We start from the raw sequence: 70,864 nt of genomic DNA on the forward strand, positions 1-70,864 counted from the left end.
CGGTGCTCATGATTGATTAACTTGTTTTTTTCAAGGTCCCACCCGGTTTTAGCTTTCTTCTGAGTCATACCTTTAGGAAATGGTTTCTAGGCTTTTTAAGATGGCTGTGCTTATGCTAACTTAGGATTTCTTATTAAAAACTTAGGTCCTACACTAGGAGTGAAATTCCTGGGTCAAGTGGTATTTCTATTTTTAGTTTTTTGAGGAACCTCCATATTGTTTTCTATAATGGTGTAACTAATTTACATTCCCACCAGCAGTGTAGGAGAGTTCCCCTTTATCCACATCCTTACCAGCATTTGTTGTTTCTTGTCTTTTGGATGTTGGCCATCCTAACTGGTGTGAGGTGATATCTCATTGTGGTTTTAATTTTCATTTCCCTGAAATTAGCAATGTTGAGCATCTTTTCATGTGCCTGTTGGCCATCTAAATTTCTTTGGAGAAGTGTTCAGATCCTCCTCCCATTTTTTAATCAGGTTATTTGAGTTTTTTTTGTGTTGAGGCATGTGAGCTCTTCATGTATTTTGGACTTACCAAATAAGTCATTTACAAATATATTCTCCCATACTATAGGATCACTTTTTGTTCTACTGATGGTGTCCTTTGATGTACAGAAGCTTTTAGTTTGATGTAGCCTCATTTGTTCATTTTTGCTTTTGTTTCCCTTGCCTGAGGAGACATGTTCAGGAAAAATTGCTCATGTTTATATCCAAAAGATTTTTGACTATGTTTTCTTCTATGAGTTTTATGGTTTCATGTCTTACATTCAGGTCTTTGACCCATTTCAAGTTTACTTTTGTGTATGGAGTTAGACAATAAGGCACTTTCATTCTCTCACATGTAGCTGTCCAGTTTTGCCAACACCAGTTGTCGAAAAGGTTGTCATTTCCACGTTGTACATCCATGGCTCCTTTTTCATATATTAATTGACCATATATGTGTGGGTTTATATCTGGGCTCTCTATTCTGTTCCATTGAGCTGTGGGTCTGTTCTTGTGCCAGTACCAAATTGTTTTGATTACTGTGGTTCGTACTAAAGCTTGAAGTTAGGGAGTGTAATCCCCCCAGCTTTGTTCTTCCTTCTCAGGATTGCTTTGGCTATTTGGAGTCATTTGTGGTTCCATATGAATTTTAGAACTATTTTTTCTAGTTCATTGAAGAATGCTGTTGGTATTTTGATAGGGATTGCATTGAATCATAGATTGCTTTAGGCAGGATCGCCATTTTGACAATATTAATTCTTCCAGGAAAGGGTTTCTTAAACAAGACATAAAATGCACTAATCATACTCATATGTTAATTTTCAGAAATCTGTTCATCTAAAGAAATATTAACCACAGTGAGAAGCCAAGCTACAAACTAGGGGCAGATGTTTATAACATATGTAACTGACAAGGACTAATACCCAGAAACATTTAATCAATTCCAGTGAATATACACAAACACAAACAGAGAGAAAGGGAAAGAGAGAAACAATAAAATAAGAGGTGTAAGACATGAACAGGCATTTCCCAAAGGGCAAAGGGGAAATCCAAATGGTCAATGAAGAAATGAGAAATTGTTCAGCATTTTTAATAATCAGAGAAATGTAAATTAAAACCGCAGTAAAGTACCATTACACACCCTCAGATAATAGAAATATTAGACTGACAATATCAAGTATAAGAAAGAACACAGAGCAATGGAAACTTGACATAATGGGTGCAGAGTAATTTGGTATAAATAGTTATCTTTTTTTCCACTAGTAATTCTACTCATAAGAGTACACATTAGACTTGGAGAAATTCCTCCCATGTGCACCAGGAGACCTGGAAGAATGTTCACAGATGCACTGTGCTTACTAGCTCAAACCCAGAAGTGACCCAAATGCTCTTCAACAGTATAATGGATAAACTGTAGTTCATTCACATAATGGGATATTATACAACTCAAAAACTGTAGTTGCATGCATCAACCTAGCTCAATCTCACAAACATAGAAATGAGTTTTAAAAAGCAATTCACAAAAGAACATGTGCAGTATGATCAATTTATATAAAGATATAAACAAAAATAAGTGATATTCTTTAAGGATGCTAACATCCCTAAAGTTTAACAGTTGTTAAACTATAAGAAAAAGAAATGGTTATCACAAAAGTCAGGACAGTGTATCCCAGGAGGGAAAAGGGGGGTGGTATGTAATGACAAGGTGCACATAGACAACAATGCTGTGGGTTCTAATAAGTTTTCTTTAACTTTAAACTAGCTCATGAAATAAATAGTATATAGTATATTAAATCATGAAAGAGCCATTTTTATGTTAAATCTAAGCATGTATTGACAACTCACATAGTTCAATATAAAATGTGTGTGTTTACACAATTATGATCTGTGTATGATATATTCCACAATAAAACAAAAAGGCATCCTACAGTATGGGAGAATATATTTGTAAATGACACACCCGACAAGGGGTTAACATCCAAAATATATAAAGAACTTACACACTTCAACACCCAAAAAGCAAATAACCCGATTAACAAATGGGCAGAGTATATGAAGAGACAGTTCTCCAAAGAGGAAATTCAGATGGCCAACAGACACATGAAAAGATGCTCCTCTTATATTTCTTTAGAGAGTCTCAGAAAGGTGCAAAAGAAAACTTGTGTGACTGTGTTTGAAAAAGCCCAAGATTCCATGCAAGTATTATGCCTGCTTTTATCTTCTTACATGTCCACCTTTGTCCATTATCATTTATCACAAAAGCAGCGCTGTCACCTTGATACACGGGAGGCGGAGCAGACAACAGGAGTTAGAACAGAACCGCCACTACCTTCCACACCGCAACAGATGTCAATACGGCACCTGAGTTTCTCAAAAGAATCAAACCATACTCTTCTGAACCCCAAGTGCCTAGTGCAAAATTGGCCTTCTTGAACTGAGCAGAAAATACCTTTCAAAAAGCCACCCAGAAGTCAACCAATCAAACTCTCTCAGTTCACAAAGAACCATAGCCCAGAAAGGAGTCTAAAACAAATGCCAAGCTACCTCTCCAGGGAACCCAGCTGTGCCAGTGAGGCTGTCAGCTGAGACTTCCCGGACACCAGGGGCTACAGCCACTGGTATGCAAAAGTCCCCTTTCAGAGAGAGCCACAGCTGCTCCCACCAGGATGGATTCCTATCTCAGCAGGGCCAGCTGGGCTTGGCTTTTCTACTCTGAAATTCTTTTTTTCTTAATAATTTGAAGTTATACTCTTTCTATATAGAACATTTTAAAAAAAAAAGGAAGTGAGCGGTATCTGCTGCAGAAACAGAATGGACTGTGCCAACAGTTGGTTACTCCACCCTCATAGGTTACCGCCAACCATTCCCATTAGCAAGAGGCACCAAAGACTGGCAGCTTAGTTTAAATCTGGAACCAAGAGGTTTAAAACCTCTAGATGATTTTAGACTCAGTCTCATCAGCTTAGTTTAAAAAAAAATACCAGGCATGTGGAAGGAAGGCAAGTATTGTAAAAATGTAAACATAGCGTAGCTCTTTCAAATTTCAGGTGAGAACTTCAAGTTTTATGTTATCATTTGGCTGGTACTGTTGGATAAATTAAGAGAAAGCAACAGGCTTCCTAAACTTCAAGGCCCAGTGCCCAGCTGCATCATTTAAAAAAAATTCCTAAGATACCCTCAGCCCCCGATGTCACAGATATCTGAGTCTAATCTCTGTGCCACTGTTTTTTTGAAGTAAATTATCATTAATTAGTACAAAAAAATCCCCTTGGGTAAGCCCCACCATAAAATATGGCCCAGTACTATTCAAAAACTCAAAAGAAACCAAACACTAATTTTAAAAAAATCAAAAATGGAAATAAATACTAAGACTGAGTATACACATTACTTTCTCCCATTTTGCTAACAATACCTTTTGATGCTTGCATAGATATGAGTGACTTAAGCTGCAGTGCCTTAAGTCAATGATTACTTACTTCATGTAGTGATGCTAGTAAACCCCACAAAGTGTGGCCCAAAAATGAAAAACTTTCAATGGCGTTGCTACTGTTAAGTAGCCTTGCAGGGGCCATCTGCAGAGGTGATCAGTAGGAAAGTACCACACAGAGTCTTCTCACTCTGAGAGCTTGCATGAAAAAAATCCTTGATTCTCAGCTGCAATGCTCAAAACTCACCTTGGTCCTGTTCCACTGTTACTCACAAAGACCAAATCCAGTGTTTAAGATTGAGAGAAGGTTATTGTCTAGCTACAGTCAGAGCAGCACATAAAAAAGATTCTTGTTTGTCTGTTAAATCCTTATTCCAGCCTGGGAAAGTGAGAGTGAAACTAAAATTAAGCTATCACTCCATTAATCATTTGGCAGGTGCCCAATTGCTGAGCTTGGAATGACATTGTTGCCAGGGATGGAAAATCTGGCAGATTTTAGTAACCACTCTCTATCAGTCCACTTCAGGCGCCCCAGAGCATCTGCACTGTTATTGTGACATAATCATTAGCTTGCAGTAGATGAGGGGCCACATGATAAGTAAGGTTTTTCTCCATTAACTTGTTAAATAAACACCGACCCCTCCAGCCCTCCTATCTGTGAAACACTGCTGCTATGTGGAGCTTATGACATTGAATTCTTACATGGTGGACATGTTGAGGTCTCAGGGAAACACCTTACAACCTTTGGGCAAATTGAAGTTTCTACTGAAGAAAAGGTCTTGGCTCTGGGGAAGTAAGTGGGAAGTTGTGAGCCCACAGCTGGGCATAAGGAAAGATACCCAAGGAAAAAGTAAATGGGGAAGGATGTAAATAAGAGAGCTGGTACCTGGGGTCAGGCTCCATAGCTCATGCACAGAGACTCTCTATGTTGGCAAACTTGTTATTTATTAAGCCAGTCGACAGATTTCTTTACAACCAATGGTCAAAAACTATGTGTATTTCAGATTAAATAAAATAACAAGAAAATGCTTTGGAAATTTTAAAGTGCTTTTCAAATATTCAACTAGCTTGAATATTTGAATAATGTGACCTTTGGATCTCTTAACAAAGTTAACAGCACTACACAGTATCACACAATTTATTTTTAAAGATTGCACATGAATAAAAAGTGTAAAGGGTAATAATAAATATCTATATGGTCAGCACCTAGTTTAATATATAAAAAATTTACCATACAAATGACCTTCCCTTAAAAATTTTAGAGTATACTTGCTAAGTTCAACAAAATGTAGTTGAAGCTCTTTGAGGGAGTTCCCTGCACCCAGATGTAGCCACTACTTTGAATTTGGTGCTTTCCATTCCCAGGCACCTTTTTTGTGTGTGTGCTTTGACATTTGTATCGCTAGGCAACAAATGGCATTGTGGCACACGTTTTTAAGTTTTAAGGTAAGATATTATATGTATTCTTATACAACTTTCTTTTTTATACAATATTATATTTGAAAAGTTCATTTATGTTTATTCATGATGTTGTAGTTTTGTTTTCATAGCTATACAATATTCCACTACAGGACTAAACCACAGTGGTGGATATTTGAGTTTTTTGCTTTGCCTTTTCTTTAAAGAAGGCTGAAATGCACATGTCTCCTTGTGAACATATTCAAAGAGTTTAATCAGGCCCTTTCCCTACAAGCAGAATTACAGGGTTATCAGGCGGAGGCCTCATCAAGATGACTAGATATTATCAAATTGTTTTTCCCAAATGATTGAAGCAATTCTCACTCCTGTTGCCTCATCTCCAACCAGCACCTCATGTTGTAAGACTTCCATTTTTGCCAATACGATGAGTGTGAAAGGAATTCTCATTATAGATGTAATTTCTTTTTTCTCTGATTTTTTAACAGCTTATTAGGCAGTTGGTGTCCTCTTCTGTGAATTACCTGTCATCTCTTTGGCCCAGTTTTTAATTGACTCATTTGTCTTTTCTCTCTCAATGTATAGGAGATCTAAAAATATTTATCCTTTATAATAATGTAAGTATATGCATTGAAAATATCTTCTCCCAATCTAGGATGCATCTTTTTTTTCTTCCATGGAATTTTTTAAATAAATAAGAGGTGTTTCGGTGTAGTTAAATGCATCAATATTAACTTGTACAAGTTGTCCTTTTGGTGTCTTCACATAGGTGCAGGGCAGCACAATACAGTATAATATTATTTGTATGAAAGGTGGCAGGGAAGAAGATATAACTGTATTTTGTGTAAAAATAAAGAAAATTTGGAAAGCTACACAAAAAATGATTAACTCTAGCTTTTTGAGATGCAGAGTAGTAGTGCAGGAGTTGTGCAGGGGTAGGACTAGATGGACAATCTAATTAGGATGAAATAAATGAATCTAGTTATAATCAGTTACTAGATTACAATTTAGTAACAAAGAAATGAAGTCAGAAGTAGGACTTTCTTTTCAACCAATGGCAGGGCAAGTGCTGACCTTCTGGAAATTTCTTTCACCAGCTGTTGCAGAATAGTACTTACTTGGAGCAAGTCTGGAAAGTTTGGGGATTTTTATAGTCAGGATTAGAGTAGAAGGACTGCCAGCTGTCCTTGTGGTCTCAGGATACTTTTAAGCGTTTACTGTAAGTTTCCCATGAGTCTGAAACTCAAGGAAAATGTGGAGTGGTTGTTCATCCCAATACCTAAGGAAAAACAGAGATTAACAGCTAGCAGCTGTTTAAGTGAGTAGGGATGATATTTCTTATTATGATAGGCATGGGTCTAAAACAGGAACCTTATTAACAGCTTGATTTGATTAGATCCCTCTTAGTAAAGTTCAAGCAATATCTTCTAGGAATGCAATGTCTTCTAAGAATGACTTGAAACCACTGAGTCAGGGCTTCTTGAACTTGTATGAACTGCCATTAATGCCTTATAATTTTATACAACATCATCCATCACATGGATGTTTGACCAGTGCATGGTCATTAGACATTGATCTCAGGGGCCTGTGCACTCATATTTCATGTGAGAAGAGCCCTAGCCTTCTATCTGCTATAATGCTTATGCTCATTAAAATTATGAACAGAACATCTGGCCGCTATAGTTTGGATAAATAAACTGGCATAACCCTTGGCCAGTTTGCTTTTTTTTAAGTTCTGTGTTCATGTTTTATTGCCTTTCTTTAACTCTGGAGGAAGTAGGTGGTGAAAGCATTGAACCTCAAAGCAGTGAATACCAGTTTTCAGATTTTATAATCTCTCCCATAAAATATGTGCCCTGGTTACAATTAATACACAAAGATATTGCAAACAGAGAGATACTGTCTTTCAGAAATAATTTGCTGACTGTCACTGGTCATAAGCACTTTCTTAAGAACATACTTTAAAAGGCATTATACAAGCATAAAGGTATTCATGGTCACTAAAGTATATGCACATGAACAATACTCACTTGTACAAAATGAACCCAAGTATTTCCTAAAGTCCCCACAAGGGAAAATGAGCTGCCTTCTTTCCCTTGAGATCTGATAGGATAACTTGTACAATACCACTGAATAACTCTGGACACCAGCCATGCCTAACAGTTCCTAGAACCCTTTCTTTGCTCAGATACACCATGTGATAGGCTATGGAAGCTTAGCGCCACCTAGCAGTCAGCTAAGGAGCCCCAAAGATGATCTGGGGCCCCCCAAAAAAGAACAAAACACCGTATTAGTCTCCAAGAATTCTGAATGTGGGATCTTATTTTGGAGAGGAGCAATATTTGATATAATTACCAGGGGAAGACAAGAAATAACAAGTGTTGTCAAGAATGTGGAGAAAAGGGAGCCCTCCTACACTGTTGGTGGGAATGTAAACTGGTGCAGTCACTGTGGAAAGCAATATGGAGGTTCCTCAAAAACCTAAAAATAGAAATACATTTCAACTCAATAATTTTACTTCTGGGAATTTACCCGAAGAAGATAAAACCCCTGATTGAAGGGACATATGCCCCCTTGTTTATCACAGCATTATTTACAATAGCCAACTTATGCAAGCAACCAAAGTGTCCATCCGTAGATAAATGGATAAAGAAGAAGTCATACAGATACACAATGGAATATTATTCAGTCATAAAAAAGAAAGAAACTCTGCCATTTGTGACAACATGGATAGGCCTAAAGGGTATTGCGCTCAGTGAAATAAGCCAGGCACAGAAAGGCAAATAACATATGATATCATTTATGGAATATAAAAACAAAGCAAAACAGAATGAACAAAACAGCAGTAGACTCATGGACACTGAGAAGTGGCAAGTGGTTACAATGGAGAAGGGGTTGGGTGGGTAGGTGGGGACTATGAGGAGGATAAAGGGGCATAAAAAATTCTCAATCATAATACAAGTTGGTCACAGGGACAGTAGTACAGCATGGAGAATATAGTCAGTGATTCTGTAACATCTTTCTATGTTGATAGATGGTAACCTCACTAGAGGGAGTGAGGATTTAATAAGATGGGTAACCATTGAACCGCTGTGTTGTATACTTGAAACCAATGCAAGATTGTATATCAATGATACTTACATAAAAAATAATAATAATAATTACCAGGGTAATATAGGCAGTTGATAAAGATAAGAACGAAGATACACCTATAAAGAGAAAATGGCCCTAGCCCTATGTTATTTACCAACCATTCTACACCAACCAAAACAGAATAAGAAAAGAACTTTAGAAATGTTCCTTTGTCCAGAAATGAGAGAAACTCCTGTTTTTACAATTAATGACATACCCAAAAGCATAGCCAAAATTGGTCTAAGTGTTAATTTGGAGAAGAGGACCCACCCTGGCAAGGTAATGTTTGGCATCTGGGCATGATATGTAGAAACAAACAAACAAAAAGACTCTTTAACTACCTCACAATGAGTGTAGACAACAAATTTTAATTTCTCTCAGCTACCAGTCCTCCTGCCTCCATGTCATACATTTTTTTTAATTCAATGTACCTTTGTAAAGGAAAAACACACTCCCTCTGTGTGTTCCTTTTACTGTCACCTGCTACCATGTTCACATACTTCACCTCACTTCTGACACCATATGTGTGGGTTTTCCACAAGGCAAGCAATTCTCCAGCATCAGCTGGGTGAGCTACAGACCAATGCAGTTCTGACATCTCATAACCTGGAGTTTGTATCATTACCCACAAGTTGAGGGTTCAGTCCTCCAAGACTGCTCCCACTTCAAGATGCCAATTATAAGTCCCAGGTTGCCACCTTTACTTCTAACCAACTGGCTACAAACCAGGGCTCCCATGACTCCTTCCTTGGATTCAATAATTTGCTAGACTGGCTCACAGAATTCTGGGAAACACTTATGTACATTTACCCACTTATTATATGATGTGAGATACAGATGAACAACCCGATGAAGAGATACATAGGCTGAGGTCTGGGAGGGACCCAAGGGCAGGAGCTTCTGTCCAATGGAGTTGGGGTGTGCCACCCTGTCAATACATGAACATCTTCACCAAGGCAAATGCTCTCCAAACCCCATACTTTGGGGATTTTTATGGAGGCCTCATCATATAGGCATGACCAATCATTAACTCTCTATCTAGCCCCTTTCCCCTCTCTGGAGAATAAGGGGGTGAGGCTGAAAGTTCCAAGCTTCTAATCATGGCTTGGTCTTTCCAGTGACCAGCCTTCATCCGGGAGCCTCCCAGGAGCCCAGCCACAGTCACCTCATAAGAACAAAAGACACTGCTATCATCCAGAAAATTCCAAGGGATTTAGGGACTCTGTCAGGAGACAGGGTCAAAAACCAAATTTTAGAACAAAAAATGCTCCTGGTGTTCTTATGACTCAGGAAATGACAAGGGTTTCAGGAGTTCTGTGCCAGGAACTGGGGGCAGAGACACATACATTCATATTATTTGGTAGTCAAAACATTTTAAAAGACAATTTTTTTAATTGTTCAAACTCTCACTCATAAAACTTAATCTTAGCAACTATTTTATAAGAAAATACACATGACTGATTTTATTATCTTGATGTGAATGTTCTGCAGAAGAAATATGCTTATATGTAGGCAATAATATCGAGCTTAAAACCACACATAAGCAATATGTAGTGGCTAAGTACTGCATTTTTTATCTCTCTCAATTTTAATTTCTTTAAAAGTTGCCAAAGATTTACTAACTAATGAATTGAATAGTATACTACCCCTAAATCAATTAAGAAGTTTAGAAAATATTTTAAATTAATAGCCCAATGTAATACAATAACAATATTGAGAAATTACCAGAAAAACAATAACTCTTTAAAATTTTACACAGCTAGTATAAATGGGTTCACTCTGTAGGTCCATATCAGGTATAAAAGCCTAAGTTTATAGAAAAGAACCAATTTATACAGCTATCACTTATTTAAATTATAATTCAATGTAGTTGTATATATCTATGTTTAGATTTACATACTTTTACATACTAGAGTGAATTTTTTACCTATTGGACAAATATGAGGAATTTAGATAGTTGCATATAATCTATTTTGTTGTTGAATCAAGGATATAATGCTTTTAATTAGTTAGTATGTCATCTTTGCATTTTTGTTTATGCTGTGGCAAACAGGAAAAAGAAGTAGCCATAATTTAATCCAAGATTCACAAAACAATTTTATTACAAGGGTCATTTTGATTAGAAGTATAAGCAAAATTGAGTTTAGATTTAGTTCTCTTGTTTTTATCTTACCAAGTAATATAAAAGCTTTCTAAAGTTTGATACAAAAGAATTTCTTCCAGCCTTTTAAAATGATAACTAAATCTTTTTGTCATTTTTATCTTCTATACAAAATAAAGAGAGTGGGGCCTGAAGTCTTTTGCATGTATTTATAATCAAATTTAGATTGATTCCCCTCCTTTGGAGTCTGAGATCCCTAGAGATTTGTAGTAAGCTGGTGGCCTTTTGTGCTGACATTGTTTCTTCACTTGATAAGCAATTCCTGGCCTGCTTCTGGGAGTTGGTAGAGACTGAATGTCTCTGGGACACCAAAGTATCATGCAATGCAAAATGTCCACCATGAACTGGGTGTTATCAGAACCATCAAGTATAAAGCTGAATGGGTCTCACATCAATCCATTATAAAACAGAGATGGAATATACCAGACTGGGCCTGAACAGGTGAACAATGTACAAGTAAGCTGCATTAGCAGGTGGCTTGGTGACTGTTCCAAATGCTTTTCTACCTCTTCCCTCACCCCATGCCTCACGGTGAGTTCCTGATGAACAATGAATAGAGAAAGAAAAGGGATGGGCCTGGATCTGCACACCGTATCAGCTCCACATGGAAAAGAATGGCCTCTCCATTACAACCCCACCCAGTGGTGGCTTTGAAGTCAGTGTTGAAAGACAATCTACCCAGTAGACAGAACTTCAAGCTGCATATCTAATTGTTACTTTGTTTGGAAGGAGATGGCCTGCTGTATGTGACTCATCTACATGACTCAAGAGCAGCATCTAACAGGTTGGCCACTTGGTCAGGGAGTTAAAAGAAATACAAAATTTGAAGATTGGTGAAGAGGAATTCCGAAAGAACTATGTGAAGTGGTCAGAGTGTAAAGATACTGGTGATCCATGTAGATGTCCTTTAAAATACTGGAGTTTCCTAAGCTCGGGGTTCCTCAGCTGAGACACAAAGCTACTACATGCAGAGCATCTATCTGGGCTCCTCTGCTTCATCCAATGGGACTTGGATGCAGGGGGAATTGAGACAAACATGAGGCTCTTGCTGCCTGCTGGGCCCCGAGTAAGAACGCCCCTTGTCCCTGACCCAGGAGTCCCATGTCTTCTCAGCATCCCTGAAACAGTGGCAGGCAAACTTACTGGCTTGCAAGTGGAATAAAAAAAAAAATCTCAGATTCTTCACAGGTGTTGACAATTTTGGCAATGGGCATGAAATGCTGACAGAGACATGGCTTTCTGGAAGAGGAAAGTTCAAGGGCCCTTTGTAGGACAGGCTGGGAGATATGAGACACTCCCTGGGGTCTGGGAGCAAACGCTCTTATCAAAGTGATGGGCAAGAGCAGGGGAGGAGTACAGGTCCCATTTCTCTACCTGTCAATGAGGTTGAGGGCTAAGATTGAAGCAAGATGTCCAAATGGTGTTTGGTTATTTTCCTCTGAGCGGGAGGAGGAAGAGATGTGATTCTGACAGTGCAACAGCAAGCCTACAGCAGCGGCCAGGCAGTCAAGGTATCCCCAAATCAGAACTTACTGGTGTCAGTAGTAAGGAAAAGAGCTCTGGGTAGACCAGACCTAGAGCTCTGTTTGCTTGGGCCTGGGCCACTGCCAATCACTTGAAACTCAATGTGCAAAGCTCTGTTTATTGACACAGAGCCACACTAAAGTGACTGGTTAAGTCATTGCTCTCTGCCCCAGAAAGAAACACTATCTGAATTTTCCAAGGCTATTACAGGTTGAACAACTTTATGGTGGTTGTTCATAAAAAGCCTCTCTATGAGGTGACATTAAGCTGACGTTTGAATGATAAGAGCTTGATAAGTAAAGATCAAGCAATAAGCATTCCAGGCAGAGAACACCTAACTCAAAGACCCTTCACTGAAAATAAGTATGGCATGTTCCAGGAACAAACAGGAGGATTGAATGTGGGGAATGAGGAAAAAATGCAAAGACTCCCATGTTTTTAGCTTGAGCTAGTATGTGGATGATGGTGGGCATGATCACCAGGGGAGAAGCAGATTTGGGCAGAGAATCGGCTGTTTGGTCAGGTTAAGTTTGAAACATCTCTTAGATGTCTGTGAAGATAATCAAATAGGCAGTTATATATATGAACCTGGAGTTCTGGAAAGAAGTCCAGGCAAGAAATAGGTATTCGGGAGGACTTGGCATATATCTAACATTTATTAGTTGCTTACTATGTGCTAGGCACAATCTAAGCAGTTTTATAAATATTTTCTTAGTAATACTCTCAACATCCTTTTGGAGTGGGCACTGTATGATTATCTTCATTTTAAGATGAAGAAACAGAAAATTTCCCTGAGGTCATTCAACTAGTAGTGGTAAATCCAAAAGGAAAATCCAAACAGGCTGACTCCAGAGTCCTAAGCTCATTCCCACTGTGCTACGTTACCTGGCACATGATGGTATTTAAAGCCACGTACCAGATGGGGTCACCGAGGGACACTGAGAGAGAAAGGGGCACTGACGTACTGCAGCATTTATTTATGTCCCTTCGGATATCCCATTCCCTCTATTTGGCTGTGCTTCTAGACAAGATGCTAACTTATTCATTTGACCTGTGTCATCTGATTGTTTACTTTCATTCCATACCCATAGAATTAATGTAATGAAGTACATTAAGTCATCTTATTTGAAACCCTCCAAACTTGGTAAAACTCCTGAATTTCCTGTTCTATTGATCATGTTGGCAAGAAATTTATGGCCAAAATAATTTATACTGGAAGCTGTTCCTTTAGTTTCTGTGGCCTTTAGTGATAAAAAAAGAGACTTGGCTCTTTTGTATGTAATTATAAATGTCTTATTGGATCAGTTAAAAGGTCCACTGAGCTGCTCTTGCACAAACTCCACACATAAGGCCATCTCACAAGATGTCATTTAAAAGCCTCATAAGTGAAAATTTGATAGAAATGTGCATTCTGTAACATGAGCAAGAATGACTTTGCTAAGCTGTTTATTACATTCATGAAATTGAGATCTCTTAACAATTTTGATGGTTTGGATTAACTATCTCAGTGTTAGGTGAGGCATAGTTGGACCCCTCCAGTTGCCACTGGAATGCAAAGCTTCTTTTAGGGCGTTGCTGCTCAAAGTGAGGTCTCAGAACAGCCGCACCTGCAGCACCTGGCGCTACAGACTGAACTGTGTCTTCCCCAAATGCATGGACTGAACTGTCTTCCCCAAATGCATGGACTGAATTGTGTCTTTCCCCAAATGCATACGGTGAAGCACCCCTAACTCCCAGTGTGATGGTTTTAGGGTTGGGTTCTTTAGGAAATAATTAGGTTCAGATGAGCTCATGAGAGTGGACCTCCCATGATGAATCCGTGTCCTTGTAGGAAAAGGAAGAGACCAGAGCTTTTTCTCTCTCCCATTTTCTCTGCCTTGAGAGGACACAGCAAGAAGGTGGTCATCTGCAAGGCAGAGTCCTCACCAGAAGCTGACCATGCTGGCACCCTGAGCTCACACTTTCAGCCTTAAGAAATATGAGAAAAAAAACGTATGTATTTAAGCCATCCAGTCTGTTACTTTTTATGGGAAACAGGGCTGAGACACCTGGGAGCTTGTTAGCAATGCTGAATCTCAGAGCCTATTCTAGATCTATTGAACTACAATCTGTCTTTTTATAAGATCTTCAAGCGATTTTCACACTTGCTATACGGCTTAATTAAAGTTGGAGAAGCTCTATTTTGAGGACCTGCTTCAAGATAGAATAAAAACCATCTGAACATTTCAATCCTAGGAGGCAGTTTCCCTGGGGTCAAAATCTTCAGTGTTCTCCCAACCAGAAGTACTAAATTGCTCACCAGTCCTTGGAAATGAAATCTTCTGGGTCAGCTTTCTCTGCTTCCTTTTTAACTGAATTTCATCTCTGAGGCCAGAGGTCTGTTAGGAAACAAGTAAACAGGAGGAAGACACCAGTCCTTCGACAATCAGTTTTTTTCCAGCTTTATTGAGGTATGACTGTCAAGCAAAATGTTACATACCCAAAGGGCACAACATGATGATTTGACACACATATACTTTGTGAAATGATGACCACAATCAGGTTAATTAACACATCCATCACCTCACACAGTTACTTTTTTGTGTGGTAGTGGTAACTCTTAAGGTCTACACTCTGAGCAAATCTCAGATGCATAGCCCTGTATTAACTATGGTCACTGTGCTGTTCATTACACCCCCAGAGCTTATAATTTTACAGCAGAAAGCTGGTTCCCTTCATCAACAGCTCTTTATTGCAGCAAAAACTATCCCAGTCAGCTTCACTCTAAAACCACACATTCATGTATCAAAAAAAGCAAATATCAACAGAAACTTGCAAGGAATGAAAATTGAAACTAAATTAAACCGCACACCTCTTGACACATTTAATCTTCACACACATCTTCCGGTGTAAAGGCATTGACAGACCCCCAGACCCTCCTCTTCCTCTTTAGTTGACTATATCAGAGTTGCAAACTCCACAATGACACACTTTAATGGATCCTCGTGCAAGGGGAAAGAGGATGCACTTTTAATTTCTTTTTGCCCCTGAATCACAAGTGTCTCTATCATTAGTTTTATTACGAGATCTGTGTCTTGAAATAAGTAAGGTTATATGCTTGGTTTTTGTTTGCTTTATTTTGTAATAGACTTTTACTTCTTTCAGTTTTATTGAGCGAGAACTGACATACAGCATAACATAAGTTTCAGGGGTACAGCATAATGACTTTATCTACATATGTTGCAAAATGATTACCACAATAAGTTTAGTTAACATCCCTCATCTCATGAAAAGAGGACCAAAAAGAAAAAATGGTTGTTCCTTGGGGTAACAACTTTTTAGGATCTACTTTCTTAGAAAATTTCAAATATACCACACAGCAGTGTTAACTATAGTCAACCTGTTGTACATTACACTCCCAGTACTTATTTATGTTATAACTGGAAGTTTGTATCTTTTGACCACACTTGATTTTTGAGAATACTTTTAGATTCACAGAAAAATTGAGCAGAAGATACAGAGAGGTCCCATATGTGCCCTGCGGATGACACATGTAGCCCCATCCCCCACCATTGTGGCACATTTGATGCAGCTGATGAACCTGCACTGACACATCATTATCACCCAACGTCCATAGTTTACATTAGGTTTTACTCTTGGTGTTGTACATTCTGTGGGTCTCGTCACATTTATAATGACATGTATCCACAGGTAGAGTATTATACAGAGGAGTCCCACTATGCTAGAAATCTACACTCTCACTTTTAACCACACCTTTGCCCTGGGTAAAGCAGCAACATGGCTAACTGTTCCCAAAAGCAAGCAAAAGGAACACAATACAACTGAAGACCTCAACCTCCTAACTTTTTTCACCCGAAGTGGTCCCCCTTGTAGGGTGTCAAAGTGCAGGTGGCTCTTGCTGACAGTGACATCATATAGTTGGCCTACCAAGCAGAACACACTCACCAAGTGTTGGCTTTGGTCTGTCTCTTGCCACCTCTAGGGAACAGTTTGCTTCCTTGGGTTGCCTGCAACAGGTAATAAAATAATAAAATGTCCCGGCTTTACTAGCCAAAGTCCTAGGCACTCCTAGAGAGAAGGGACAAATGTCTCAATCTTTGTATTCCACTGCATAGCACCGTGTCCTCCCCAAAACTTGCTGAGATAAATTAGAGAAGCCAGTATCTTGCCCAGGTTTCCCAACTCTATACCAGTACCTTCGCCCACTTTTCCATATGTACTTAAGTTTGCCATTTGTTGTTGTGAGTTCTTAGGGTACCATGTCTGTCCTGCCCTTTGCAGTAAGGGAAAATGGACCCCATTTTCAGCCTACAGAGTAACTGGAGCTGGACAGGGATGGCTGCATGATCTTTCTACTATGCAGACAGCCACTCCTACCTCTCTGTGATGATTTGTGCACTAAGGCTGTAATGGTTTTCCCAAGAGTTGACTTTCTCCCACTGGTGCATTCCTGGCAACTGGAATGGTATTTCCATCACATGCATAAATTAACATATAAAAAGCCAAGAGCTATTTTAAGCAGCTGGTGTTCAGTTCTTCAGAATCCATTAAACTGACCCCCCACCTAAAAAAAATTTAGAAGGATTGACTAAAAACTGGGTCTAAAGATTTTTATGTCTCCTCCCTCAGAGCCCTAGCCCTGGTTTTCCTGCTGGTTGCATTTCAAAAGCAAAAACTAGAAAATTACATCTGGGCAGCAATGTCAAGAAATTGCAGGCATGACATGACAATCCACCAAGCTGAGTCCCTGTCTTCAGTGATACGGGCAATACTGTGGAAACACATCCTTTCTGCTGACAGTTACAAATAACCTTTGTTACCTGACAAATAGTCGGGATTACCCCCTTCTGTTTTCAGCAAACCCAGAGAGAAACTATGATCCCATAGATCAAGTATTGATATCTTTCCATAAATCTATTAATTCCTGGGCCCAGCAGGACAGGAGGAGGTCTGTGAAGTTAAATACAGACTCCTCAAGGGTCCACAACGGTAGGCTCAGGGCAGAAACATATCCATTATCTTCACCAATGCAAGCACTTTCATACCAGGCTGGACCTACCATCGGCATTGAACAAAGGCTTACTAAACTAAAAGGTTTTTACTATACTGGCCACTAAGAGCAAGAACAATTTCAGAAGCATGCTTGAGTAGAAATTTAGTCACAGTAAGTCGAAGTTGGCTTTGAGGTTAACTAGTAATTGAAGGGTCCCCACTAGTAAGATGGCAAACTTCCGGCTTCTCTTCGGGGTCCTCAGTTCCCGCCGGCGCCACCTGAAGCCCAATCACCTCTCGCCCCCCTCCCAATCCCAGCACCTAGCCAACAGCCACCAGCCCCGTAGAAGTGACACCTCAATCAATTCATGCCCCTTCCTATATAACCCAGCACCTTTCCCTAATAAAGCGGAACTCTCCGGTGAATTGCTGCTATGTGTCGCTCCTTTCCTTTCAGTAATAGCAATTGAAACTATAAGCTTAGTTACAAAAAGGACAGAGCCATAGAATGAGGGGTGCAGTTTCAAGGGAAGTTTTTTTTTGTTTTTATTTTTATTTTGTTCGGGGGAGGGGACGACGGGGATGAACTTGTTTAATTAATTAAATACAAGGATGAGGCCAGGCAGAGCAAGAGGGGATGCCACCAGAAAGCACAGGTCTCTTGGAGCCTTACCCCTCCCCAGTTCCCCCTTGAGATGCCACAGCTAAGTGGCTGGAACCAAATCCTAGTGACCACTGGCCCCTTGGGGGAGGAAGGACACAGCTCTCTCCAGGCCCCTGGACACTGGATAGGGACCAGGGGTTAGCTCTAGCTCCCTGGGCCCTCTGACCCAAAGTCCACTTCCTATGGACAGGCGCTGGCCAGGGCTAAGACAATCAAGGGTAATGTCCAGGCAGACACAAAGGAAAATGGGATCTGGCTCACCCCCTACTCCCACCCCACCATCTAAGGCATAGGGTTTGAGGGTACAATGGGCCAGCTTTGCTAGGACCTGCCCTGAAAACACTCCCCTGTCCAGCTCCAAAAGGGCTTCCCTGCCTCCTTCCCCAGGACCCCAAGCACTGGCCTCTGGATCCTGCCAGGCCAGGTCTGGGCCCACACCAGCACCATCTAAACCCCTCAGACCCCAGTGGGGAGACAACGTTTTTGGAACATAGAGGTGTGCACCCAGGCAGGGATAGTCTCTTTCAGGGTCTTGGGACAGGGAGTCTGGGTCCCTTCCCATTCCAGGGCAGGGGTCCTCAGTCCCTCTGTCCAAAATGAAATCCAATAGAAGCCACAGTTGGAAGATACCAGGAGAGGAACTGGCATTTACACCTCTTACCCTAAATTCAGATCACGCACCCCTCATATACACCTCCATCCCCTGAGGACTATGCACCACCCACAGGACCCCAATCGAGAAAGGGATTGGCACCTGAAAAAACACTACTGGGTCCAAAATATCAAGCTACCCCACTAGGTTCAGGCGTGGGCCCTCCTGCTTCCTGCCCGCGTGGGCCGCACCTCCGCGCTGGTCCAGGCGTCACGTGCCCAGGGGAACCTGTGAGGTAGATGGGCCTGCAGGGCCAGGAGGAGGTGCATTTCGCCCAATGGGGTTGTGGTCTCAAACGAGGGGGAATGACTGCCGTGGCGCCACCTTTCCCAAAGTCTTTCTCACTCAGACACCCCCAGAGAGGAGCGGCTCGACCCCCAGGCCAGCAGAGACCCACCCGATTCTCTCTGCCTCCCCTCCAAAGTGAGCCAAAATGCTCTGGAAGGACCTGGATTCCTCTCCCTCCCACCCCATCCCAGGTCTCAAAGACAAAACCCGGACCCCTATGGAAACTCTACCACCCGCCTCGGCACCCTGCCCCCAGTGCCGGGGAGCAGGGCGGCCCCTCCGGGGGCAGTGGGGTAGAACCTGTGTACACCTGAGACTGGGTTCCTGAAGGGGGAACGGTGGGCCGAGCCTCGCCTTCCTGAACATCTCCGAAGGCCATCAGTGACGTGAGGGCCCCGGCCGATAGGGGTCGGGGACACGGGCAGCCCGCAGGAGCCCGTGGTTCATCTATGGTTCTTTGCATCGCCATCCCAACCTGGAGAGCAGGGTCTTGCCGGTCAGAGCGCTGGTTAGGCAATGCGCCTAGACGCACCGCCCCCCAAAGCAGGGAAATGGCGATGCAGGGAGGGGCGTGCCTGTTGGCCACCCACCTGGGGTCCCTGTTTAACACACGGGAAGAGAGTATACCTCCCGGCTATTTACAGTCGCGGGCGCCAGCTGCCTCTCTTGAGGGCCGCCTCTGGGTCCCGCCTCAGGCCTGTCCCCTTGCTGTCTTGAGGGCGCCAGGGGCGTCTTCTGGGCCCTTAGGGGACCGCCATAAGGGGCAGGACTGGCTGTCAGTCCGCGCCCAGCCCGGGCCCTGGACAGCAGGCGTGCGGCCGGTGGGCCTGCGGCGGGGCGCAGGGTGCGCGGGACCAGGCTCTGCACGCAGGCGGGCCGGGCTGGGCGTGGGGCTGCCCGCGGGCTGCGGGGAGCGCGTCGCGGGTCAGGCGCCGTGGGCGCGGGGGCGGTTCCGGGCGGAAGCGGGTGGCGGTGCGCGCCCGGCCGGCGGGGCCGCGGGGCCGCGGGGCCGGGGCGGCTCCTCCTGCGCGTGTGCGGCCGCGGGGGACCGCCCGCTGGCCTGAGCGCGCCAACTTCCCGTCGCAGCTCGGCGGGTCGCGGCGAAGGGGCGCTTGTCAACTGTGAGCAGCTTCCGTGGGTTAGAACACCTGACAGAAGCGGAGCTCCGCCCGCACCCCACAACGGCACCACCCCGGCCAGCACGGTCTCCTGGTGTGTTTGCCACGCACACTGCGCGCTCGGAACGCACACTGGGTTTCGGGGAGGGGGGGCTTCTCCTTGTGCAAATGGGTCCTGCTGCACCCAACCCCCGCACGGCTCCTTTTCCGGAGCCTCTCAGTGTTGGCGACCAGCGTTTGGAAAGGACCTCCTGGGGCGCAAAGGTTGGGGGCGGGCCGGGGGCGGGGCACGGTCTGGTCAGTTCCCGACCCCTCCACTGACCTCTCGTGGCCCCTCTGTGGGCAAAGGGACATGTGGAGGACGCCCCCCCACCCGGCCACCTGCAGCCCACCCCCCCCCCCCCCGGCCAGCCCCGCGCGCTGGTTGGATGGGAAAGGGCAGTAAAAAGCGGCAGGGACAGCCGCCCTGCCGCTCACCGCACGGGGAAGGGAGCCTTTTTACATGGGAAATACTTGAGTGCAATTTTAAAAGGAGAAGCAGACATACGATCGCTTTTATATACTATGGTATTGTTAGTTTTTTTTTTTAATTCATTGTCCATTAAATATTTTAAATTGAGGACCTGCTATAGATGCTACGAATACTTAGTTGAATAAAACAGATAAAGCTCCTCCTCTCAAGGAGATTGCTACCCCTCTTGATTCTTAAAGTCCTTAAGTGTCTTGAGGGAAGCTCCCCTGGGCTCCCTGGAATCCAGCCAGGGCTCCTGTGCGCACTACCTGTGGACCCAGCAGCCTTGCATTAGGTTACTCGGTCTGGCACCTCCTGTAGACTGGATATTCCTCCAAGACACAATGTCGCATGTCTTCGCATCCTCAGAGCTTGGTGAAGCGTGGGGCAGGGGACAGGAAGGCTAAATCTAGTTAACTTGCCACACAGGAAAGTTTACATTTGCCTGTTCGTTTTTAACCTGAGAAGGCTGTCTATGCGCTACACATTTTTGCCCAAAGTCACAGAGAAGCTTGGGTCCAGTTAGAACTGAAAGGGCCCATCTCTTGCTTGCGATCCGGGTGCTAGATTACGAGCACAATGTCAACTGAACGTTTTCATTTTAACTTGATGACTATTGCTAGAATAGTCTTTTGTGAAGTGCTTGAAGGATTAGCTAGATAATGGGAGAAATAAGAAGATACTTAGAAATAAGAAATTATACTTCAGGAATTTTTCTTAAGGAAATGTGATGAGCTGTCACTATTGACTGAAACCATGATCTACCCAGAAAGTAGTCTTTCCTTCCTCCTTCTTCTTACAAACACCCACCCAGGGTATGGTTAATTGAGTCCTCAACTTCCCACTTTTCCCTCTCAGAATCAGTGTTCAGAATAAGCAATTACCCGTTTCATTCACCAGGACGAACAGCGGAGCAATGATGAGCTCGCACTGTCCCCTACTGGCCACTCACTCTCTATCAAGGAGTGTATAGTCACTCCTTCCCCTGCTCCCACTCCTGCAAAAGAAAAAAAAAACAAAACAGAATGCCCCACAAAAAGTCAAATGTCTTTATTTTATATAAAAAAAAAATTTTGTACAGTTTTAGTTCCTATGTTTAAGAAAAAAAATCCCTAAAGTTGCCATAATGTTTAGATCCACTGCAAACTGTAAAAACAAGCTTTTTATATATTAAAAAAAAATTTACATTTTACAATTTTCTACATGGTCTCTGCATGCACAAGGTCTCTGTAACCCAAAAAAAAAGAAAAAGAAAAGGAAAGAAAGAAAAGAAAAATCTAGATCCAACAGCTGGAAATTCTACATTTACAATCTCACTTGGAAGGGAACGCAAAAAGCCCCCTGCCTTTCTCGTACAGAACAAATCACAACAATCACACACCAGGACTGAATCCATCAGCAGATGCTGCCCCGTGGGGAGGGCAGAGGAAAGAGAAGACAGACTGACAGACACCACAGAGGGGCGAGGGAGCTCACCTGGGCCCAACAGAGAAAGGGAGATGCACGAACTCTGGGAAATGGACGTTTCAGACAAGAAGGCTCCAGGAATCCCAGTGTCTCATCTGGGTATTTTACCAGGGTTTGCAACAGGAGTACTGAGGTGGGGACGGGGAAGTGAAAAATTAAGGGCTGAAAGGGAAGGGAGTGGAGAGAAAAAAATGAGGGACTACAAGGAAATAAACAAGAATAAACAGCACAAAGAGTAGTCGAGGAGCCAGGGACCAATGGGGACAGCGGCAGAGTGGCGAGGTAGGTGAAGGACTGAGGCACAGCGCCCTGGTGTGGAGGCAAGGAGGACAGGCATCCCTAGGTGACGAAAAGGAAGGCCGAGTAGGGATGGTGGGGATGAGCGAGGATGCCATGTAGTCGCAGAAAATGGAGCACTGGAAAGACCCAGTACCAGCGTCCCCCCATGGTAACATGGGGGTGTGGGGGATGGAACAGGTGAGCACACCCCCACAAGGGAAGAGTGGGAAAATACAGCGTGTGGTGGGACAGGCAAAGCGGGGGACACCGCTCAGAGGGACTGAGTCAGCTGCACACCCCACAGTAGTTGACGGCGTAAAGACAACTTCCCATACAGGAGAAGCAGAAGACGAACACAGCCACACATTTGACGATTCATCCTGACACTTTAAAAAATAATAATAATAATAATCAAAGAAGACAAAGATACCACAGTTCTGACACAAAGGACCAAAAACACTACCATTCTCAGTTGCAGCCCTTAGTGCTTAGAGAGCTGAGGGAAAAAATTATTATTTTAGGAAAAAGGAATGAAAAAATCACAGTGATTAACAACATGGCAGGTTCTTAAAATAAACACTTCCCCGCCCCTAACCTAGGGCAGCAACCTAGATCCCAAATACTTGTCCTCTCCCTGCCCCACCTGGTCCTCAAACCACATCCCACGCCTGCCCACGACGGCAGGGACTCCAATCACCATCCAGGCCGTTCTTCAGGATAGTGAGGTATTTAGCAATGCGACCCAGAAGCGACTCCTCTGAAACAAGGTCTTTGAAGAGAAGGAAAGGACCCCCAGGACAGGACATACTTCACTCAAGCCTATCCAAAAACCCACAGCCCCAGTGCAAGGCTGACCTCCAGGCCCTAAGTCAGCCTGCAACCCACCCTGTGGGGACAAGGTAAGCATTGGCTGAAGAGCCCCTCCTAGTAAGTGGGGTGCGGGGAAGATGTGCTTTTTCAGAAAGGACAGCAGGAGAAACCCCAATCACTAGGCTCCATCATGCCTGGGCAGCCTCTCTGGTGAGAGATCAATGGGATCTTTTCCCAGGGGGCACCCCACAAGGAAAGAACCAATGAGTTTTCCAGTAAAAAGATGGGCCTATAAAGGGCACTCACTGTAAGCTGTTTAGATAGGCCCAGGGGCAGGCTTCAGCCCAGACACAGGAACCTCCTCCACATGGATCCTGGCTGGAGGTATGTGCGTATTTCCTAGTCCTATTCTCCTTGGCTAAAACTATGTAATATAGAGGTGTCTGACTTAAAGTGTCAGATTTACACTGAAAATATGTATTAGAGGGTCAGTGAATTTTGCTCAAATTGAGACCTAAACTCTTGAGATTTTTGATTTGAGTGTAAAGATAATGAAAGCTCAGTGGGGTGAAGAGCTAAGTACCCACAAAAGGCAGCAATCCTGGCCTCTCATCCCCACACAGAGAGAGCCCAGAGCCCAGAGAACCAGGCAGGGAGAGAAAAGGAGGGGACCCTGGCCGGCCAAGGAAAAGAGACCCCTGAGGCAAAGATGTGGACTTAAGGCAGGGGAAGAAGGGGAGCTACTGGCTCCCCACCAGAAAGAGATGAGACAACAGGTCTTTGTGGCTAACAGGAGACAGCAGGACTGGGTGTGGGTGGCGGGTGAAGGAAAGAAACGTACTTGTCTTAAGATCACGGGGTGTGGATCAGGGTCTGCAAACCACTGCATCTGTACAGGAGCCTACACGCCATCCTCCAGTGGGAGGGGGAAACCTGCCCACCAAGGCAGAGATGAAGGTGCCGCAGGTTCTGAGGGCCGGGGTCAGTGGTGTTCACCGGGTTTCTCCACCCTTCCTCAGTGGATGCCCCGGGAAGACCCAGTGGAAGAAGGTGCTGCCCCAAAGCAAAGGATGGGATCTTCCCTTGCTCAGAGTATGTGGAGATGAGGGAGGGAGACTCTTAACAACTGGAAGCCAATAACCCTGGCAGGGAGAGCCCTGACTTTGTGGCTGTGTGAGAGCGCACAGGAGGACCCCCGCCCTGAGAACGCAGGGTCTGTGATGGGCAGGGTGAGCGGCGGGCCGAGTGGATGAACCTGCCGTTGGCAGGCTGTGGGCAGCTGCTGCCCCAGAGGATTCTGGCACGGTGGCTCTCTGGAGTCGGGTCTGTGTCCCCCAGAGACACCCTTTGGGGGGCCACTGGAGGAACTGCTCTGAGCACCTGGGTTCTAGAGAGGGGCTTAGCAGGGCCCTGTGCCCTTTCAGAAGAGAATGTCATCCAGGAAAGGAGGGGGGAGAGGCACCGATTCCTGCAGCGCCTGGGGTGATACAAAACAGACGGTGGGGGACGGAGGGGGCTCCCCAGGTACTGGCGACAGCAGGACGGTCTCTCGGAGTTCACCCCAGGTAAGTGAGGAAGAGGAGAGGAGACAGGGGAGGGAGGGTGAGTTAATTCAAGTAAAAATAAACAGCAAGAGGAGGAAGGGCAGCAGGACTGTGCACAGGCCTGAGAGCCAGGCTCCCCCTCCGCCCTCAGGGGCCCCGCCGTCCCACTCCCCTGCCGCCGCACAATCACACCGAGGTCTCAGACTGCAGCCTCATGACAAACTTGTGCGACTTGGGATCCACAAATTCCTCAGAGAGTTTGAAGAATGGGACCTTCTTGGTGCTGACCACCAGGCTGAAGTCCTGGCGTTTTAAGAGGAAAACGATGCCATCCTTGAGCCCATTGGTCACCGGCTCCTCGCTCACCAGTGTCCACTGCTTGGCCAGCCAGCGCTCCTTGTGGTACTGGATGGTGGGTCCAGCCGCCAGGTACCGCTCCAGGAAGGCCTGCGGAGGGGAGAAGGTGCTGCATGGGAAGCTCCCCCACCCGCCACCGTCCTTCATCCCCTGGGGCACAGCTACCAAAGATAACCAAGACACGCCCAGCTCACTCTTGCACTCGATCTTAGAATGTTAGAGTGGGAAGGGGCCTGAAATAATCTGCTTCAGACGTTTGTTTTATAAATAAGGAAGTGGGAGACACAGAGGTGAGGCGGCTCAGCAGGGTCAGGACTGGGATTTGGCTCAGGTCTTCTGAGCCCTCACCCTCGGCTCTTCCCCCTGCACCAGCTATGACCCAGCAGTGCCTCCCGCACTCTCCCTTCCCCCTCATTCAGCATGTTGTTATCACCAAGCACGGCTGCACCAGAAGAAAGCTAGAGGTGTCGGCTATTCGCCAAGGATGGCTCAGAGGATGCAGTTCTAAAAAGTTGGCAACAGAGCTGAGGGGCCGGTAATGGCTCCGAAAGAGCACAGAGCAAAGAATACCTATGGGAATGGAAGCGGGTAAAGGTGGGGTTTGGGATCTGGAAATTCCAGAGCCCTTCCAGAGATGACCACCAGGTCTCAGCCATTCCCCAAACAGCTCCCCTTCTCCTTGCCACCTATGGGCATGCAGAGATGGGGTGGATGGGGTAGGGATGAGAGAAGAGACCAGAGAAGGAGATGGAGATGAGAGAGAGAGATGGATACAGAGTGTGGAAAGAAGTGGCAGGGCCTGGAGAAGGGAAGGGGAGAGGAAGGGTGCTGGGAGCAGGGCGGCCTACCTTGGGTGTCATGTCATGTGTGATGCAAAATTCAAGGTGCTGCAGGATGCTCTCCATGGTGTGGTAAGGCTGCTGCTTAGTGGTCCGAAGGTACTTCTGCATGGCGCGGGCCATGGATGCAAAGATGGCCTGGGCTGCTTCCCGGGGGTCCATCACCTCCCTGGGATTCTTCTGCTCCTCTTCCTGCAGCCGCTTAATGTGAGTGAAGGCCTCCTCCACTGCAACCACAAGCCTGGGGGACAGGAGAGGTCTGGACCAGATGCCCACATCTCATCTTTCCCTCAGCTCAATCCTCCAGCAGCCTGAGCAAGGTCGGGCCTTTGTGCTGTCCCTGCAGTACCACACACCCATCTGGGGCCAGGCTTTCAGGGCTGCATGTGCATGTGTGCATGTGTGAAGGTGTGCATGCTTGTGCATGGATGCAGTTACAGGGGAAGGGGAAACAGCTATAGAGCTTGGTGAGCCCAGTCCAGGGACTCTTAAGAAGACGATCTAGTGTCAAACCCAGAAAGACAATTAGGATCTGTGCTATAGGGAAGACCAGCATTGCATCAAAGCCTAGGAAAAGCATCCTTAAGTAAGACCTCCCAAATCATACTCCATCAGGTGAAAAATTGATAAAACTATATCAAAAGGGCAGATGTCTGTTCAACCATGACAACATTAACATCAAGGGAAGGGAGGACAGGCAAAAATTTGCTGCAAATCAAAAAGAAAAAGGCAAGAACAGTATAGAAAAACCAGCAGAGAGATGAGCAAACAACTTACAAGAGGCCAGAAAGCCTGCTGCAAAATATACATAGTAGTCGCTTGCTAGCAATGAGAGAATTAACATTTGGTAAGATACTGCTTATCCAGCAAAATAGAAAAAATCCAGAATCCCAGTGCTGGCTGGGATGTTGGGAGTACTCTATGAACCACTGTGCAGTGATAAGATGCCACACAGTGGAGGTACAGACAACACTGCATTTCAAAAACATAACATTAGGGGAAGCAGGAGAAAAGAAGTCAATCTGCATTAAAAGCATAAACACATGCAAAACAACACCAGTTATTTAGAAACCCAGGAACCTGGAAACTTCAAGTATCTTAGGAAGGGACTGGATTCTGGGCTAAGGAAGCATGTGGATCTGTGTACATCTGCAGTTTCTCTGTTTATTCTTTAGCTTCCCCTGAGTGTCTTAGGGAAGCTCCTTTTGAAAAGATTCTATTGTCTCAGGTGAACCAAGGGAAAAGGTTTTCTTCTGATTACCAGCACTGTAACGGGGGAAGGAAAAGTTCCCAGATGGGCCGAGAGTGACGGTGGCAGCACAGGAGATCCAAAGACCCTAATCAGGGCAGAGGTAAAGGGGGCAGGGGACCGCTCCGGTTTCCTTCCCCTGAGGGCCGTTTCTGAGACAAGTGGAGACACACTGGTATGCCACAGAAATGGGGTTTGTGATCTGCGATCTGCAGCAAGGGGCAGCAGCCTCCTGTGAGAAGAGGAAGAGGCTGCCCTCCTTCCCGGAAGCATGGAAATCGAGTAGTAGGAGGGGTGGAGGCCCCTTCCCTGTGGAAATCTCAGCAGCCCATTTTGGGACTTGGCAGCAGAAAGCACCAAAAGAGATTCCTCGGGCAAGCCTTAAGTCCACATAACGTGAAAAGGGGGAAAAGGGAGGTGTGAGGAAAGCAATTGAGAATTTACCGAGATATGGACACTAGAAACCTCGTCTTTTGCATGTAAAAACGTGCCATCTGCTGAATAAGTCTCAAGATCTACTGTGGGGACGTCCACCTCCCGGATTCAATAACTATTCAATAATCTCAGTACATGTCACAGCTATGACTAAAGTGCCAAGCCAGGTGAACTTAAGGAGATGATTCTGGCGGGCCTGATCTCACATGAGGCCTTTAAAAGCAGCGTTTTCTCTGGCAGGTGCAGAAGTCACAGAGCCCTATTCCTGCCAGCCTTGAGGGAAAGCGAACTGCCCATGCGTTCAGGCGACAAGGGTCTGGCTCACCACCGATCAGTGGGCTTGGACGAGGACCCAGGCTCAAGGGACGGTCACGCTGATTTCAGCCTGAGACCCAAGTAGAGGGTCCAGCGGGCCTGCGCCTGACCCACGGGGCCGTGGGATAAAAGCTTCACAGCGCCGAGCTGATGGCAGGTTGTCAGTGCAGCGAAGGACAGGCCGTCCAGGCCGCCCGCAGCCACCCGCACTTGGCAGCCCCGGTCCCCCTCCTGAGCGTGCAGCGCCGCCGGCCCCCGGACCCACCTGGCCCTCCGCTTGCGCACCCGCCGCTCATGCTCCGCCTCCTCGTAGTAGTACTCGTTGTGCCCATTGTCCCGCCGCCGCGCCGCGGCTGCGATCACCGCCCGGGACTGGCCCGCGGAGTTATTGGTGCTGTTTTCTGCGCGGGAGCAGGAAGGAGACAGGTGGTCACCTCGGGGCGCGGCCTCGCTTCCCACTCTGGAAACCCGGAGCCGGCAACCGGGCGCGTCCCGAGGAGGCTGCGCCCACCCGCCGCCAGACCCCGTTCCCACCCTCCGGGCCGCGCCTGGGAGAGGCCGGCAGCAGAGCACGCGAGGGCGCCGGAGAGCGGGTCCTGCACGCGCTGCTCGGTGCAGGGGCTTCTGGAGCTCAGAGAGCTGAGGGCTTAGGATGGGGCTGGTGAGCCGACGCGGAGGAGCCAGTGAGGGACACACCATAGCATAAGGGGGCAGCAAGTCGAATCAGCAGCTAAGACCAGCCACCTGGAGCCAAGGGAAATGACAGAACAGAAGGGGCTGGGACATGGGCCAGGAGAGGAGAAAGCAAGGGAAGAAGGGTGAGACAGGGAAGAGGGGACCTGCTTGGAAAGAGACCAGGAGGGCGGAGGAGCAGGGCCGCTCACCCTCTCCGAGGGAATACACCTTGAAGCCAGACACTTTCTTGGCCAGGACGGACTTGGGCAGGTTGAGGAGGGCAGGGTTGTAGACAGGGAAGTCATGGTAATACTTCTCCAGGATCCACACGGCCACGCGCTGAATGCTGTGGGGGAGATGGCAGGAGGGGTAGGGAGAAGGGACAGACAAGGGGCGCAGGGGAAGGGACACTCAGAGCAGGCTGGCAGGGCAGGACAGGACACAGGACAGGGACAAGCTGCTTCCAAGAAGCCTGGCTCAGGGCCTGAGGCCTACTTACCAGGCTCCCTTCCCCAGGGATGGGCCTGCTAGTCCTTCCCTGCTGTGCTGAAGCCCAGGGAAGAAAGGGCATTGGGCCTGGGTCGCAGCCAAAGGTCACCTTATCCCCTGCAAGATTCCCCCAAGATTCCCTATGGAACCAGGGGGTGCTACTGGTACTCTGAATGGCTGGGGGCATCCTGCCCAAAAGTTTAGGGGGACTGAAGAACTCCCCCAGTATTGTTTCCTCAGAAGGGGGGCCAGCTCCATGGCCAGCTCATCTCAGTGACTACTCAGTCATGAGTAGGCTCATGAGAGGATGTGCCTCCAAGAAAGAGCTAGAAAAGCGATTCCCAAAAGCCCCTGTTCATGGCCATACCTTTCTCCCCTTTGGTCTCCCCCTCCCTAGGGTCCCTGATCTCAAGTGTTCACCTGTTGGCTCCCAACTTAACTCCACCCTTTCTTGCCCCAGAACCCTGCACATGACCCTCCCAGCAAGCAGCCAATGCTGTTGAAAACCCACTAAGCATGAAGTAGTCTACTCCCTCCAGGCAGCCCTCCCAGCCCATCCCCTCCCGCCCCACAGGACCCTCGGCCTCCTCCGCATGCCCATTCCCGCCTGCTCCCTTGTGCCCTCACCTGAGATGGCCCACGTTGTAGAAGCGGCTGGCCCCGTCAGTGGAGCGCACGACCTTGAGTGTGAACTGCGGCTGCAGCTGGCGCAGCTCCAGCAGGACCACGGCCAGGTAGTGCACGAAGAGCAGAGCGTCCACCAGCGACACGGCGAACTGCACCACACCCTGGTAGCTGCGCTCACGGGCGTCCAGGATGCGCACCCCATAGAAGAGCCAGTAGGAGACGACGAGCAGGAAGACGAGCACCATGAGCAGGGCGCGCAGCACAAAGACGCGGGGCAGCGAGGCCTTGGGCCGGCGGAAGAACAGGGCCCAGCTGCCCAGCAGCAGGATGAGCAGCTTGAAGGCCACGGAGATGAAGAGGCCCTCGCAGGCCGTCCCACACGGCTCCAGCTCCTCCCGCCACAGCAGCGGGGGCAGCAGCAGGAAAGCCAGCGGCGTGAGGAAAGAGAGCAGTGCCAGCGTGGCCCCTGCCGCCACACCCAGGTGACGGGAGCAGTCCAGCGGGACACTGTCCTCCATGTCCTTGGCGATGCGCGTGAGGTCATCGTGGGAGATGCTGTGCTCCGAGGTGCCCGTCACCACCGTTGTGGTCTCCCCCCAGTTGTCATCCTACAGCGGGAGAGGCCACAGCAATGAGTGCAGAGAAGGGAAGGAGGAGGGGAGACCGGACAAGGGACGGGAAGACAGGAAGGCACGGGAAAGAGAGAGGGTAATCAACAAATATGCAACCATCGAAATGGTCACTGAGCTCTGCCGTGGGTCTGAGCCTGGCCTCTGCAGGAATGGGCCCTCTGAGTGCTGGGTCCTCAGGGAGATTCACACCAGTCGGCGAGGGAGGAAAACACTTGATGTGCACAGATGGCCCTCAAGATAGAGGGCACAGATAGAGGCTGAGGGAGCTGCCCAGCTGTGACTGGAATCTGAGGTCTGCTTCGCTAGGCAAAGCAATGCGCGTGAGGGCAGGCTTCCCGGGAACTCTGAGCTGACCCTTGCAGGAGGCAGGTGACGTGAAGTTGGGCCAAATCAGTGGTTCCCAGCCCTAGATGCACACATTAGAATCACCTAGGGAACTTGGAAAATAACAGCAATGCCCAGATCCCCTCCAAGAGGGTGTCAATCTTTTTTTAAAAAAAGCTCCTCAGATGATTCTCAGGTTCATCCAAAATTGAGAATCATTGAACTGCATGATGTCTAAGGCCTGGCTACTCAAAATGTGACCTGTGGACCAGTAGTGTGGACATCACCTGGGAGCTTATGGAAATGTGGGATCCCAGGCCCACCTCACATTTACTAAACCTGGATCTGCATTTGAACAGATCCTCATGAATCACTCGAATGTTGAAACTGTCTCAGTGCTGCCCTTAATTCCTGCCAGCTTTCACAGCATTCCATGATTTCAGTAGGAGCTGGGGGGTTCAGGGGGCACCTGGGGACTGAGGCACCCAGAGGATTGTGAGAGCAGGGGATCCACAAACAGGGCCAGGTGGAGCTGGAGCAGGCCCCCTGCAGTGTCAGACTAAGCAGTAAGCACCTATCCTCCAGGCACTCCAAGGTTTCTCGAGAGCCACTCAAGGTTTCCAATTAAGGAGTGACCTGACCAAAATAGTGTGGTGAAGAGAAGAGGGCAGCAGGGGGAAGGGAGGGCAAGGAGGACTGATGAGTGCAGGGCGTAGGGGACATGGTGCAGACCTTGGGCCACTCGGGGTCTCTGGTTGCCCAGCAGGCTCTGCTGGGCTCTCTGGCCGCGCATAGCACAGGGGCTGCCTGTTCCTGGGGGCAAGGGTGTGGACAGGCTGCTCCCAGGTCCTCAGGTGTCCTCCTGACTGTGTGCCACTCAAGCTGTGTCTCCCAGAAGCTGGAAATCATCCACGCAAAAGGCCCAAGACCACCAGCAGCCATCAGGGCCCACACCCTTCATTCCTTGTCAGCCTGGGGATATGGAGCCACAGGCTGATACCCAGGGAATTTAGGCTACAGGACTGAGACTTGGGAGACCGCCTGGTAGGGTCACTGATTAGGGGTTGAGACATCTCCTCTTCCAAGGACGGGAGAAGGGTCTAATTCGAAGATAGAAAGTAGATGCTTTGACCACTTTCAGCTCAAGGAATTGGATCTACTCCTCAAGCCAGTTTGACCCCCAGACATACTGCCTACCCCATCCAAGGATGAAGGGCTTGTAACTCCTCCCCAACAAGTGAGCTAGCTGATCATGTCTAAGGCTCACTTCAAGAACTCAGAAGTCAGGTGTCAGAAGTGGGAAAGAGGAAGAAAGAACGTTCCTTGGGTATCAATCTGCTCCTGAGACCCAGGAATACCCAAGTCAGTCACAGAGATCTTGGTGTGGAGAAAGGAAGTAGGAGTCTACAGCCCCCAAAGATGCTCCCAAGAGAAAGAACAGGAGGAATGAGACGTGGGCAACCTCACAGTCATCTCCAACCTGGCCTCTGCCCCATTCTGGCACTGTGTTCGCCTGCTGACAGCCCTACCAGGTGGGTACAGTGGGCCACAAAGGTCAGAGCAGAAGCAACCCACTTATCCCTGTCCCGAAGAACTCTTCTCACGGGTCCCCACTGTCCCCCCAGCCTCACACCTCCTTTCCCTGAGACCTAGGCTGTGCTATTCTGTAGGCTGACACCAGAGAGCGCTGGAGCTCCCACACTGGAAGGCTCAGGGAAAAGTCAGGGCTGCCCACACCCTGGGGCCACACCCAGCATTGCCCTCCTCCAGATTCCCAGCCACCTCACCGACTGGCATCGGCCCAGAGGAACCAGGCAATTCCCATTGCACAGGACAGGTCGCCCCCACCTCTCTGGATATAAGGAAGGAAGAGGCTGCTGTTCCCAAAGCAATCGCTACTGAAATCAGCCTGAATTCTACTCAAACAGGCTCCTACCTCGGGACCCTAGACGGAAGGAGGAGTGACACAAGGTGCCCTCCCTGTTCTGGGAGACAATATTCCCAGGCCGTTCCCCTCTCTAATGGACCCCCAGCTTCTCCACGGTTCAGTCTGGCAACACCTGGCTGGACCTCATCCCCCTGACACTCACCCGCTCATCCCCTCGCGTGGACTCGTTGTCCAGCAGGGGCTCTCCCGGAGCCTGGATTGTCACTGACTTGTCCCCACGGCTCCCGTCCCGGCTCTTAGAGCGGTGTCGGTCCCGGCGGTCCCTGCAGCAGGAGGCCAGGGGAACAGGCACAGAAGGTCAAGGGGAGGACCTAGGTCTTCCAGGAGCCACCCCAGCCATGCATATACCCACCTCTCAAACACCCCTCCCTCAAAACCCAACACTCCCTCTGCCACCTGTGTCCCCCACAAGCTTGCCCACCTGTGCTTGCGGGAGCTGCGGGAGTGGCCCGACTTGTAGGAATAGCCCGAGTACTGGGACTCGGTGTCCATGGCGTCTGAACGCCGTGCCTTGTAGCGCTCCAGGGCCACAGGTGGGGGCCTTTTGGGGGGCCCCACAGCCACCTCCTTCAGCACCGGCTTCTTCAGGCCAAGGGGCACCTTCAGGAAATCAACTGTCACCCTGAGGGACTCTATTTTGCTGGACGGGTGGGCTTGGCTCAGAGAAAATCAAGCGACGCTCCTGAGGACAGGAAGCAGCTGGTTAGGGGTAGCTGGTGCTCCCTGCGGGGTCAGGGCAGAGAGCAAGACCATCGCCACACGGCAGCTGCAGGAAGCTCAGGTGAGCCTAGCTACTGCCTGAGAACATCCCACACAGGTTCCTGCTCTGTCCAATGGGCCCAGTTCCTCCCGCCCAGCCTCCTAGAAAGAGCAGCCGCAGACTGTGCCAAGGGCTTGGGGTGGAGGGACGATGGCCCGCAAAGGCCACCCAGAATGCCCCAACCCGAGACCCACTGGAGGGTAGATCCAGGACAATCCAGCCAGGAAAATGAAGGCTCAGAGAGGGCAGGTTCTGGCCAGGCGAACAGGCTGCGCCAACAGGGACCTCAGAGAACAGAAAGAAGCCGGCTGCTGTGCAGAGGCTACCCCAGGCCTCTCCTTCCCCCTCCACTCATCTTCCCCACGCCCCTCACAACTTCGAGTGTGCCCACTGGGGGCCACCTCTGACTTCTCTCATCACCATCTCCCCAGCATCTATGTCCAACATACCCATACTTCCTGGCCAGGTCATACACACGTGCATGCACTGGGGGGGGCGGAGTATGGGGTGGAAACTACAGATAATGTGATGGGGGGAGGGAGGAGAAGGCGAGGAGAAACCATTCTCCAAAAGCCTAATGGCCTGAAAGGGGCAAGGTCGTGAGTTTATCTGGCTGTTGGTGGGCTGAGGGGCAGCATCTTCTGCACCTTCTGATTCTGCAGAGGAGAAGGTCCTCACCTTCTCCCCTCTTGCCCAGCTCTCACCCAAATCCTGCTCTTTCTTGAGCCCAGCACCGCTGCCACCTATCACAGTACCCAATGTTGTATCTTTTCCTCTGACCCTGCACCCACTGAGCAACATCACTGTGCACTGAGCACTTGCTTCCTGTCTTCACTCAGGGTCACCAGCTCTTTCTCAGGCACCTTCCGTGGACCATGGACCTGCTGGGCCCTGGGTGTACAGAGGTAAACAGACCCTGAGTTTACAGGCTGGAGGGGCAGAAGGACACTAATCAAGTGAACAGTATGAATGACTCATCCTGGGAAAGAGAGAAGGGGAGCGCAAGAGACAACACTGGGAGTGGGGAATCCTCCACACTGGGAGAGTTCTGGAAAGATCCTCCAAGAAAACGATACCCAAGCCTGAAGGACGAGCAGGAGTTCACCAGGAGCAGAGAACCATACATGGGAAGGCCACAGGCAGCAGAGAGCTCAGTGCATTTAAACAACCAGAAGTGGCCAGTGGAGCCAGAGCTGAGGACATGAGGCTGAGTAGGGACCTGAGGGCAAGGTCCCCACAAGACCTGGTGGGCCTGGTGACGAGCTGGGGTTTTATACTAAGAACAGTGGGGAAGCCTGCGAAGGATTTTAGCCACACACGTACACGGACTGGAAAGGGGGGAAAGCAGACATAGGAAGATGAGTGAGGAGGTGAGTGCAGCCGTGCAGGCATGGATGGGGCAGAGCGGCAGCGGAGGTGAGTCACATGTCAGGCACAGGCCAGGGCAGGATGAGTAGGACCTGAGGGCTGGCTGATGGGGGAAGGTCCAGAGTCTCTGGTCTGAGCAAGGGACTAAGTGCTAGTGCAGTGAGGAGGTGGGGACGACTGGAGAGGAAGACCAAGAGGCAGGGGCCACAGGGCTCAGTTCAAGGCCAGGAGACGTGGTGGGGTGGGCAGCTGGTGTCAACGGAGCTGGACTCGGAGGCACCTGAGCTGGAGGTACTGACAGTGCACGAGGCCCTGCAAACAGACAGAGTCACCGCAGGAAAAGAGGAAATGCGAGGGCCCTGAGACCCCCAGCATGCAAATGTGCCCAGAGGAAAAGGAGCAGACAATGGGGCTGGGAAGGTGAGGCCAGAGGAGCCGGAAGACCAGGAGCCCGGGCTCTCCGGGCAGCCAAGAACCGAAGAGCGTTCTGAGGTGGGAATAAATCAACCAGGTCAAATACACCGAGAAGTCAATTATGTGAAGAACTACAATTGCATCGCTTTGTGTAGCTGTTAACTTTCCTGCAACCACACTGACCGACTGACTCATCAGCAACTTGAGAAGAAGACACATGACTGACACGTATTTGTGCCCACCGCCTCCTGTGGGCACACGGCAAGTAATGAATACCCCCCACTTCAGTGAGCCTGCCTCTTCGGCTCTCAGGGAAACTGCAGCCACTGTAGGGAGATGAAACCCACGCTAGGTCCATTCATCCATCCCCCTGACAGAGCTGTGTGAAGGCAATCCATGGCCCAGGGATGTTTGTCAACATCCCCACATCGCGGCAAGTGTGTGATAATGACACACTTGGGGGCCCCAGACTTAATACCTTAATAACCCAACCCTAAACCTTTCTGAAAGCCTTTGCCATAGACAGGGCCCTTGTTCATCACCGACTGCAAATCCCATGTTGGGCCCCTCTACCCCATCTCCTGAAAACCCATTCCTCTGGGTTAGTCCTCAATATTTAGGCAGCTCGCCTGCTCATCTCCTGCTGTGGTTCAGCCTGTTCTTTCTAGCCCTCCTCCTAAAAACCAGATTTCATCAGCAGGATCAAAGAGAGCAAGTGGGTTACACCACAAGCCGAGGGGAGAAGTACAGGAGCAAAGGACTTCCCCAGAAGGGCGCCAAAAAGAGAGACACACACAGAACCGGGCTCCCCACCTCCTCAGCTTCACCCTGAACACATCTGCCAGAGCCAATGGCAGAAAGGGCATGGGATTTGCACCCCAGGCTTTGCATTCAAAACCTGACTTGCCCACTGGTGGGCTGTGTGACCACGGGCAAGTTACTTAAGTTCTCTGTGCTTTGTAGCTGGGTGGGCTCATTAGCAAAATAGGGGAAATGATGATATATACTTGTTGAGGTTGCTATGAGGATCCTGGGGGTGAAAAAAGTGCTTTAATAAACTGCTCAGCTAGTAATTAGTTAAGCAATTAATACATACTGGCTCCAGGTCACTTATACTCTTCCTCCGAGACTTGGGAAAGAGGTGGTATAAATAAATCCTGCTGTTTGGATGACTAAATAAAGAAGTCTCCCCCCCCCCCTCTCTTACACACACACAAACCACACACACCCTGATCAGAACCACCACTTCAAACACACCCAGGAGGGAAGCTGATGCCATTGTGTTTCCTCTGCAGATAAATTTCAAACCAGACAAAGGTGCCAGTCCCCTCCCAACCCTTTGTTCCAAGCTGCTCAGCCTAGAGCCCCTACATACCCCCCAGCTACTTATTAAAGACCCAACATAAACCCTGCCCACCACCGGCCTGCTTCACCCACCCCTGCCAACCCAACTTGCGGATCCAGAAAACATCAAAACACACTCCTCCCTCCCCTACAAACCAGGAGGTTGGAAAACAAACCCCACGTCTGAGACGTTTGCCTGCTATGCCCTCAAGTACCCCACATTGCTGATCCTAGCACTGGGGAGGCTGAGGGGAGGGACGGGAGGTGAGCACAGAGAAAGGCAGAAGCGTCCCTGGCTGAATCAGTCTCAAGAATCAGGGATTTGGAGGGTCTCCCGGGTGGGCCACGTTCCCAGGGAATAGAACGTGGGGGAGGGATCAGTGGATGAGATCAACAAGTGGAAATGTCAGAGGCGTGACGGAACCAGGAGGGAAGTCCGGACACAGTGCAGGGTGGGGAGGGCCCGGTTTGGGGGCTGGGAGGCAGTAAAAGGGAAGGTGCCCCATGGCTTTCACCTTGCCCCCACCTGCAAGACACACCAGCACCCTCACTCAGCCCCCTGCTCAAACCAACCATGGAATATCTGGGGTTAAAAGGAGGCCAGAGAGGAGAGAGGGAGGGAAGAGAGAGCCCATCACAAAAAAGAGACCCTTCTCCCCTCCAAAGGCCTTTCAGAAATAAAATTAATGGAATGTGTCTCAGTATCATCCCAAGGGGATTGGGGGGAGGGCTGGGGGGAATGTGGGGGCTTTTGTCCCGGCTGCCCAGCTTCTCCCACATTGATCACCATGGCAACCAAAGCCCCCTGTTGCCTAGGTGATGGCAGCCAGGTCCTGGAACCCATACCCAGCATCCAAAGCGAGGGAGGTTATTGGGGGGGACGGGGGGAGGGACAGGGGGAGAGAATGGGGTTTCTCCTTTGGCGGCCCCAGCTTTTGTCTGAGCTCTGGGATCAGGTTTCTTCAGGAAACAATTGGAGGCCTCTGGAAAAAATACACTCAGAACCTGGCAACAGGCAGAGGAAACTAGGCCCTGGTAGGGGGTTGGCATTGGCCAAAATGCAGACCAAGGCTGGACCCTTCCCCATTGCCCCACTTGGAGGAGCAGCTTAAGTGGACAAGACCTTGGACGCAGACCGGGGCACTCCCATGTGGGGCACCTGATAAGGACCAATGACCAGCCAGCTGCAGCCGTAATCACCACCTCCTCCTCCCGCTGCTCCGGCCCTGGGTGGAGGCAGGACAGAGATGACGACGGGGCTGGGGGACAGCACCGTGGGAGCCAGGGTCACTCAGCCAGAGAAGAAAAGGTGGGGATGGGACAGGACACAACATGCACCTAAAAAGCGTGCCTATTGCTCCTCATCTCTCCTAAGGGCAGAGCTGGAGGTGCCAGACTTGTGGGGCAGTGGAAGGCACTTGGGTTGGACTTAAGGCTGGACTTCTAGCTGGAGGGGGAAAGAGGACATCAGAGAGATCAGGAAGCCAAACGTTCTCTTCCAATAGGGCCACTTTTTAAACAAATGGCCTTCCAGGTGCAGGGAAATGGACATGACCACCTCTCCAGACCCCTCCTGCAGAGGAGTCTGTGGGCCCTCGCCCGTTAAAGGGCCCTGATTCCTACACAAGAGCGGGTATTACCGCAAATGCCCTCTGCCTCCTGTTCCACTGCAACCCATCAGTAGGTGTGGACCTGTGGGCGCCGCCCAGCCCCGTGCCTCCCTAGCTTCACCTGCCACAGCCCTGATGTCCAAGGATATCAAAGTGGGTTCCACCCCACGTGCTGCAAGCCCACCTTCCTGGGAGCACCAGGAGTCCCACCTTCCAGCCCAGTATCCAAAGAGCTACATGTTCGTCCAGATTCGGTGAAGTGCTCGATTCAGCCACCCTGTCAGACACCAGTGGGGGCGGGAGGTGTCGGTGTTCGGGGAGATGCAGGCACCAGCCATGGCTCGCATGGAGGAGAGAAGGTGCCAGAATCTCTGTGCCCACACCATTCCCCTGCCCGCAAGGGGAAACAGTGAATGACCTGCCCAGTGCTCAGCAGGTTCCAGCACTAAGCTGGCAGAGGCCATCAGGCCGCCCCAAGTTCCACAGATAAAAAGGTGGGGCCCAGAAGAAGGTGGCTAGCCCGGGGACACAGCTGAGGCAGCCCATTTTGGCATCTTGTTAGACAGACCTTAGCACTGCCCTGTGGCTCTGAGCTGTGCCCTCCCCACAGTGACGCCAGCTCCCTCCAGGAAACTCCTTCGGGGTCCGGGAGAGCCGAGGCTCCGGGGACAGGAGAGAGAAACGTGCTGGCCCCAGCTCTACCTCTTCTCACCAGTGATGAAGGCACAGAGACTCGAGGAGCATAAGTCCTGAAGCTCGAGACCCAAGGGCGCCTGCCCTTCGAAGGGGGGGTTTCTGCCCTGCCATCCGCCACTCCTGCCAGGATCTCGGGGGTCCCTGATCATCTCATCCAGCCTCGGGCCATGCACAGGCCTCCCATCCCAGGACGCCCAGGCTGGGGTTTGCCTACCATGAAAAGAACCCAGGCCCTACACGGAAGATGGGATGGAGATTTTGCTTCCCCTCATTCCTCCAGCCTGAGAAGGGCCCCGGTGTCCTCAGGCAACAGTGCTTCCAGGAAGCCAGAGAGAACAGCTGGGTGTCAGCAGGCTGAGGGGCAGGGGAGAGCGGGACAGGGAGTCCAGGAGCTGGCACAGGTGCCCCGCCGCCCTGCTCACCAGCCGCCCTCCCAGGATGGCCCCAGACATGAGCTCACCATCCTGAGCCCCGGGGCAGGGGGCAGGATCCCTCTCCTCACTGGGCTGGGGCGCAGGGGAGGGGCCATGCCCCCCAGGCGGCTCTGCTATCTGAGCAGCTGCCCCGGACCCCAGCGCCAAGAGCACCACAGGGAAGGGCCCAAGGACCCCCCGGGACACCTGAACTTCCATTCTAACCGAACTCTCATTCTAATCTGGGGCAGCCAGAGCCCCTCTCCACCTATTTCCTTGATTTCTCTCTAAGATAGCAGTGAGCCCGGGTACCCTCCCAGCTCACAGACACACTTAAACACACACACATCCCACCCACACACATAGTCCCCCTGAGACCTGGAATGGCTCCTGCCTGCCCCACCCAGCTCCACCCACCCTGGCCAGGCAGGTTCTGTAGAGACCTGCTCTGCCTTCTCTCAGGCACCCCCGCCCCTGCCCAGCTCTCAGAAAAAACCTCCCCCACACACAAGCGCACGCATGTGGGCGCACGCGCGCACACACACACACACACACACATACACACACGCCACAGCCCCTTAGCCCCCAGCTTCCCCCAGACCCATTCCCAGTCAGTCTAGAAGGGCACGCTGGGTGGGGGGGAGCGCGCAGTAGAAAGGGTGAGTAATCCCTCTGGCATCTGTCCCAGGTGGAGGCCTGAGGGGAGACAGGATGCTGGCTGGTGAGAAGGTAACCAGGGCTTCTAGGTGCCTGGATGTTGTTCAGTTTCCACCAATGGGCAGGCCCCACAATTCCCAGCCACCAGGCTCTGGGCTTCCTCCTCCCTCACTGAGGCAAAGGATGGGCCCCTACCTGCCCTCCAGGTAGAAGGCTGGAGGAGCCAGCCAGAACCGGCACCCCCAGTTGTGCCCAGGGACAGAAGGTGGACAACGGTGGGTGAGCAAGCTGTGCTGACCCACAGGCCACCTTCTTGTGCGTGCCACACGCCCACCACCCACCAGCCCCCACCAAAAAAACAAAATGCCTCCCTCTCATTTGTAGTCTGCTACCCTAGGTAGGCCCCAACTGTCTCTGACCCCAGGAGCCCTTCCAGGCCTGCTCATCCAGCCTGTGCCTGGAGTAGAAGATGGAGCAGCTCCTTGGGAAGGGGGTGTCAGCCAACCCTAGGCTTGCACATGGATGCAGAGAGCTGTGATGTGGGGAAAGTGCCAGCGAAGGCTGGCTTGCCTGGGAAAGCAGCAGGGTAAGCCTACAGGTGCGAGATGCAGGGGCACCAGGTCTGGGCTTCTGAACATTCTGGAAACCTTCTCCTCGTGCCTTAGCCCAGGGCCTCGGATCTGGCCAATAAGCCGGCCTCTCACGGGAAAACTGGGCCAGCTGAGAAGCCGAAGGAAGAACTACCTCCACCCTCTCGACAAACCCACCACCTGAGGCTGGCACTCTTTCTCAAGGGTCTCAACATCCCCCACCCCCCTACACCTGACACCCCACTCCTAGAGTAAAATAGGTGACAAAAAGTCTTTCTTTTCACACTCAGCTGTTTTTTTAGTCTCTGCCTTCACACCTTGAGCTCAGTACATAGTCCTGACCAACCCCCATGTACCCTAAAAGTCAGAGCCCCCCTTTGCAGACTTACCTACAAGCACACATTCTCTTTTGGCCAGGGCTGGGGAGCTCTCTGGGGAAACCAGGGGTCTAAGGCATGGTGTTAGGGGGTTGCTGGAAAGCTCTATGGACAATGAGGGCCAGGCACCTCCTAATCAAAAAACATGACCCCATGGGCTATGGTGCTCAGAGTCCCCACGTGCCAAGCCGCCCAGAAGAGAGGCAGCCCCACCCCACGCTTGTGGGAATGAGGGGGCCCCCTCCTTCTCTCCTCATGATCTGTGGACTCATGTCCACTTTCCAAGAGATAGGGAATTATTCAGGTTCAAGATTAAAGGCAATAATGAGCAAAATCATACTAACTGGAATAAAAGTAGGAACAAGTGGAAAGAGCACTTTGGGAAATAGAAGAGCAATGAAGTCAGACTCAGCACCGCCTCTCAGAAGCCATGCAATCCTAAATGAGCCTCTCTCCTTCTTTAAACCTGTTTTCCTACCTGTAAAATGGGGATAATAGTGCCTACTTCAGAAGGTTAAGAGCTTTCAATGAAATAACCTATATAGAATCACAGAGTCAGGCATGACAAATACTCAGCAAAATATTAGTCCCCACACCTTTTCCCTTAGAGGGTGTACAGCTGAGCCACTCCACTTCTGGTTCCCACGGCCTCACTCTGGGAGACCCCAAGCCAAATAAGGGGGAATCTGCAGACTTACTTACAAGCACACATTCTCTTTTGGCCAGGGCTGGGGGGCTCTCTGGGAAAACCAGGGGTCTAAGGCATGGTGTTAGGGGGTTGCTGGAAAGCTCTATAGACAATGAGGGCCAGGCACCTCCTAATCAAAAACATGACCCCATGGGCTATGGTGCTCAGAGTCCCCACGTGCCAAGCCGCCCAGCAGAGAGGCAGCCCTCTGGCTGCAGTGTTGGTGCCCCCCAAGCTTTGACCACACCTAGGCACTGCCTGAAAGAACAGCCGACTTCCCACTCTCTGCCTCTTCCCCAGGGGCTCCTGGATCCCCCTGCCTCTCTCCTCTCTTCCCTCCTTCCACACGTACAGTGAGGCAGGGGCTGGGCAGCAGTAACCTCCCACTCTCCTGCAGGCACTAAGCCCAGCTGTGTGTGCAATGGCAGGGGGAAGGGGCCTGCGGCCCACCCAGCCCCCAGCTCCTTCCCCCTCTCCCCTCTCACTGCCCCACCCTGATTACCAGGATACCCTCAGCTCTGCTGATTTCGAGCCCCACTTCTCCCATACCCCTTCCCAGCTGTCATGTCTGTAACTACCAGCCTCACCAGAGGCATCAGGCAGGCACAGCAACACCTCATTTCCAAAGGGCCCCACCACACAAGGCCTCTGCTTCTAGTCTGCTCCAGGTGGAGAAAGGGGTGGGAAGATTCTCCTGGACCCACCTCATTTCTCTCCAGACCACAAGAGAGCAGGTGACAGAGGGCTACTCAAGTCAGATCACCAGGAGACAGGATGAAGAAGGCTCCTGGGGTTGCGGGATGAGTATGTTTATTCCCGGTCCTTTTTATCACCTGGACCTCCCCATGACCAGGGTTACCCACCTGGAGAGGGTAAGAGGAGAAAGTTCAGGTTAATTCAGAGAGAGGGCAAGCTGATGCCCAGTAAAATGGGAAGCTGGTTCCCCACAGTGATGAGCGTAAATGCACAGAGAAGGGAGCTGCCCAGGAAAGAGATGAAAAGAGCAAATTTTTTAAAGCGCCACCTCCCACCCAAATCCCGAGAAGAGGCAATCATAGCCCACCCTCTCCTGTCCCTAACCATCCCTACCAACCCCTCAGGGCTTCATTTTACAGGGAGGGAAACTGAGGCTAAACCCCACTTTATACTTCAAGATCCAATCACACCGAACTGCATTCGGCTCACCGACCCCACCACCACCCCAAACCTTCTAGCTCATGCTCAGCCTTGACCCGCAGCCAACCGCTCCAGCCCCTCCTCGTCTGCCTAACTCATCCGTCAAATCCAGCTGAGGTCCATCCTCGCATGGAATATGATTCGGCCAGGAAAAGGAATGAGGGTCTGCTACATGCTACAACATGGAACCTTGAAAAGATTATGCTAAGAGGAGGAAGCCAGACAAAAAGGTCACATGATGCATAAGTCCATGTGTATGAAATAGCCTAAATCCATGGAGACAACACAGATTGGTAGTTGCCAAGGGCAGGGATGGAAGGATTCAGGAATGGAGAGCAATTGCTTAACAGGTACAGGTTTCCCTTCCGGGTGGCGAAGATGTCTTTAGATAGAGCCCATGGTGGCATAACACTGTGAATGTCACTACATACACTAACGTACTAAGGGTACTCAATGTTCACTTTAAGATGGTGAATTTTATGTTATGTAAATTTCACATCAAAAAAAAAAAAGCGAGCTAAGGGCACATCTCCAGGTACCTTGCCTGGCCCACCCCAGGGCCCAGCACTCTTGCTCTATGTTCCAGTGGCCCCCTGACCACACTTCCACAGAGCGCTCGCTGGGCTACAGTGAATCGAAATGTTCATGCCCTTCTCCCCTACAAAAGCCCGTCTCAGTCTCTCCTCTAACCCCTCACACAGTGCCTGACAGAGCAGGCAGCCCCCAACGGGATCTGCCAGAAGAGCAGCTCTGCTCCCCAACCCAGCACTCTCACACTTAAAAGTCAGCAGTCAGAACCCCAACCATTCCAGCAAACGTCACCGAAGGCTTCCTGTGTGCCGGGCACCATGCGATGCGCTCTCTATTACTTCATGTAATCCTCATAAACTTACACAGGAGGGCCTATTCTCAACTCCATTTTACAGGTGAGGCTTCCAAAAGTTACCGACTCTATCAGAGGTCTCAGAACAAGTGGCAAAACCAGAATTTAAGAGGAAACTGAGACCCAGGGAAAGAGGCTGCTGGGGGACCCTGGGATTCCTTGAGGAAGGCCCTGTCTGGGGCTAACTAAGGGTGGCGTCTGAAGACACGGAAGAGGCTGAGGAATGGGGTTTAAGAATTTGCCCAACGTCGCACCACTATTTCCAGCCAACTCTGTCAGGCTCTCCGTCTGGCCTCACAGTGCGGGGAACCGCTGAGAGAGGAACAAGCTAAGAAGACTGGAGGCCCTAAAATGCAGAGGGAACGGGGGAGGCCCCCATCTCGCCCCTCTTCTCCACAAAGGTTCTGTTAGCCAAGTCCACGCCCCCGCTAACTGGAAGAACCTCTTAGAAACCAGATAAGCAGATCAAGTCTGTCCCAGCCCAGGGCGAGGGAAGGAGGCCCTTCCTCAGACCCAGACCTCAAGGAGCAGAAGGAACAGAGAGGGGGACACCAGAGAGGAAAAATTAGAGGGGGGAGAAGGCAAGAGCAAGACAATGGGAGAGGGGGGGCCAGGTGGCCACTGGTTCCAGCCTGGAAGTGCTTGGAGAGAGGGCACTTCCTACTGTCTAACCACAGCTCCTCCCCTCGGAAGAGTGCCCCCACCAGGGTAATGCATCTGGCATGCCCAGAGGGTACCAGAGCAAACAAGGTGCCCTGAAGGCCAGAGCCCCCATCCTACAGGCAGGTGCCCCCCTCTCCCTAGGGACCCTACCTTCAGACGGGCTCAGGTTTGGGGGAACCATGCATTTTTTTTTAATCCAGTGTTTTCCTACTCTGCCTTTATTCCTAGTCCTAACATTTTCTAACTCTCACTACTATCCCTGGGGCCTTAGGAAGGTGGGGAGCCCTGAGGACTAAGGAAGGAACATTCCAATCACACTGCCCATTAGAGACTCAAACATTCCAATTCCAATTACTCAGAGACCTTAATGGGCATGTGTGATCACAGCCTCAGCTCCTAAAACTGGGGATCTCAGCCTAACCTCTGGAAACAAGAGGGAAATGGCTGAGAAGGTGAGATGGGCACAGCCCCTTCCCTTCACCCCAAAAGAGAAAGGACAAGAGAGAGGAGACCGAGAGGGAAAGGAGGCAGTTTGCTGCTTCTCTGGGGAGAGATAGATCCACTTCCCACTGCGATCAAGATGATGGATATGGTCTGCGATGGGTGCTCGCCCCTTCCCCAACACAAGGACAGAGCCTTCTTGCAAGCTGGGTCCCTGTCCCTCAGCCTCAGCCCTGGCACCAGACCACAGCTCCATCCCAATCACGCCTGTGAGAAAAGGCTACCATGGGAGACACCACACAGACACACTTGCAGAAACTCTGGAAACAGCTCCACCGGCCTCCCCAGGGCTCCCGTGCCGCCTTCTCAGTCCCATGGACAGAGAACCTAAGTTGTTCCGGACCGGCTCTCTTTCCTTCCAGGATGCTCCTTCCTCCTGCCTCCATCCTGTACGTCCTGTACCAAATCCCAGGACCTCGCAAGATCCGCAGGATCCTCCAGGCAGGCCGGAGCCTAGAGACAGGCCAAGTCAGCGGGCTCCGAAGCAGCAAACTCCACAGCTTTCAAGACAACTGTGACCTGCGGGGGCTGAACTTGGGCTGGAAAGCCAAGAATGTGTCCTCTCCACACACCCCAAACCCTGTGGAGGGGGAGGAAGTCCCTCTTATTCTTCTCCCTGACTCCTCCAGTGCCACAGATTCCTCCAGGACAACCAGGACCCCTGCTCTCTACTTCCCAAAACACACACCCTTCTCTAGGAAAAGCCACCTCCCCAAACAGGTACCTCTTCAGAGGGCCTACTCACTGCCACCCATAGGTGTCAGACACTGAAGGCACTACCCTCGATCCCAGGGCAGGACCGTCCAAGAAGCCTCAAAACCCCCCAGACAGCCCTCCCTTTGGGCTTCCTGCCAGGAACATCTGTCTGCAGAGGCAAGAGGTACTATACCCCAGCACATCGGAAACACAAACACCGCCTAAGCTGGGGGCACACTGGTCCTTGTCCCTCATACAGGTCACATGCAGAACAGATTCCCTCCCACCCCTTTCCAGTACGCAGGTGCACACACACCTATCCAGGTATGTCCCATTCTGCTCCTACACACCCACCTTCCTCTTTCCTATAAGCCCCTCCCCAGTTCCCACACACAGACACACACCCCTTCCCCAGAGTATGCACACAAATACATAGCCAAACACACAGCAGATACCTGGTCAGCTGCTCCCTGGGTGCACACACACTGGGGCTCAGAAAAACACCTACACCTTCAAACCCAGGGGCCCACCTGCAGGATCCTGCAGCACATCAAGGCGCATATACAAAAACAAAGAATCAAGCACACTGATCCCCCACCAACCCTCTAAAGCTCACTAATGCAGCTCCTACAGCCCCCCAGATGGATAATACCAGTAGGGAGAGGGATGCTGGCGCCTGTCCCCTGGGCCCCACACACACTGCGAGGGTCTTCCACCGTCAGCCCATCTTGAGCTGCCCATACACCCCCTCTACTCTCTGCGGCCGGCTCCCCAGACCCCCACCCTGAAGGCATACCTACCCCCTCCCTCCCCACACTCCTGAGGGGTGTGTGCGCCCCTAAGCACGCTCACCTTCCAAGACCTCCAGATTCCCATCTCTCCACCGCCTCTCCCCCCACCTCTAACACACGTTCCCAGGCTCCGGCTTCAACCGGCTCCCCTGGGATCATTAAGGGCCCTGCCCGAGCCCCAGGCCCAGGAAAGTCCCCGGCTCTCCAGGCCTGGGCTCCGCCCCCTCCCCAAGAGCACCTTCTCCCCAAAGTTGGGGGGCACTCTGCCGTGCAGTGGGGGAACCGATCATAAAAGGGTTGCTCCGAGCCCCCCTTCCCCCATAAGCTATCCCGCTCGCTCGGGGGCCAGGCACCCCGTGGCCGCTTGCAAGATTGTCCTCCTTTTCTGCTTCTTTTTTTTCTTTCTTTTTTGTGCAAACTTTGCCCGCGCCCCCGCGCCCGGTACTCACCCGCCGCTGCGAACTGCCGGGTGGGCTCGGCGGGCGCCTAGCTCGGCCCGGAGCCTTTGTATCCGCAGCGCTCCGGGTCGCTCCGAACTCCGCGCTCCAGGCCGGGCAGCGCGGACGATGGCGGGTGTAGAGGGGGGCTGCTGAGCCTGGTCACCCCCTCTCCGTCCCAGACCGCTGCCTCTTCCCCCTCAAGGCCCCGGGGGCAGGGGGCCAGGGGGGAGTGGGGGTCGCTCAGGCTCCCATGGCGGGACCAAGGATCAAGAAATCAGGGATCAGGAATCAGATCGGGAGCCGGCAGCAGAGCGAGGAGGGGGCGAGGGGGAGGGGATGAGAGCGGAGGGGTGCAGGGGGCGGGGGCGCGCGCGCTCCCGGGTGCCGCCTCCCGGCTGTTCCTGCAGGCGCCGCCCCTCCCGCCGCCGCGTCCATTGTCTGCGGCCCGGCTCTTCCAGGAGTCGCCGCTCCCCCAACCCTTAGCCTCCAGAAGCCCGGCAGCCCTGCTGGATCCTGGGAATCAACGGCGGGTCTGCGACCCCAGCCCTGAACGGTGGCATGGGGACCCCTCGATTCCTGGCCTTGCCCGCCCCCCCCCCAAGCCGGAGCTGTTTCCTTCGAGCCGCCTGGCGGAGACCGATTCCCTAGACCCCCGGGATGGCGGTGTTCAGTTCTTTAGGGCCACAGACCTGGCTACACAAAATCAGTGGAATCTGGGAACTGGAAAGATTGATGTTTTTCCCCCTAGGGCTGCAAGAAGGGAGAGTCATCCTTGATTTTAATTAGTGGAGAGAGACGCTCCCCTCTTCCCAGGCATACGGGGATTTCCCTGACAGCAGCACCACCATATCCCCCCCGCTTACAAAAATAATTTAATTACCCAGTGTTCTAGCTGCGAGCGGCAGCCGCCCAGTCGGTCTGGGGCGCTCCCTCATTAACACTTCTTCCTCCCCTCTGGTTTGAGAGTTGGGATTAATTACAAAGGGAACCCTGCCCTGGGGGAGCAGGGGAGGGGGAGAAGGCGAGGGCGCCGGGAAGGTGGATGGCTGGGAGAGGGGCCCTTCTCCCAGGAAACCTCCAAACTCATGGGCCAGTTGGTGCCCTAACCACAAGCAGGCAGGACTCTTGGCCCCAAGGGCTTCAGATGCCCTGGAGTGAAGGGTTCTCCAGAGGGACTGTGGGGATCACATAAAATCCCACATAATCGGGGCAGTTCTGCCTTTAGAGCATGCCCAGAAACCACTTGGGGTTCATGAAGTGGGGCAATAGCTGTGAACCCAACAAGAGTGACACCACCGTAAAAGTCTAGGCTGTGGGAACTCCATGCTCTCCTGGGAGCAGGAGAAAGCAAAGTATTATATTATCATTAGTAACATTGCTGTGCAACCTGGCACTTACCTACAGTAGTAACCTCCAAAAGTAACCTTACCTTCAAGGAAGTAACCTTACCTTGAAAAGCACCTTTACAGGCTCCTGCCCAGCAGGGCAAGGCCCTCCAACATCACAACATTCTCCAGCTTCCCATCCTGGTACCTTCTCACCCAACCCTTTGGTTAAGTAGTCCCAGAGAAGGAGATACCCGGCCTCTGTTCCTCACTTGTTTGGGGATTTTTGCTCCCCCTGGTGAAATTTCTTCCTGAGACCTAATCTTATCCCTTACCATCATCCATCCTAACCTGACCAAAGATGAGAAACAGAGCCACCTTCACCTGCATGGTGACAATTCAAAGATGGAGAACCTTAAGAAACTACCCTTCTTTGTCCAAACCCTTGCCTGTCTCAACCCCCTTCCCACCCCATGGGTCAGCAAGTGACTCAGCACCCAGACTGCATAAAATATGCAGAATTATCTTTTCAGGTACCCAAGTCCCTGCAGGCATCCGGGTGCTCATTTGCTTGGTACCTATCACATGCCAGGCCCTGGTTTGCCCCGGAGGTCCTGGAAGTGACCACAACCAGGTGTCAGAGGGACAAGAGGCAGGAGAGCTGGGAAAGGGTAAAGGGAGACAGGGCGGGCTTAGAGTGTCCTCAGTCCTTACCAGAGCACACCCCCCAGTGCTAGGCAGCAAGTGTGTAATGTGACACACAGTTGGGGTGCCCTAGCTGTCATGGCCCCAGCTGGTAGCCAGCAGGCTCAGTGTGAAGTGTACACACGTGACGCTAGCCTGTTTCACAGACCTCCAGTGGACCCAATGTATCAGAAACAGGGTTTCTGACCCCAGAATTACAGGTAATTCTGTAGACTGGCCCCACCTAAAGCCTGAAACCAAAGTCAGGATGTCAACAGATGAGACTTCAGGATTAGCAGATACCAAGAATCAAGCTGGAATAAACCTGGTGTCTCCTTTTTCTTCTCTAAGGGTGAGATTGGGGGCTTTCAATTATATCTCAGTAACAAAAATAGTGGCTGACAGCAGAGAGGTCCAACATCTAATTCTTGGTGTGGCGTGTCCCATGTGTCAACTCTCAGGACCACCCCACACCTTCACCCCTAGGCTGGAAACCCATCTTGGTTCCACACATCTTTAATTGAGGAGTGAAAAAATGGAGACCCAAAGAGGAGGCCTGAACGCCCTGAGGCCCAAGGGACGTAGCCTGGTTCCTTAGGGGAGAGGAGAATGCTGAGGTGACAGCCAACAGGGATGTTCCCAAGGGGCCCAAACTATAGGGACACAGGGAGGTCAAGAGCCTGCATGATAGTAGAGTGGAGCACACTGAGCTTCCAGTGCTTAGCTCCTAGCTTTAAGGACATGGGCAAGTTTCTTAATTTCTTCAAGCCTCCATTCTTGTTTATAAAAACTGGGGCTAGTAAGGTAGCAGAAAGAGCCCCCTCCACATACCCACAATGCCCCGTCAATTTCCAATCAAACTTTCCCTCTTTGTTTTGAGCCCAGAGGATTCCTAGTGCTTTTGGGGATCTTGCCTAAGGACGGGGGCTCCCAGCCAAAAGCCAGGGCCCTCAAAAGCTCTTTCAACTCCTCCCCAGCTCATGGACCTGAGGCAGCAGGGCTGGGACAAGCAGATCCAGAGACCTCTCAGCATCCCTGGGAGGTTGGGTCTCCCTGAAAACAAGCAAAGAGGTCAAGAAGAGGAAGTAGACACTCTCCAGGGGAAGTCCTGGCTGAGAGAGGGGCCTGCTGCCCTGCAGATGATGCCGTTCCCGACTGGCAGGCCCAGAGCACAGTGGCCGGGATTAGGTCCCCTACTCCCGGGAAAAGGAAGGCCCTTTCCCAGCACCTCTGCTGAGAAGTGGGAATCTCAGTACATTGCTCAAACATAAAAGCTTCACACCTCGCCAGATGGCATCAGAGTTCTCCAGGGTGAGTGATCAGCAGTTTCAGTCACCTGCCAGGTACAGGTAATCCTAGTAATGCCCACATCCCAGGTCAGAGCCGTCATCTTCTCGCAGTCCTGTGCATAAAACTGGGAACAGTCTGATCTCCCCGGATAATTAGAATTCTTTCTCCAACACCCACTTTCCTAGAAAGGTTCCTTTTACTGCTTACAGAAGTATTTCCAGACCCAGTCCATACTGTGAAACAGCTGGATTTTTTTCCCCACTTTTAGTAAAAAGGTAGCAAAATAGCAACACCAAAACAACTCAACCCTTACTGATAAAGAATTCTGCATTGTCACTGGGTTGTTATGAGGTGTCTCTCTCTTACTTTTCTCCCAATCTTTGAGAACGAGAACCAAGCCTCATTCATTTCTACTTCAGTGGCCCATAAAAGTCACTAAGTTGTTTTTGGTCCTTTCCCTTCAGACTTGCTTCTCTTTCTCTTTTCCTCACCTGTCCCAAACCTTTAACACCTTCTATTCATCTAACCTTTATCAAGTGTGAGTTTTCTCAAATCCTATCCTGTTATCACCAATCTAGAAAGATACCTACAATTAAACCAGGGATTCTCAACATTAACTGCAGATTTTAATCACCTGGGAAGCTCTGACAGCAAACCAATGCCCAGGACCCATCCCAGCCTAATTAAACCAGACACTTCGAAGTGGTGCCCAGCTCTCAGCACTTTCTGAAAGTTATGTCAGTGATTTTAAAGTGAGAACCACTAAACCAAACACTTTTCTGATTCCCTCTATCCTTTCTTGGCAGAATAAGTGCCCCCCACCTCCCTTGCCTTGGACTAATGCCTCCAGGTTTGCATCGGATCCTCTCTCCCAGCTCCATTCTCTAACCCAGTCCCTCCCGTGGCTGTGACCTCTTCACTAATCTTTGCCTCGCAAATGTAACAAAATAGCAAACTTCCACTCTGCAGCCTTCTCTTACTTCAGCCCTCTCTTTACTTTCCCTCCCATTCAACCCTCTTAAAACAGCAGATTCCTAACCACCATCCTTCACTCTTTAGCTCTTTGTAACCCAACCATCCTCTCAATATCTTTCCTGCTGACTTCAGATACTGTTATTTACCAGAATTCAGCCTTTGGCCCCTTTACTCCTCCCCTACATGCTTTCCCAAAGTATCGTCATTCTCTCTTCATGGTTTCAGTCTGTGCTTACTTATTAATGCTCCTAAATCCAGCTCCCTTCTGAGCATGACTGCTATTTCCAACTTCCAACCGGATATTTTAACTTAGCTGTTCTTCGGGTATTATGCATGTAATACGCTCAAAGGTTTAATAGGTTTATCTTCCCTCCATTCCCAACCCCTCAGCTTTTTCAGACCTTTCTCACTTTCAAACTTATATCATTTCCTTCCAATATATCTTTATGTTGCCAAGGTAATTTTTCTGAAAGAAATTATACTGTCAGTCACTTACCTAAAACATTCCAGTAGCTCCCCATGTCTACAAGGTAGAGTCAAAACCTCTTGGCACTCTACGCCAGGGCCTTGAGGACTCTCCCCCTCCATCCTTATCTCCCGCTCTCCTAGGCATTCAAAGCCCAAACATTCAACACACGAACATTCAAGCTATACATGCACAGGTTGTTGTACCAGCTCAGAGCTCTCACTGCCTCTGCCTTACTTCTGTGACTGAGTCTACTGATGTTTTGTTCCCTCTGTTTCGCTTTGTTTTTATATTCCACAAATAAGTGAAATCATATGTCATTTGTCTTTCCCCACCTGGCTTATTTCACTGATCATAACACCCTCTAGATCCATCCATGTTGTTGCAAATGGCAAGATTTCTTTTCTTTTTATGGCGGAATAATATTCCATTCTGTATATGTATCACCTCTTCTTTATCCATTCATCTACTGATGGACACTTAGGTTACTTCCATATCTTGGCTATTTAATAATGCAGCAATGAACAGAGGGGTGCATTTATCTTTACTAATCAGGGATTTCGCTTTCTTCTAAAAAATTCCTAGAAGTGGAATAACTGGTTTGTATGGTATTTCTATTTCTAGTTTTTTGAGGAACCTCCATACTGCTTTCCACAGCAGTTGTACCAGTTTGTATTCTCACCAACAGTGTAGGAGGGTTCCCATTTCTCCACATCCTTGCCAACATTTGTTATTTCTTGTCTTTTGGATGGTGGCCATTCTAACTGGTGTGAGGTGACATCTCATTGTGGTTCCGATTTGCATTTCCCTGATGATTAGCGATGTGGAGCATCTTTTCATGTGCCTGTTGGCCATCCATTTTTATTCTTTGGAGAAGTGTCTGTCTCCACTCATTTTTTTAATCAGGTTATTTTTTGGGGGTGGGGGTGTTGAGGTGTATGAGTTCTTTATATATTTTGGGTCGCTAACCCCTCATCGGATGACTCATTTACAAATATATTCTCCCAAACTGTAGGATGTCTTTTTGTTCTCTGATGGTGTCCTTTGGTTATAGAAACTTTTCAGTTTGATGTAGTCCTACTTGTTCATTTTTTATTTTGTTTCCCTTGCCCAAGGAGATGTGTCCAGGAAAAACTGCTCATACTTATGTGCAAGAGATCTTTGCCTATGTTTTATGGTTTCAGGTCTTACATTCAGGTCTTTGATCCATTTCAAGTTTACTTTTGTGTATGGAATTAGATAATAATCCATTTTCATTCTCTAACATATAGTTGTGCAGTTTTGCCATCACCAGTTATTGAAGAGGCTGTCTTATCTCTGTTGTATATTCATGGCTCTGTAATCATATATTAATTGACCATATGTGCATGGGTTTATATCTGGGCTCTCTATTCTGTTCCATTGATCTTGTGCCAGTACCATACTGTTTTGATTACTGTGGCTTTGTAGTATGGCTTGAAGTCAGGGAGCATAATAATGCCAGCTTTGTTATTCTTTCTCAGGATTGTTTTAGCTATCAGGGTCTTTTGTGATTCCATATGAATTTTAGAATTACTTGTTATAGTTCATTGAAAAACTGCTGTTGGCATTTTGATAGGGATTGCATTGAATCTGTAAATTGCTTTGGGCAGGATAGCCATTTTGACAATATTAATTCTTCCTATCTGTGAGCACAAGATAGATTTCCATTTATCTGTATCTTCTTTTATTTCTTTCATGAGTGTCTTACAGTTTTCAGAGTACAGGTCTTTCACTTCCTTGGTTAGGTTTATTCCTAGGTATTTCATTCTTTTTGATGCAATTGAAAACAGAATTGTTTCCCTGATTTCTTCTGTCTGCTATTTGTTGTTAGTTTATAAGAACACAACAGGTTTCTGTATATTAATTTTGTATCCTGAAACTTTGCTGAATACAGTTATTAGTTCTAACAGTTTTTTGGTGGAGTCTTTAGAGTTTTCTATGTATAATACCATGTCATCTGCAAATAGTGACAGTTTAACCTCTTCCTTAGCAATTTGAATGCCTTTTATCTCTTTGTGTTGTCTGATTGCTGTGGCCAGGACCTCCAGAACTATACTATATGGAGTAAAAGTGGTGAGAGCAAACATCCTTGTCTTGTTACAGATCTTAGAGGAAAAGCTTTCAGCTTTTCACCATTAAATGTGATGTTAGCTGTGGGTTTGTATGTGGCCTTTTTAAGTTGAGGTATGTACCCTCTATTCCATTTTGTTGAGGGTGTTTATCATGAATGGATGTGGAATTTTGTCATATGCTTTCTCAGCGTCTATTGAGATGATCATGTGGTTTTTATCCTTTTTGTTAGTGTGGTATATGATATTGATTGATTTATGAATATTACACCATCCTTGCATCCCTGGAATAAATCCCACTCGGTCATAATGGATGATCCTTTTGATGTAATAAAATTATAACATTCTGAGAATGGAAGAGATCTTCCTCCATCTTACAGATGAGGAAACAGGTTATGAGCAGAGCAGATAACTTATTACCCAAAAATCATACTTGTGCTATTGTGCTATTATACTCAGCTAATTAGTGGCAGCACCAGAACTAGAACCTAGATCTCCTGATTTCTTGTTCATTATTCTGTGAACTGTACCTTATTTACTGAGCATGAATTGTTTCTTCTGTAATAAAGATACAGGGCCGTGGCTCTTGGCTTTTTGTGGACTCTCAGTCTCTTTGAGACTTTGATGAAAGGTACGGGCTAAATCCATTTCCTGGGGGAACAGGGGGCTAGTGGCTGTGTGAGGGATGGTGGGAAGGAAGAAGAATCTAGAAATGGAGAGACCAGTGAGAGGTTAATGCAGTAGTTGAGAGAGTGATACCTAGGGGGATAGGAAAGATAGTTTAGATTTGAGTGGGGACCTGCAGGTGGGGTGGATAGAGTCAGGGAACAAGGAGGCATTTGAGTGACTCAGATTCTTCTGGTATACGTATTAAGGAAGGTAGTAATACCGCACATCAAAGTAGGGGCGACTGAGAGAGAGTGGGTTTGAAGGGCAGATAATGAGTTTGATTTGACCAGTGTCTTAGATGTCTATATGCCATCAGGGTGGGATGTCCATAGGAAGCTGGCAATAGCACAGGTACCCTCCACATCTTCTCCTGCCACTCTCCTGGGATTTATTCCAGGGATGCATCTATTTTTCTTCCCTGAACCAAACACATACTTTCCTGCCTCCTTCCCCTTTGCTCATCCTATTCCCTCTGTATGATGTGCCTCCCACTTACCACCACTCTTACCCAAAATATTCCAAGGTCCAATTCAAATGATATTTTCTCTATTAAGCCATACGTGGTTTGACCTAATCTCTCCCTTCTCCTTGTGACCTAATCCCAAATCTTTCTCTGACCGTCTTTACTGTATTTTATATTTTGAATTTCAGTTATTCATGTTATGGAGAAAAGGCAGAAGAGAGGAAAAAAGAAAGAAAGGACAGATGGTACAAATAGATAGACAGAGAGGTGGACAATTTAAACCTAACTACAGCAATAATCACTTTAAATGTAAAAATGGCCTATACAGACCAATTAAACGACTGAGTTTGTCAGATTGGAATATAAAAGCAATATCTAACTATATATATTGCCACAAGAAAGCCCTTTGAATATAAGGATATAACTAGGTTAAAGGTAAAAGGATGGGTAAATATATACCATGTTAACACTAATCAAAATAAAGTTGGGTGAAAAGATGCTCAACATCACTAATCATCAGGAAAATGTAAATTAAAACTAGAGTGAGATGTCACCTCACACCAATTAGAATGGCCACTATCCAAAAGATAAGAAATAACAAATGCTGGTAAGAGTGTTGCTAAAGAACTTGTATCAGATTATATAAAGAACTCCCAGAAGTTAGAAAAGAAAAGAGAACTATATATAAAAGTATTGCAAAGGAAGAAATAAAATTGTTCTTTCAATTAAAAAAAAGAAGTATTATTCAATAAATGTTATTGGGATAATAGGGTAATCATTTGGAAAAAGTAAAGGTGGGTTCCCTGCTGCCTCATTTCTTTTATCTAATGCAGACAGATCAAAGGGCCGGAGGTAAACAACAAGAGCATCAAAACCATAATAATGTAAACATTAGAAAAAGCAATGTTTTTTTTTTCTTTTAGGATCTTGAAGAAGGTAAGGCCAAGGCCAAAAGTACCGAAACCATGGCAGAAAAGATTGTAAATTTAATTAAATAAAAATGTTCTGCATGGCAAAAGAGTTCCTATCCATAATCATATGGATCCTACAATCAATCCTATAATCTCAGGGATCTTATCATCAATTGGAAAATCCTCAACAATCAAACAAACCAGGGAAAGAATATTTATCACTCTGCATTTACCTGAGCAGCAAAATTTTCAAGTTGGTTAATATCAAGTTCTAGTGAAGTGGTGGGAAATTTAGAACGTTGAGAGCTGCTTGTGTGAATGTAAGTTGATTTGCTTATAGGGCAATTTAGAAATATCCAGTAAAATTGAATGTGTATATAGTCTATAATCCAGTTCCATTCCTAGGACTACATCACAACAATAACCCTGCAAAGGATACATAAAATAACATATTCAAGGATTATTCACTGCAGCAAAAAACTGGGAAAAAATCTTATATGATAAATACAGGCTGGAATGTGCATACCGTATTTGCAGATAAAAAGAATGAACTAGTTCACCATATCTTGTGTTTTAAGTTCCATCTTATCTACAAAAGAAGAACAGAATTTTAAAACACAATGTTTAGCAAGAGGAAAGTAGAAGAAACAGAATAAGGTATATAACCACTATTGTCCTGCAATGTACAACACAAAATAATTTATTGATCATGGATACATATATGAGTCAATAAATGAATGAAAGGGAGATTCAAAGACATTCCCTTTAAAAATGAGTAGATGCCTAAAGGAAGACTGGCAAAGAAAATAGGGTTGGGGATGAGAAAAGAGGAAGGAAGAAAAAAGGAGGCGTGGACCAGTTATTTAGTGTGCCACAAATTGAGAAATTTAGTTGATTCTAACAGTTGAATAAAAGAACATTTTTGTTTTACTTTAAAAGGTGCATTTTTAAAAAGAAAACATACTGCATAAAATAAAAAATAAACAGGTTTTTTTTGCTAGGTGAAGAATATGAATAGGCAATTCACATACAAAATGCAAACATCTAATAAGCATGTGAAGTTATTATCATCAGCCTCAAATAAGGAAAACTTTAAAGACAAATTCTATATATACATATATTGCCCATCACATTGAAAAAATTTAAAAAGAATAATACCCACTGCTATGAAGAGCATGATGAAAAATTGACTCTGATGTGTGGTTGGAAATAGTGTATATGTTGATATGTTTACAGGTCAATGATGAAGACTTTTTGGAGGGTAATATGGATGTATCCATCAAAATGTAAAATGTACATTCTCTTTAATCAAAGTTCCATTTCTAAGACTCTACCCTCCAAAATGGTAATGTAAGTGCACAAATAAATGCATAGAATGAGAGAGTACATATCATTGTAACAGAGATTGCAACTAACCTAAATGTCTATCAGCCTTAGGGGGGTTATATAAATTATCATACAAATGTCCTATACAGATGTTTAAAAAGTGAAGTATTCTGTACATGCAGATATAAAAAGATGCTTATAATGTATTGCAAAAGAAAATGTAAGTAGCAGTACATATTGTTAAACAAAATCTAATGGCAAATATACAATATAATTTTTAATGCATGCACCTATATATTTATAAAATGTAAAGTCTGGAAGGATACAGACCAAACAGTTAATACAAATTACTTTGGGGGATGGGTGTGTAGTTCATTCCCTACACAATTGGTATGTAGGGGTCATAAATTTACTTTTAACTCTGTGGACTTCAGTATTATTTGAATTTGTTACAACAGGCATACATTACTTTGGTAATTTTTAAAACACTTTTTAAAAATGAGTAATCCTATACTTTCAGTGAAGTGAAAAGATAAGAAACAAGCTTTTAGAGGGAGATAAGTTATGAGAACCCCATCTGAAACATCAAATAGACTGGAATATATGAACAAATACATATTCTCAAGGTGTTGGTATAACAGGTGGGTTCAGGCCAATTCAGCAAACTGAAGTAGAAGACAATAACGGCAATAATTGCCCTACTATGACCATCTACTGAGCTTTTTATGCACTAGCATTTGGCTAAAGGCTTTACAGGTTATCTCTGATGAGGAAACAGATGCTCAGAGATTTCAAGTAAGTCACTCCAGGTCACACTGAAACCCATGTTAACAGCAGAGAGATGATTTCGGTACAATCCCATGTGGACGGGGCAATCCTAGAGACATGCATAGAAAGGTACAGGGGCTCAGGAAGAGCTGGGCCTGGGGCTGCAAGAGCGCACACCAAGTCAGGAGGTGTCCTGAAGGAGAGGCCAGGCGCATTGTTGTGAAGGATGAATGGGACTTACGTAGGGGAAGTCAGAGGCTTGGCGAAGGCCCAGAAGTAGGAAACAATGTGGAGGGTGTCAGAGGGTCTCCAGCACCTCAGAATGTTGGAGCCCAAAGTGCGGAGGATGGAATGGCAGGTGGGGCTGGACAGACTGGCAGGAGCTGCACCATGCCAGGCTGAAGAATTTGGATTTTACTCTAGAAATAATGGGAAACCATGAGAAGGATTTGAGTGGAGAACTGTCCTGCTTAGATTTGCATTTTGGGTGGATCCCTGATGACAATGTGGAGGGCGAATTTAAGGGGAGGATGCCAGGAGGCAGGGAGGCCAGTTGTGCAAGTGCAATAGGCCGAGCGAAGGAAAGCAGGGCTAGTACAGGTGGGAAGGCAGAAACAGTTCCCAATTATGGGGGAGATGGTAAAATGGGTGGATATTGATGATGGATTGGTGGTGGGAGTAGAGGGAAAGAAAAGTTGATACCCAGGGCAGTTGAATGCCAGTGGTGAGGCTTAATACCCTCGAGGAACACCAAGGGAAAAGCAGGGTTGAAGAGGGGAGAGAATAAGGAGGCCAGGTTGGGGTAGGCAGAGCTGGAGATTTCTGGGAGGCATCCTAGCAAAGAGGTCCAGCTCTTCAGCTATAAACCCACAGAGCCAGCTGCCTTCTGGACCACTCCGTGGGAAGGCTTCTCGACAGCTCTTGCTAAACTTGTTCTTGATACGTCACTACTACTGCTACCATTCCGACCACAATTCCCCACTGAGGAAAGTAGCACCTTCTGGGCTCTGCAGCCAGAAACCTGAGAGTTCTCTTCCAGCCTGTCACACTGAATAAATCGCCAAGTCCTATGAAGTCTACCATTCAAATGCCTTTCCTAAATACGTCCTTTGGTCTGCATTCCCTCTGCCACTGCCTAAATACACTCTTCCCTTCTCTCAGCTGACGCTGCAACAGCCTTCTAAATCTCCTCCCTGCACAGATCTTCACCCTGCTCTGCTATCTTCAGAACTGTCCTTAAAGTGACATTTCTAAAATGTAAATTGGTAGGTGTTTTCCCTATGAGAAAAATGCAAATCTGATGGTTTCCCATCACTAGGTGGCCAAGCCCAGCCTCCCCAGCATCACAGAGAAGGCCACTCCTGACCTGGCCCTGCATACCTCCAGGCCATTCTCCATGCTTCGCCTGTCCACCAGCCCCTTGCATTTTATGTCCCAACAATACCAAGCCGCCTAAAGTGTGCTCTTGCTCACAAAGCCTCCTCAGGCCTCCACGCCTGCAGACCTACAGGGTCTGCTACCTGGAATAGTGCTGTCTCAGGTAGGGCTCTCTGGGAAACAAACTCTTACACTCTGAGATTGTATGCAGCGTGCTCTCAAGTGTGCTCTTGGGAACATCCATTGGGTGTGAGCGAAGCTGTATTAAGCAGAGAGAGAAGCTGACGTGCAATGCAATTGCAACAGGGGCCCCTGGTCATCCTTCAAGCTGGGATAGCCCTTCCTGGCCATCCGGGGACTGGGACTCTGTGACCCTACCCACAAGCAGGCCTTGCCTGCACACTTCCTGGGGAGGATGCACAACCTTAAACAAAGCAGCTGTCTTCCTCCAAAGGCAGTTCCTGAGGAGGGACTAAGCTGGGAGTTGACATTCCTGCAGCTGGGGAAATGAGTGCTCTTGTCCAGTGCAGGAGGAAATCCGTGAAGGGCAGGGGTCTTGGCAGCACACCACAGAATTCCCTGCAAGTACCTCTGCAGACCTGGCAAAGCCCTGTGAGTCTTCCAAGCCCAGCTCAGATTTGACCTGCTCCCTCCCTCCAACACTCCTTCTGCCTTAAGCCTTCCTTGCATGACTTCTATTCCCTGTCAGGAAATTAACGTGTTTACAAGCCTGTCTCCCCGCAGCCCCTCCCCAGGAGATGGTGAGTAGAACTTGGGCCTGTATTTCAGAACCTAGAACAGGGTCTGACACAAATGGGATTGACTAAGTGAAGACAGCTACAAGATTATAAAAGGGGAAGGGCTAGAGTGTAAATGGCAGGAAGGAGGTAGGTAGCAGAGTGGCTCTCTTTTCAGGGCCCTCTCTCTCCTCTGCATCACTTGGGAACAAGCTGGAGGTCCTGCTGGGGAGGCTCAAGGGCACAGGTTAGAGCCGAACAAGGCTCTGAGCTTGGAGTGTCCAAAGTGGGGCAGAAGCCAGCAAGAGACTGTCACCTGAAAACAGCTGTGTGGCTGATGGAGCTGGAAGGCAGAGGGAAAACTGAGAGGCAAGGACAGGAAACGAACAGCCTCATCCATCCCCGACGGCTGTCACTCAGATTCCTACAGAAATAAGGACGCAGGAACAAGCATACCTCTGTACCTACATACAACAGCCACAGAAGCAAGCAAGCATCCCCAGGGACAGAACACACACACACACACACACACACACCCTGACACGGACACGGACACAGGCATGACACAAATGAAACAGACACAGACAGGAACAAATTGATCTGAAAATTGTAGACCACAAACATATGTAAATGAAACACCTATGAATTCTAGTCTCTATTTATCTCTAGTCAGCATTCAACCCTCATTCACCTTCCAGAAACCTCTGACAAGAATGGGACTGTGCACTGCGTGTCCCGCCGCATCTCTTTCATCTGCAGTCCCCAGCCTGGGTGGTGGTCTCTTTTCCAGCTTCCAAGCTCTCCATCCAAACCAGAGAGGGAAAGTGAGCACTCGCTGACTGCGGCCGGCAGGGGGCAGTGTTCAACAAGCAATGATCACACCGGCCGACGGAAACCTGCTCACGGGAGGGGGCGCCGGAGGAGCCGCAGGAGGCACACAGCCGCGTTCTGATCACATCCCCGACCCAGGCCTCCTTCCATTCCGCCCCTTCAGCCCCCCTTTTCTCCTCAGCTGCAGTGCCTCCACCCTCAGTTTAGCAAATTTCATACTGGCGCTTCCCAACTTTCCAGAGGAGACTGAAATAAGGGATCCCCCCTTCTGGTGTCTCCCGAGCCTCTTGTCCCCTCTGGCCTTTTATCTTGGTTCCCAAGGTGGTCAGTACTCCTGACTTTTCAGCTGGACGCCTGAGGATGCTCAGGAACCCACGTGCGGGCCACCTGTACAGGGATGCATGCATCCCCACTGGCGCTGGTGGCGGACCCGTCTGGCGGAGTGAGGTCTGCGTGCGGGACCCCTCCACTGCCCTGGCCTGACACCTTGAACAGTGTACGACAGTACGGGTCGGCCCTGCCCCCTACACCCCCTGAGGGAGCATGTAGTGAGCATTTACTGTGCTGAACATGGCCAGGATGGTCTCACTTAATCCTCACAACTGCCCTTTGAGGCAGGCCTTATAATCCTCCCCATTTTACGGATAAGCAAGTTGAGACTCAGGGACAGCATGTGGCACATTATGGCACAAAGAATAAAGGGGAATGTGGAGCTGGGTCCCAGGCGATCTGCTGCCAGGTGTGGGCTTTCTTAGCACAACGTTGCTGCTGCCACACTGCCTCCCTTCCCTGCTGCCTCTCTGCTTGCTTCCTTCTTCTCTCCCAGAACTAGCATTTGAGGTCTGTGACCCTCCTGCTAGCGTCTTCTTTCAGCCCACGATCCTCACCCAGTCAGATTTCAGGAGCTCAGGGAAGGAGAGAGAAAGCAAGGAAGAGGCAGAAAGATGGAGGAAATGCGTGGAGTAAGAGGGGGAAGAAGAGCAGGCGAAGGGAGCAGACACTGCTCTGAGGGTGGAGGCGAAGGAAGGTGGGTGAGATGAGGGGCAGGGGTCCCCGTGCTCAGACCGACCGGCAAGGGGCACAAGCCGGGCTTCCATTGTGTGGGCACAAAGAGGCCATATGCCCAGCAGCCTACAGTGTGTGTGTGTGTGTGTGGTGTGTGTGTGTGTGGCTAAGAGTTTGCCCCTCCTTTCAAACCCCTGGGGCCCTCCTGTCTGCTCTGTCACTGGGGGTGGGGTTTGCTGAGAAAGAGGGCAGAGGGGAGCAATTATGACAGACAGGGCTGGAGGGTCAGGGCCTGCGGGAACTAGGGATGGACGGAGGTACGGCAGCTGGAAGGGGCCTGGCTGTGGAGGGGTAGGGGTGGAGGAGGGAGGAAGGGAGGGGTGAGGTGCCAGCCCCGCGTGCCTGGTGCCCGAAGCACCCCTCCCCCACCCCACTGGCCCTCTGGCTGGGTTTTGGAGGATGTGAAATGAGGGCCCCAAATGCGTCTCCTCACATTCCGTTCCTCCCTCCATCCCCTGCGTGTTAGCCCCAAGCTCTCACTTGCTCCTCAGCCCTCAGCCTGGGGACTTCAATCTCCCTGACAGGCTCCTCTCCCAGGGCCTGGTTCCCTGGGACCGGCCCCCCTTCCTCCAGCTCCCCATCTCCTTCCCTGGTCCTGCGGAGCAGAGAGGCAGCCGAGGCCAATTGATTATCTGAAGAAATTCAGAGATTGAGGTAGAACGGCTGCAGCTGCCCACTCTCACCACCCCCAGGCCCTGAGGGATCCCTGAGGGGAGGGCACAGTAACCCCTTCTGCTTTCCAGCCGGGGCAAGGTGACGACGGAGGCAGGGAGCTCAGAGGGCTGTGGCACAAAGCTCTCAGGGCCACGAATGGGAGACGTGCGTTCTGACCCAGTCCTCTACCACGGGTAAGACCCCGTCACCTTTGCGGACAGCCGCTCACCTTTAAAACAAAGGCGCTGGATTCAATGATTTTCAGCTTCTCTTCCAACTCTTGTAGCCCTCAGATCCTCCCTGGTCTCTGTTCTTGCCAGGCTCTGGGCTGAGCACATTTCCTCTAACTCAGCTGGGAAAGGGAAAATGTCAGCTCTTGCCTGTATGGGAGTCCACCCCGAGTCTAACTCCAACAAACCCTTTAACTGCCAAAGTCAGTCTTTGCTCAACAGAGATGAAAACGGCACCCTTCAGAGACTGAGGGACATCTCAGCATCTCCTTTGCCCTGCCGGCCTCCCGCCCTCTCAGATGACCGTTAGTTTGGAAGGAATCTATAAATTTACCTCCCCAGTGTTCCCTGTAGGCAGGAAGCCCTGCATCGCATTTCGACTGTGGTTCTCCAGCCAGTCTCTTTGGGCTCTGCCCTGAGGCAGGTGCTTCCGTTGCTGGGCAGCTCCAGGTGTTTCAAAGTTTTTCTCAGAGTTAAAATCTATTTCCTGTAACTTCCGCCTACTGGTCCTGGTTATGCCTCCTTGGGCCACACAGAAAGTCTGTTTTTGTTGTTTCTTTTAATGTTTGAAGAAGGGCATCATATTGCCCCTAAATCTGCTCTTATAAAGACACATTTCTTCTGTTTTCCAACTATTCCTTCTGTGAGCAGTCTCCAGACCTTTTGCCTTCTTGGTCACAAAACTCTGAATATGCTCTGGTTTATCAATGTCCTTGTTAAATTTGGGGTCCTTAGAGTGCCACCTGCCTGGCTGGTCATTCGGGAAGACAGAGAGGTGTTGGCAGTATAGGACATAGTGAACCTGCCCCCCACCTCACTGGGTGGCCTTGGGCAAGGCCCTCCTCCTCTGGGCTTTAGTTTCCTCCTCTATAAATTGATGTTAGGGTCCCTTCCAAGATTGCTTTCATATTCCTTCAGAAATCCTATTTATCCCCTTCCCTAACCCTCTCTTACCTCCAGATCCTCCATCCATCTTCTCCCCAGTATTCTAAGACAAGGGAACACAAAATGGGAAGACCTGAGATTGCAAGGAATTTTGACCCAGGTTACAGACAGTAATGGAAAGCAATGTTTCATGCAATGGCTTTTCCCAACAGCGGAGACCCACAGGCATACATTTCACAAAGACATTCAGTTCTTTCCCAGGCCCACAAAGCACAGGAGCAGAGAGTGGTCAGACAGGTCAGGAAGAGTTGCTTCATGACTGAGGGCTGAGAGAGTGGGATGTGGGACTCCAGGGGGGAGGTCTGGGGCCTGTGTGCATGCCCTGCCCTGTGCCCCTTTACTCTGTGGCCCCTTCTTTCTGTCTTCACCTACCCACAAAACTAAGCTCTCATGACCCCATCAGTAGGGTTTTCAAAGCCTAGGACCCTCAAATGCCCCGCCTTACCATAACCTGCAGGCCAGCCTCCCAACCCAGCTGAATGATTCACAGCCATACCTGGTGCTAGAACGAGGTCACTTTAATTTTCTTTTTGTATGAAATCAGAACTGCAACAGGAGGGAACCACACACGGGACACAGGACACAGACTCCTAGGGCCTGTACTTGGGGCTACTTGGAAGAAGTGAGGGTCATGGGGAAGGGCTGGACAGAGGAGAGAAAGGTGGGCCTGGGTGGGATTGTCTGGGGATGGAAAGAGCTGAGGAAGGATCCAGGGGCCCTGGAGCCGGGGGAGGGGCTCGCGCAGAGGACCAGGGTGTCAGGACAGACGGGTCTGAGGAAGGGACACGGGCGTGGTGAGAAAAGAGGACCCCTGCACACACCTGGAGCTGCAGAAGAAGCAAGAAAGGGGAAGAGGAGCGACCAGGGAGGAAGCAAGAGAGCCCTGGCGAGGGCTGCCAGGGGGACCCCCACCCAAAGTGCACACAACTCGGCAATAAATAGTAATATTTATAAATAAGTAAATAAATAGATGAATAAATAAATAGATACGCAAATAAATAATATCCTTGTAGAACTAGGAGTTTGGTGTAAGGAAGAAGGGAGCATGGGAAGTGCAGTGAGTTCACGTCTCCTACGCAGGTCCTAGGGCCCTCCGCTCTACTGCCCCCCTGGGCTGCTGTCAGCAGGTGGGGCACAGAGGGCCTGGACCACTCCGTGGCGGTGGCGGGGCGGGAGCGTCAGGCCCTAGGGCCAGGAGAGCTGAGCATTCCCAGAGGGCAATAAAAGGACATGTCCCCCACCCTCCACAGCTGCACCTGGGCAAGGAAGTGCTGCGGGTTTTGCACACTTCATGCTGGGCTGGGATGGAGGAAGCAGATGTGGGATCTGGCCCACCCATTCCCTGGGCCTTCTGCACATTCTCTGGGCTGGGTTTGGCGCCATCATCCTCAACCCCAGGATCTGTTTCCCTTTCTCTAGCTGCACACAGAGAGGAAGAAAACTGGGACGGTAGGGGTAGGTGGGGGCAGGGAGGGGCCCAAATAGCTCAGAGAGGGCAAGGCACTCGCTACCGAGTAAGATCCGAGGTCTGTAAGTGCTAAGCCTCGGGAAGAAGACGGAAAACCGGCAGTGTTTCCATAATTCCCAGCTACGAAGATTCCCCGGCCAGGAGCCCCCCCGGCAAGCCCCTCCCTCCCTCTCAAGGGCCAGCCCCGCGGGCGCAGCGCCAGCAGCGGGTTCCGAGGAAGAAGCCCACCCGCTCTAAGCCCAGCTTCTCCCCTTCCCGCTCGGACGCCCGTCTCAACTGCGGGCAAGAGAAGCTGGAATGGGGTGGAAGGAGGTTGGGTGAGGGTCAGCGCCTGGGGTCTCTGAACTTTCGGACACGCGGGCAGAAGAGGCAGCGGGCCGTGAGAGAGCTCAGCGGGGCGCCCGGTGTGGGCGGCTCGGTAAATCCAGCAAGGGCTGTGCACCGACCACCCCGGCAAGCTTGCTAAGCAGCCGCGTCTAACCAGCAACTGCAGAGGGTACCCTCGGGGTGCCCAGGTCGGAAAAATAAAGTCTCCTTCCCCGCCAGCCGGTGGGACTGCAGGCCTAGGTAGGGGCGCAGGGAGGAGACGGCCGGCCTAAGCTGGAGGCGGGGAGAAGGGACCGCAGGAGCCCCGGGGTGCGGGGCGGATCCCGGGGGAGGCAGGCGGCTCAGACGTCCAGCACGTGGTTCAGGTAGGAGATGTAGCAGATGGCCAGGCGCAGGATCTCTATCTTGGAGAGCTTCTTGTCTGGGGGCAGCGTGGGCAGCAGCTTGCGCAGCTCGGCGAAGGCCAGGTTGAAGGCCTCCACGCGGATTCGCTCCCGCGTGGCGTGGGCTGTGCGGTACTTGGCGGTGGCGCGGCGCCGCCGCCGCCGCTCCTCCCGGCTCAGGTGCTGCAGGTCCTTCCTGCCGGGCTCTCCCGGCTCTAGTCCCCGGGCCTGGCCCGCTCCGGGGCCCCCAGACCCAGCCCCGTCGGGGCCTGCCCCTCCCCCACAGTCGCTGAAGCCCGACTCGGTCTCCGAGTGGCTGGGAGGCAGGTCCAGCTCCATGGTGTCTGAGTTGAGCATCATGACGGGAGCCCCCTGCCCGGTCAGATCAGGATCCCCTCCCCACCCCTCCCTCTGGGAGCCGGCAAGCTGGTTGTGGGAGGGGCAGGAAGGGCCTGGGGTAGTGGGGGCTGCCACTGAGCTCCGGGGGTCAGCGCCACCTCAAGGTTCCATGATCAGGGTTCCAGTCTGGAGCCTGGAAGAGAAAAGGGGAAACTGAATGGGGCAGAGGGAGGAAGGAGGGGGGAAAGTTTGAGATGAGCTGGAAGAGGGAGGTACTGTAAGTGTGGGGGAAAAACAGCAGAAACATGGGGTGAGGTGGGGTGGGGGACGTGGGGCAGAAGAGACAGGCAGGTGGACCCTGCAGAGTAGGAGGAAAGATGGTACAGAGAGAAGAGAATCCCGGAAGTGCACAACAGGAAAGGAGAAGGAGACTTAATGAGGTCACAGGACAGGATAAAACCAAGCAAGAGGATCAAAGACCTAAAACTATACAGGCTCCCAGAAGAAAACACGGGAAAAGCTTCACGTCATTGGACTTGGCAATGATTTCTTGGATGTGATGCCAAAAGCACAGGCAACAAAAGCAAAAATGGACAAATGGGACACATCAAATTTAAAACTTTTGTGCGTCAAAGGATACAATCCGCAGAGTTGAAAAGGCAATCTTAGAGAATGGGAGGAAATATATGCAAATCATGGATCTGATAAGGAGTATCCAGAATATTATAAAGAACTCCCACAACTCAACAACAAAAAAATCAAACAACTCAATTAAAAATTGGGCCAAGGACCTGAATAGACATTTCTCCAAAGATGGCCAACACATAGGAAAAGATGCTCAGCATCACCGATCATCAGAGAAATGCAATCAAAACCACAATGAGGTAGCACCTCACACCCAACAGGATGGCTAAGCCACTAAAATGGTGCAGCCGCTTCAGAAAATTGAAGAAAGGGTCCTCAAAAAAATTAAAAATAGGGCTACCATATCATCCAGCAATCCCCCTTCTGGATATATATCCAAAAGAATTGAAATCAAGATCCCAAAGAGATCACTGCATTCTCACATTCACTGCAGCACTATTCACAATAGCCAAGACATGGAACCACCCAATGTCCATCGAATGACAAAGGAATAAAGAATATATGGCATATACATGCAAGGGAATACTATTCAGCCTTAAAAAGTATAAAAATTCTATCACATGCTACAACACAGATGACCCTTGAGGACATTATACGAGGTGAAATAAGAGAGTCATAAAAACAAAAATATTGTATGAATCCATTTATGTAAGGTATCTAAGTAGTCAACTTCATGGACACAAAGTAGAACAGTGGTAACCAGCGGCTGGGAGGAGGGAGGAAGGGGAGATGTTGTTCAAAGGGCAGAGAGTTTCATATTTACAAGATGAAAAAGTTCTGCAGATCTGTGTCACAACAATGTGAATATACTTAAACATGATTGAAATGTAGACTTAAAATGGTAAGTTTTAGGTGATATGTTTTTTACAATAAACAAACATTTTAATAATTAAAAAAAAAAACTCTGAGCAACACTAGAGGAACAGCTCCAAGAGAGTTTGGCTGTGACTCTAAACCTTTCCCAGTTGTGCGTGGAGAACTGCAAGCCCCCCCCTCCCCGGACCCCTCTCCACCCTTGCTGCTTTTGGTGGGGAGGGCTAGGGGTGGAGGCGGGGATAAACACGCAGATTGCCCATTGTAGAGTGGACTGGGACATATGGAGCTTGGCACAGCTGCCCCAGCTCAGTCCCTCCCAGCCCCCCAGCCCCCGGGTCCTACCACCCCATCCACTGGAGTCAGGGGAAGGTATCTCCTTTGGCCACAATCCCCCAGCTCAGGTCCAGAACCTTCCTCTAGCTCTGTCCTCAGTACACTCAGCACCAGCCATTCCCTGGCCCTGTGGGCAGCTCTGCCAGGAATACTGGGGAAAGGAAATGTCACCAGCTTTCCACTCCATTCCCCACCATGGTCCGAGCGCGGCTCAGACACGGCCTTCACTGGAGGACATGGGCAGCTTCTTGGGGACACCATTATGGTTTTCTTGTCCCCGGAACCAGAGGAGGCTATGGCAAGGCAGCAGGGACATGCCCGGGAGAGGCTGGGGCAAGTGCTTCGCTTTGGAGGACGCTCGGGGGGACTAGCAGACCACTCACTGCGAGCTCAGCCGGACTCACAGCCAAAGACGGAAGCACCGAGGCCCCTTCACAGCTCCCATCACACCTTCCTTGCCAGCCCAGGTTCTCCTGCCTGCTGGGCCCCCTCACAGGGAGCAGGAGCCCCCCAGCCTTGCCCCATCCCACTGCACAGAAGACAGATTCAACTGTAGTCAACAGTTTCTAAGCTCTGGGGGTTTGGGGGTACAAGGTCATCAACCTCTGACCCTATGTACTCACATATCCATAACACAAAACATAAGGTGCTCAGTGCTGAAATTTACAACACACTCCATATTGCAGGGTCCAGAAGAACAAGACGGGATGGCAGTGGTGTGGAGGGTCCCCAAATCAGGCCTTCCAGTACATGTTTGGTGCCCCAGCTCCCAACCCCTATGCTTCAGGAGTTCAGCCGCAGGGATTCCACGTTGCCCAGTCCCTGGTTCCTTCATCCCTGATGACTGTGCCATGCCGTCCCTTCCCCTCTATGCGCTCCCAGTCTGACCCCAGTCTCAACTCTACCTGGACCCCATCCTCCCCACCTCTGATCCTGGCAGCTTCTAATAACCCATCGAGTCCTCACCCCCAAATCCACTTCTGGTCTTGAAGTTCCAGGTTCCAAGGATCAGGGAGAGCAGCAATTCCAAGCATCTGGGACAAGACTTCTGCCCCACTTCTGCCATCTCCAGCCCAGTTGAGAATAGACAGGCACAAAGAGTCAAAGGAGAGATGTGGGAAGAGGAAGGTGCAGACGGAGAGACACACAGTGCATGAGAGAAAAACTAGAGGGAGGCTCTTGGAAGGGACGTGAGCCCGAGAGTGGGAGGGACACGCCCACCCCTCCCTAGCCCATGGTCCCCCTTTACCTAGGAGGACCCCTTGAGGGCATCCAAGCTGGCAGGACGGGGACAGCGTTGACAGCGCCAGTCTCCTCTGGCTGCTCAGAGCTCATCCGTCTGCAAAGTTAGTGACCAGCTTTCTAGAGCTCTCGGGGACAGCGTGGTGTGGCTGCACAGACTCCAGGGCAGATGAGAGGGGTGCACATGGTGGGGATATAGGGCCCGGATGGAGGGGGTGGTATTGGCCAGGTACTGGGGCCACTTGCACTCACACACATATACATACACACACACACACACTCACAGACACATACACACCTGAGCTGGCCCAGCCCTATGTATATATATGGAGATATACATACACACCCCCAGCTCTCCATTGGCTGGCCAAGGCCCCCCCCTCATCAATATTAAACAGCCAGGCCAGGCAGCCATTGGCAGAGGGATCTGGGATCCCCCCCCCCTGGAGCTGGGGTGGGGGCTGGCTCTGGAGGGGGCGGGGAGTGGGGGAGCAGGGACATCTGTTCTCCATGCATATTTCATAAGCAAGAAATGGAGAGCTGGGGAAGGGGTGGGGCTGGGGCGAGAGCCAGGGCAGGGTCCCAGATGAACCCCTCCATCTCCCACAGCAGAGGCAGCAGGGACAGAGGACCCCAGCAAGCCAGGTTTAAGTGCCATGGTCCTATTCTGAGTCCCAGTGTGACTTGGACAGCCTTTTCCCCTGGGAAGAAGGCTCCAAGGTGCTAACAGGGACATTCAGGGGAGTGCAAGTGGACAGCACGAAAATGAGAAAAGGACCCTGGAGTCCCTGCCCTCACCAAGTTCTCATCTGTCACAACGCGGGTGCCCACAGGCCCTCGGGCAGGCTACTATTCAGGGGCAACTGTTCAGGCCCCTGTCCTTGCCACCCTGGGGCTCAGTCGCCCACATCCTTTCATCCCAGCCCCAGCCCTCTCACCTACCTGGTCATCAGGGGAGGAGTGGGGTCGGATTCCTGACACACACCCCACAAGGAGTTTTTCTAGGCTGGGCAGCCCAGCCAGACCCGCTGGGAATTAGGGGCTCTTAGGAGGAAGAAGTAAGGGCTGGGGAGTGGGGAAGAGTGCTGGGAGAGGAGGAACCAGCACTGCAAGGACACTGGGGAGGAGGGCAGAGCAGCCCGGGCAGGCTTTGAGGATGCTGGGGCATCAAATGAGCAGTAAGAAAGCAAGGTACAAAATTGCATGCAAATGGCATTAAGTTAACATCAATAGCTCAGCTGCCTCCAACCTGTGTGTGCGTGTGTTCGTGCGTGTGTGTGTGTACGCGTGCGCACACGTGTTGCAGGGTGGCAGGAGCTGGGACCAAGGGAAGCTCAGGGAGGCGGTGGGCTGGGTTTCAGTATCAGTTCTCTCTCCAACTCAGCTGTTGAATGCTTTCCTGAACTCTGCGAGTGTCCAGAGCAGACCGTGGCTGAAAGGCCCCAGAGGCAGGGCGTTACAGTGAACAAAGCCCTGTCTGAGTGTGACCGCCGACAAGTAACTTAACCTCTTGAGTCTCGACTGCCTTTTCTGTAAAATGGGTTAATTACAGCTGCTTCTTAGGTTGCCATGAGATTGAGATAGTGCATGTAAGGGGCCTAGGCCTTGGCAGGAGCGCACCCCACCTTCAGGCTGCCGGACACATTTGCCATTTCCCTGGTGCTCATCAACCTTTTCTGGGCTTTCTCCGGGTGAGGCTCTCCCTAAGGGCAGTCTTGTAATTCCTCCCCAAGCTCCTCCACCCCACCCCCACCCCCCAGGTCTGGGAGGTGCCAACTCCCACCTGGGCAGGCCCAGACAGGTGCCCAGGCGCCAGCAGATGGGCTGAGCTGGAGGGGAAGGAAGGCTTGAGGAGGGGGGCTGGGGGGGCAGGGGATCAGGTGGCATCTGAGTTCTTGCATCATCATTGCCATGGTACTGATTAAAAACCAATCTCCACCTAATGAGCCCCCGGCAACAACAATTCTACCTCCCCCACCCTCCTGCCCTCTACCCCATCCAAGAAATTGGGAGACCAGAGACTCAGGAGAGAGTGCCATGGGGGAGAGGAGAGAGAGGCGAATGGGAGACAGAGAGGGAGC

The 70,864-nt window shown here is 49.6% G+C and overlaps 2 protein-coding genes and 1 long non-coding RNA gene across 4 annotated transcripts; all 3 read right to left on the minus strand.

The window, feature by feature from the left end:
• Positions 1 to 14,440: 14,440 nt before the first annotated feature.
• On the minus strand, positions 14,441 to 20,039 carry LOC140846189 (uncharacterized). The gene is made up of 3 exons (XR_012125108.1): positions 19,329 to 20,039; positions 16,088 to 16,149; positions 14,441 to 14,520 (listed from the first exon to the last, which is right to left on the minus strand). It is a non-coding gene; the product is annotated as an uncharacterized lncRNA (long non-coding RNA).
• A 1,254-nt stretch (positions 20,040 to 21,293) lies between these two features.
• Positions 21,294 to 46,753, minus strand: VANGL2 (VANGL planar cell polarity protein 2). Of its 2 annotated transcripts, XM_037023966.2 has the most exons (9): positions 46,434 to 46,753; positions 41,979 to 42,137; positions 32,779 to 33,039; positions 32,500 to 32,620; positions 29,454 to 30,061; positions 28,547 to 28,683; positions 27,928 to 28,063; positions 25,673 to 25,904; positions 21,294 to 24,914 (listed from the first exon to the last, which is right to left on the minus strand). In XM_037023966.2, exons 3-9 carry the CDS (start codon positions 32,847 to 32,849, stop codon positions 24,654 to 24,656), a joined length of 1,566 nt encoding a protein of 521 aa, XP_036879861.1. In that variant the 5' UTR covers positions 32,850 to 33,039; positions 41,979 to 42,137; positions 46,434 to 46,753; the 3' UTR covers positions 21,294 to 24,653. The 2 variants fall into 2 exon arrangements, with proteins under 2 accessions (XP_036879861.1, XP_036879860.1); XM_037023965.2 differs by lacking the exon at positions 41,979 to 42,137.
• Positions 46,754 to 64,836: 18,083 nt separating this feature from the next.
• On the minus strand, positions 64,837 to 65,967 carry NHLH1 (nescient helix-loop-helix 1). The gene has a single exon (XM_017669642.3). The coding sequence runs from the start codon at positions 65,766 to 65,768 to the stop codon at positions 65,367 to 65,369; it is 402 nt and encodes a 133-aa protein (XP_017525131.1). The 5' UTR covers positions 65,769 to 65,967; the 3' UTR covers positions 64,837 to 65,366.
• Between the last annotated feature and the right edge of the window lie 4,897 nt (positions 65,968 to 70,864).

The sequence above is a fragment of the Manis javanica genome, chromosome 14 (genome assembly GCF_040802235.1).
Source record: "Manis javanica isolate MJ-LG chromosome 14, MJ_LKY, whole genome shotgun sequence".
Classification (NCBI taxonomy): Eukaryota; Metazoa; Chordata; class Mammalia; order Pholidota; family Manidae; genus Manis; species Manis javanica.

Excerpts from the sequence above, each read along its gene's own strand:
- VANGL2 (XM_037023965.2), bottom strand. The coding sequence starts at position 32,849 with ATGGACACCGAGTCCCAGTACTCGGGCTATTCCTACAAGTCGGGCCAC. Across the intron at positions 32,621-32,778 it reads CGCAGCTCCCGCAAGCACAG|GGACCGCCGGGACCGACACC; the intron begins GTGGGCAAGCTT and ends CTCCTGCTGCAG. Across the intron at positions 25,905-27,927 it reads GTGCGCAAGCGGAGGGCCAG|GCTTGTGGTTGCAGTGGAGG; the intron begins GTGGGTCCGGGG and ends CCTGTCCCCCAG.
- NHLH1 (XM_017669642.3), bottom strand. The coding sequence starts at position 65,768 with ATGATGCTCAACTCAGACACCATGGAGCTGGACCTGCCTCCCAGCCAC.